Genomic DNA, 72,089 nt, shown 5'->3' on the forward strand with positions numbered 1-72,089 from the left:
TCTGCTTCGATGATCTGTCTATTTCTGAGAGAGGCGTATTAAGATCTCCTACTATTATTGTATTCATATCAATATGGCTCTTTATCTTGATTAATAGTTTTCTTATGTAATTGGGTGCTCCCATATTGGGGGCATAGATATTCACAATTGTTAGATCGTCTTGGCGGATAGTACCTTTAAGAATTATGTAGTGTCTTTCTGTATCTCTGACTACAGTCCTTAGTTTAAAATCTAATTTATCTGATATGAGAATTGCTACTCCGGCCTTCTTTTGAGGCCCATTGGCCTGGAAGATGCTTCTCCATCCCTTCACTTTCAGTCTGGGTGTATCCTTAGGTTCAAAATGGGTCTCTTGTAGACAACATATGGATGGGTCCTGTCGTTTTATCCAATCTGCAACCCTGTGTCGTTTTATGGGCGCATTTAGGCCATTCACATTGAGAGTGATTATTGAGAGATAGGTTTTTATTGACATCGTGTTGCCTTTGAAGTCTTTCTGTCTATAGATTGTTTCTATATTTCTGTTCAATGATATTCTTAGGATTTTTTCTCTTTTATAGGACCCCCCTTAATATTTCCTGCAGTGTCGGCTTGGTGGTTGCATAGTCTTTTAAGCCTTGCTGGTCTTGGAAACTCTTTATCTCTCCATCCATTTTAAATGTCAGTCTTGCTGGATAGAGTATTCTTGGTTGCATGTTCTTCTCATTTAGTACTCTGAATATATTTTGCCAGCCCTTCCTGGCTTTCCAGGTCTCTGTGGAAAGGTCTGACGTTATTCTAATGGGCTTTCCTCTGTATGTAAGAAGCTTCTTTGTCCTAGCTGCTTTTAAGAGGGTCTCTCTTGAAACATAATTCCCCATTTTAACTATAAGGTGCCGTGAGGACTTTCGAGAATCTAAAATCTTGGGAGGAGATCTTTCTGCCTCTAGTACATGAACATTGTTTCCATTCGTGAGATTGGGAAAATTTTCATAGACAACTTCTTCCACTATATCTTCTAGACTTCTTTCTTTTTCTTCCCCTTCAGGGATTCCAATAATTCTGACGTTGGAACGTTTCATGGCATCGTTTATTTCCCTGATTCTGTTTTCGTGGCTTCTGAGCTGTTTGTTCCAGGCTTCCTCCTGATCCTTTCTCTCTATCTGTTTGTCCTCCAGATCACTAATTCTATCTTCTGTCTCAGTTACCCTAGCTTTTAGAGAATTTAGATTGGACTGGAACTCATTGAGAGCATTTTGAACATCATCCCTGGTGGCTTTCAGTTCTGCCCTAACATTGTGAACATCATCCCTGGTGGCTTTCAGTTCTGCCCTCATCAATTCTGTTTGGTCATCCATGGCTTTCTCCAACCTAGCTATTGCCTGGATAATTGTTAGTCTGAATTCCTTTTCTGACATATTGTCTATGTCAATAGCCATTAGTTCTGTTGCAGAAGGCCCATCCTCTGTATTTTTCTTCTGTTGGTTATTCCTCCTCCTAGTCATTTTGGTAAGAGATGACTAAACAGATGCAGCTGGACTTATCGATTGTGGTGCAGTCAATGTGCACCCTGGAACGCTTCTGTGCAATCAGGATTCCCCACCCAAATGAGAGAAAAAAGAAAAGAAAAAGAAATAGAGAAGAAGAAAGAAAAAAAAAGGGGAAAGAAAAAAGGAAGAAAAAAAAAGAGAGAGAGAGATAGGAAAAAAAGGGAAGATACAAGAGAAGGCTCAGCCCAAATGGGGGGCCACAAGGTAAGATTTGTGGAGTATACAAACAAAAACAGACAGACAAAAAGAGTGATAAAAGTATATGACAAGAGAAAAAAATATGTATATATAAGCAAAAAAAAGGGAAAAACCTCCTCAGAAAGAACCCCAAGTATAAGATTTATATATTGTCAGGACAGACACAAATTCACAGAAACACTGACAGAAGGAAAAATTGGGAGAATGGTTATAGATTCTCAGTGTGGGTGAGGAAGGTTATTTTGATTCTTCCTGAAGGTATCTTGATGTTTTTGTTAAGGGACTCAACTTTCCTAAGTTACAGGGGGATTAGAAACTGGTTTGCCTATAGGGGTAGCATTGATTGGGGAAAGGGGGTTACCTTGAAGTTTAACTCTATATGTATAGTAGAAAATAAAAATTAAAAAAAGAATAAACTAGACTAAACTAAGTTAAAATTAAAAAAAATAGAAAAACAAAAGAAAAACACGGGTGTATGTATCAAAAAGTTCAGGTTAGAAGGTTATTAAAGAATTTGATGTACTGGACAACTCAGTGTGATGGTAAATAGGTTAAAAAATTATCTGTATGTATAAGAAAAAAGAACCAGAATATTGGTAAAGAGTTAAAAATAAAAGTTGTATTTATGAAGTAATGGTGGTTGTTCTCTTGTAGTCTTTTTTTTTTTTTTTCCTTCCTTCCTGGTTGGTTTTCTGGGGGAGGGGCCTGCCACGTGGGTTTTCAGACAATGATGTTCCCTGAGTTAGGTCCTCCCACTCCCCTCAAGGGGGTGAGCTCTTTTTTTTTCAGGAAAGTGTTTTTTTTTTTTTTTTTTTTTTTTTTTTCCAGTCTTTTGTTCTCTGGGGGTTTTTATGTTCTTTCATCTGCTTTCTCTCGCCTTGACAGCTTTTGATGGTTTTTGGAGGTTTAGAGGAGAGCAAACAGCACCCCAACCTCCCTCTCAAAGAGATGCCTCAGACTGTTTTTGCAAAAGCTGCTGGCAGAGTTGGTTCTGGGTCACTGTCCCTGGGGATGCAGGAGCTCCTCGTTGTGCCCAAAACCAGGGCAGCGGTGGCTGTCTAGGCAGCTCCAGACCGCCAGAGAGGTTCCGAGCAGAGATCGCGCACTGAGATTTTCCCGCTGTCCCGGGCTGGGAATGTCTGGTTTTTCCTGCTGCCAGAGCTCCAGGCTAGCGCCTATGAGCACCTATCCCAAGGGAGGGTGTGGGACGCGCGCGTTTCAGGATTGCCGTCAGGCCAGGCTCCCAGCCCCTCACGGGAGACAGACCCCACTCGTTCTCAGGCACGCTGGCGTTCAGGTGCACTCACGGCTCAGGGACCGAGACCTGATTTCTCCGCCGCACTCTCTCTGGCTCCGCGCCAGGGGAGGCTGTCCTGGGTCCGGGCACTTAGGTCCCTGACCCTAACCGCCCAGGTTCCCACTATTACCCCCCCCCACCGCGATCCTTTGCTCCAAGTTAATGCTGGTCCCCAGACGCAGAGCACTCTTGTGTTGGGGTGTTACTTTCCAATCGGTCACCTCTGGTGGCTCCCTCCCCCTTTTGTTTATCTTCCGATATCAGTCCGATGCTCCCAGTCTGCTTTACCTGCCACTGGCGTCTTCTGCTCCAGTAGAGATCCAGACGTGTGTAATTCTGATCTCAGGCTGATTTCATGGGTGGTCGGAGTTCTTTGGTAGGTAATCAGCTCACTTTAGGGTACAGGTTGAAATGGTGCCTCCTCCTACTTCCCCGCCATCTTGCTCCCCTATCATCATATAATCTTAATGACACCTCAGTCTCATTATGGCTTTTGACATGTATGGACATATTTCCATAAACTATTACTTATTGGCAGATAAATTAGTTTTTTATGGTCTTGTATGACCTCAGGCTGTCTAATTGGTTTTCTAGAAAAAAGAATAGACTATCGTGAGGGTTTCTCATTGTCTAGGCTTTAGTGTAGATAATAACACATGTCACTTAGGCTTCAATCAGAGAAGCAGAACCATGACCAGAAATATACATACATTGGTCTCCTGGGTCTCCAGCTTGCTGACTGCAGATCTTGGGATTTCTTAGCCTCTGTAATCATGTGAACTTATTCCTTATAATAAATCTTTATTTACTATTAAAAATAATTATATATTTATTATAAGGAATACAATCAGGTATTTCTATTTCTGTGAGCACACTGTTCTTTATGAGACATTTTGACGCCATCGTTTGCTCTAAGAGCACATGCTGGGCTTGGCAGATACATACAAGCTTAGTGTCAGCACATAGAGAATCATTTTCAGTTTCTCATAATGTGTGGGTGACACTCCAGGACCTCACAATTTTACTTCTAAGCTTTATAAGTACGGGTGTGTGAGGTCTACAAGAGCCCATGCAAAGGCTTACTGCCTCTGAAACAACAAGGTTAACAAAATACTTTCAGAAATTCTTTTGAAACTCCTTTGACAAGTGATAACATACCATTGCACTTTGCCAATTAATACACTTGTTTAGAGACCCTATTATAAGCTAACATTGGTTGAAAACTTATATCTCAGCTACTATGCAAGGCACTTTATGTATAACATCATTCAGTCTTCAAAACACATGATAGATAGGTGGCATTAATTCCCTTAAAATGGATAAATTGAGGTCTGTCATGGCTAAAACCCATCCCTAATATCTATATCTAATATCTAATAAGTATTGGAACCAGGATTTGAACAGTCCACCAGATTTTGCTTCCTGGGATGGATACAGGTTTTGTCCATGCAAATAAACAGATAAATATTTTAATGAAGAATTAAATTTATTATGTAATTTTTCAAAATTGCTTTTTAAGATCATTACTTTAGCCAATTCTAGCTGGCAGGAGACTTTAAAGGATTACATGCAGGTATTTTTTGTTAATGAATCAGAAGAGAATGTACATTTGCTTTAAGAGTTTCATTAAATCCAAATTTTCCTTCTAATGTCTTAGCCAGTATTGGAATCAGAAATAAAGGCTGCTATTGAAAGTTTCGTGACATTTAATGTTATGAAACCCAGATGGATGACTTAAAATGAATTATGGCAGTCATTTCTGTTCTGGTCATTTATGGAGAGGTGCCTTGCCCTTACAACCTAAAAGACTTCAAAACAGGGATCATCTGGGTCCTTCTAAATGCTTCTTCTTACTGGCCATCATCAGGACCACCAGAGAAGACTACATCTCTGGATGGGGTCAAGTACAACCGAGGCAGAGACTTGAGGGAGACAGTATAGGGTAGAAGCCAAGATCTTGGGTTCTTGAGTTAGGCAGATCTTAGTTCATAACCAGATTCTTGTGACTGATTAGCTATATGAACTCTTTCATACTGCTAAATCTTGCTAGGTCTTGTGTTTATTTATAAGAAAGGATTAAGAATATGAGCAACCTGATAGAATTGTGGGAATTAAATGATACAATGCGTAAGAAAATCTCGGTACAATGACTAATGAATAGTAAACACTTAATAAATGTTAGCTAGTGCAGTCACATCATCATCATTATTATTGATGTAAAATGGCAGGAAAGCTGACTTGAAGAAAATAGGATGGCCCTGTAGGTCTGATGGAGCTGCACATTATGGAACAGCCCTGTGCGGGTCTGTGGAGACTCATTCACGGACAGCACCCAGAGTGAGAAATGGGACATCAGTCTACCTCAGACCTTACCTTGTTATCTGAGAGGAAGAGGCATTGGACTAGATGATTTTGAAGATTGTGGCACCCTATAGTTGTTTGGTCCTCAGTAATTAAGTAAATATTTTATGTTACTAAATATGAAGGGCATAAGTGTGGAATTCACTCATTCCTTCATTCTGTCATTCAGTCAAAATATATATTGGGTGCCTGTTTTGGATCTGACACATACTGTTTGAGGGACTGGGGGACAGCCTTGACTTAAAGAGATAAAAATCCCTGACTTCATGGAATTTGCGTACATGGGAAGGGACAGACAATATATCAACAAGGATAAAATGTATAGTATGCGAGATAGTGACAAGTGTTAGGAAGAAAACGGAGAAGCACAGAAGAGGGATAGGCAATTCTGGGACAGTGTTACAATTTAAAATGGTATAGTCAGAGAGGGTCTCACAAAGAAGGTGACATTTTAATCAGAGAACTGAAGGAGGTAAGGGAGGAAGAAAAGAACATTTTAGGCAAAGGAAGAGCAAGTGCAAAGCTTTGAAGTGGGCCCGACTGCCGTGTTCAGTGAGACGGGGCCATTGTGAGAAGGCGCCATTGTGCCAGAGTGGAGTGAGCTGTGAGAGAATCACAGGGGTGAGGTCAGAGAGGCGGGTTGGGAGGGACACATATTGTTGAAAGCCTTCTAAGCCATTGTAAGGACTTTGGCTTTTACTTCGAGTGAGATAGATGACGGTTAGCAGGTGTTGAATAGAAGACTAACATAACTTGACTTACTTATTAAAGGTATCTCTCTAGTTATGGTGAGAATAGAATATGAGGGAACAAAACCAAAAATAGGGAGGTGTGTGAGGCTAATCTAGGTAAGCAGGTTACTTGTTTGGATCCTTAGGTGAGAGTGGTAAAAAGTGGTTAAGTCTCTGGCTATCCTTTAAAGGGCACTCCATTGAGATTTTTGCTGGGTTGAATTTGGAGTGTGAGAGAATGTGACGAAACACATTTATAGTATAGAGAGATAGAGAAGTTGATATGCATCTGACCCTTGAACAATGGGGGATGAGGGGCACTAACCCCCACACAGTTGAGAATCTGTGCATAACTTTTGAATTCCCCAGAATTGAACTACTAATAACCTGCTATTGACCAGAAGCCTTACCAATAATAGAAACAGTTGATTAACACATATTTTTTAAGTTATATGAATTATATACTATATTCTTATAATAATACTTGACTTTTTCTTAGTTTTGGGGGTACTTCTAGACTATGTGGTTCATCTGTGAGTTTTATTTGAATTGTTGCAAAACTCCAAAAGTTTTCCAATGTATTTATTGAAAAAAACTACATATAAGTGAACCCACACAGTTCAAACCCATGTAGTTTAAGCTGTGTGTGTGTGTGTGTGTACTTTATATATTTAACACACATATGTACGTGTGTATGTGTGTTTTTATATTTCATATGCCATACAAATGAAGATGTTGCATAGGCAGTAGACTGAGTCTGGAGTTCAGAAAATACTAGATCAGAACCTGAGAAATACATTTGTGAATGTATTTAAATGACACTTAAGACCATGAGATTAGATGTGCTCACTAAGGGAGTGAAGGCAGGTAGAAGAGATAGGAAGCTTAACAGATGAGACCTAAAATACTCCAAAATTTAGAAGGCAGGTTGATGAGGAGGGAACAGTAAAGAATTTTGAGAGACAGAGCGGCAAGAGGAAAACCAAGAGTGTTTGGAATCCTGGATGTCAAGTGAAAAATGTGTTTTAAGGACCAGGGACTGTCCATTGGATTTTAAAACATGAAAATCATTGGTAATCTTGACACTAAAGGAATAGGAAGCTGGTGTGATTTGGAAATTAAGCTGAGCTTTCCCCTGTTCAGTAATAGAACTCCAGGTGGACACACTGAACTAAATGCTTGACCACAGACATATATAGGACATGACCTCAGAAAAAGTACCCAGCCATATTGGGTAAAGTAATGAGAAATTAGCCCAGGGGAGCTCACTGATGAATAGGAGCTAAAAGAACCACAGTGCTCATACTACATTCCTGATCACATCCTGGAGAGGCAATGACAGCTAAAAATAAGCTCATTTCCCACTTGGTTGATATTGAGGGATTTTTTAAACATTACCTATTCATATTCTTTCATTTAAAGGTATGGCCTATATGTGTTATTCTATATAGGATGCTTTTGAGTCTCATTTAAGGTTTTAAGATATCTCCCTTATGTCTTCTCAAATCAGTTCCTTTTAGTACTCCCAGCATTAGACTGCTATCTTGGTTATTAGGTTTATTAAATAAATTAGTAAGTGGAGAAAAGTATGGTTCTTTATTTTTCCATTGGGGCAGTCTTAAACTTCAGTTTATTCTGCATGTTCAGCTTTGTTCAGCCTTATAATTTGAGGGTTTTCAACAAACAAAAAATCAAGATTTGATCTTAAAATGCTTTCTGTGATACTTTCTAAATTGTTGGGAGGTGCCTGTGGAAAGGAAGGGTCAGCCCTCTTGCTCTGCAGATTATACCTGAGATACAGCTTCTTCCATTTCCTATTATGGCAAATGTCTGTGGTTAGTAATTACCTAGGGCTATTAAAATATCTCCTCTTAGCCTACTCCAGGGTCCTTGGCAATTTACATCTGTGATGTGTGGCTTTCATTATTAGTGGAACCAGAGCTAGAATTTCACCTTGGGTGTTCTATGGAATTGGGTTATCTGTGGGGTGGTGCTGGATCAGACACCAAAACAGAAGGGTATAATCATAGTATTAGCAAAGGAATGGGGATTCCAAGGTATTGGCAGAGCAGTTCTGATTACAGCATGCCCACTCACCAGTTTTCTAAACAGCTCTGTGTCCTTTTCTCTTCCTTCAGGCAATACGATCACATCTCACTAAAAAAAAAATTAATTTGCTATTAAAAATACATATTTTGCCCCCACCACAGAGCAGTCTTACTTTACTATCTACAAAGGCATCACCGTACACTTAAAAAAAATGATGTCTCTACTGCTCATTTATTCTTCAGAAGCAATTTTTTAACCAAATAAGAATAATGTCACAGTATGTTTTGCAAGCCCAGTTGAAGATGAGAGTCTGATATTTTACTAGCAGTGTGACCCTCAGTTAGACATCTGTTCTTTCAGAGACTCAGGTTACTTATAAAACAGGAACAACAACTTTTACCTCCCATGATGTAGACTAACAGTGCCTTGCACTCAGTAGACATTCTAATAATGGTAGGATTCTCCCATAAAATAATTTATTTATTCGTAATCCTACCTCAAGTATCAACCTCAACTGTAAATCATAATCAATATTTTCTCTAAAATAAAATCATGTTTCAAAGGATTTTTTAAGTGAGCAATCATATAAAGAAGTATGTGCCATGAGCCCCTAATCTGTATTTTTTTTTTTTTTTATTTGACAGAGAGAGAGATCACAAGTAGGCAGAGAGGTAGGCAGAGAGAGAGGAGGAAGCAGGCTCCCCGCGGAGCAGAGAGCCCGATGCGGGGCCCGATCCCAGGACTCTGAGATCATGACCTGAGCCGAAAGCAGCGGCTTAATCCACTGAGCCACCCAGGCGCCCCCCCCAATCTGTATTAATAGTCACTTATGTAACAGAGAATCCACTTGGCAGACAAGGTTGTTGACTGCAATCCCTTCAAGTATGGGTATTGAAGTTTTCCCCTTTATCCTTACTCTTTGGTCTTATAATTGTCCCTGGAGCACTGCAGGGAGGCTTGTTTAAGGGACATCTAGAGTTATCTTCCATATTGCTCGTGGTGGCGACTTGTTGTGGCCAGAACTTGTTGTTGCCCACGGGATGTGTGCACGTAGGTGCAGTCCTGTCAGGTTCACCATTAAGGATACAAAGTAGCACTGGGGCAGTTATAATGAGCCCTTTTGTGGAAACCCACGGTCATATATTTATCAGACTTTCTCCTCTGGGATTACTTTTTGAGCTCTGATCTCCTGGGATTTTTCTCTGTTGTCTGTCTCCTTCAAGCTTTCTCAGGTTTCTAACTTTCCACATCCTACCTTCTCTTAATCTCTTAGACACTCTTTTCCTCTCAGAGTCGACCTCAGTGGCCAATCAGGGAGTTTTCAACTTGAATCATTAACTAACTGAAACTATCAGCCACAGAATAAATGGTTCCTTTTTGCCCTGGGTGAGATTTGAAATACACTACCTCACTATTTTCCTATTTTGTGAGAAGAGGGAGTATTTTCATCCCATCCAGGAGAAGGTGGCCTTCTTCAGTAGAATGTATCTAACGATGTCCTGTGCTGTATCGTAGACAAGCATGACCTTGGAGTTCTCATGTCAGAAAACAGGTTGAACTTTCATATCCTACTGCATTTACTATGACTGAGTAGCTGCAACAGGACAAAAAACAAACAAACAAACAACCTTCTGCAGAATAAAATAGGTCTTATGTATTATTCTGCCTCCCTTTTTTACAGCAAAGTGTTTGAGTCAGCTTATTCTTTAGCTTTAGTCTTACTTGAAGAATAAGACAATTAAGGATATTCTTTCAATATTAGGTGAATAAATTCTGGAAGCAATAGGTTTACCCACAGGGAAATACCACTTGTGTCTTCGGATGCCTGACACAAACACTGTAAAATAACATAAGATAGAAAATGGCCCCTTGTCCTGATTTGGAGGTTCATAAATCAAAGAGTCATGCCTACATTCTTTCTATTTCAGTTTTATTCAGATATAATTCACATACCTTAAAGTTCTATATGGCTCTAACTCAATTCACAGAATTGTGCAACTATCACATGATCAATTTTAAAATATTTTCATCACCCCAAAAAGAAAATTCTTACTCATTAGAGTCACTTCTCATTTATTCCTTTTTCTAAACCCTAGGCAACTACTAATCTACTTTGTCTTTATGTATTTGCCTATTTTTATATTTTATATAAATGGAATCATGCATATGTGATATAACTGTCTTATTTCAGTTTAAATACTGTTTTAAAGGTTTATCCATGTTATAGTATATACTAATACTTCCTTTTTATTGCTGAGTAATATATTATCAGATGGATATATGGATATACCATGTTTTATTTATCCATTCATCAGTTTACAAACAGTGGGTCGTTTCTGATTTTTGGCTGTTGTGACTAATGCTCCTTTGGACAAGTTTTAGTGTGGACATACATTTTCATTTATTTTAGATATATATCTGGGAGATGAATTGATGGATCATATGGATACTCTGTGTTTAATCTTTTGAAGAACTGCTAGATTATTTTACAAAGTGGCTGAACCATTTTATAGTACCCCTACCAGGGCACAAAGTTCACATTTCTCTACATCCTCAACAACAGTTGTTACTATTTGTCTTTTTGATTATAGCCATCCTAGTGGGTGTGGACTGATTATGTCATTGTGGTTTTTATGTACATTACCTGACAGCTAATGATGCTGAGTGCCTTTTGAAGTATTTATTGGCAATTTATGTTTCTTCTTTGGAGACATGTCCGTTCAGATCCTTTGCCCATTTTAAGTTGTTGTCTTTTGTTGTTGTCTTTTGTTGTTGAGGTGTAGGAGTTCCTTATGTGTTATAGATATAAGTTCCTTAGCAGATATGTGATTTGTAAATATTTTCTCCCATTCTCTGAGTTAGCTTTTTATTTTTACCTTTTTACTTTTATGTATTTTTGGAGGCGTCCTTTGAAGTATAAATTTTCTTATCTTTGTAGAGTCCATTTACTCATTTTTTCTTTTGTCACTTGTGGTTTTGGTGTCATCTTTATGAAGGTGTTGACTAACCCAAGGTCATGAAGATTTATTCCTGTATTTATTCCAAAAGTTTTATAGGTCTGGCTCTTACTTACCTAGGTGTTTGATGCATTTAAAAAATTTTTATTATTATTATTTTTTACATTTTTAACTCCAGTATAATTGACATACAGTATTATATTAGTTTCAGGTGTACAGTATAGTGATTCAAGAATTGTGTTCATTATTTAGTGCTCTTTGGTGTATTTTTTAGTTAATTTTTATATATGCTATGAAGTAGGGGTCTAGTTCTATGGTTTTTCATATGGATAGATATACAGTTGTCCCAGAACCATTTTTTGAAAAGACTCTTCTTGCACCATTGGATTATGTTGGAACTCTTATCAAAAATTAATTGGCTATATAATTGTGAGGGTCTATTTCTGGACTCTTGGTTCTATTCTGTTGATCTATATGTCTACCCTTATGCCAATACCACTTTGTCTTTATTACTGTATACTTCTAGTAAGTTTTGAAAGTACATGGCCCCAACATTTTTCCCCCCAAAATTGCTTTGGCCATTCTGGGTCTCTTGCATTTCCATTTGAATTTTAGAATCAAATTGTCAGTTTTTGGGGAAAAAAAAAAAGGTCAGCTGAGTTTTGATAGGCATTACGTGGAATCTGTAGATCCATATGGGAAATACTGGCATCTTAACAATATTAAGTACTTGGATTCATAAAAACCAATATCTTCTTATTTATTTAAGTCTTCTTTAATGTCTTTCAACAGTGTTTTATAGATTTTAGAACATAGGTTTTACAGTTCTTTTGTGAAGTTTATTCCTAAGTATTTTCTTCTTTTTGATGGTATATAGGTGGAATTGTTTCCTTAATTTCATTTTGGCATTGCTAGTACATAGCTATATAATTTATTTATTTAATGAGAGAGAGAGCGAGTGCAGAGGAAGGAGTAGAAGGGGAGGGATAAGCAGACTTCTTTCTTTGTGGGGAGAGTCTGATGTGGGGCTCAGTCTCACAACCTTGAGATAACGACCTTCACCAAAACCAAGAGTCAGGCACCCAATTGACTGAGCCACCCAGGTGCCTGATGTATAATTGATATTTATTTTTATATATTGATCTATACCTTGCAGAATGTATTTTTTACTTGTTTTAATAGCTTTTTAATAGCTTTCTTAGGAGTCTCTTTATATAAAATTATGTCATTTGTGAATAAAGATAGCTTTATGTCTTCCTTTCCAATCTGGATGCCTTTTTATTTCATTTTCTGTCCTGATTGCCCTGGCTAGGACTTCCAGTACCATGTTGAATAGAAGTGCTGAGAACAGGCATTCTTGCCTTGGTCCTAACGTTTAGGGGAAATAATTTTTCACCAATAAATATGATGTAGTTGTGGGTTTTCCATAGGTGCTCCTTACTGGTTTGTAGGAGTGTTCTCTAGTCCTAGTTACCAATTTGTTTTTTGGTCATGAGGAAGCATAGAATTTTTTTAAAAGCTTTTTCTGCATTTACTGATATGATTTTGTGTGTTTTGTCCAATAATCTATTGATACACTTTATTTTTTTAGATGTGAAAGCAGCCTTACATTCTTGGTATAAATCTCACTTCATCACTTATATAATCCCTTTTTTATATTGCTTGCTGGACTTAGTTTGCTTATTATGTTATTGAGGACCGCTTAAAGTTTAATATTAAAAAAGTAGAAATAAAAGTACTCACCTTTCAATATTTTTTCATCTTTTTGTCAGGAAGGAAATAAATGAGTGGGGGTATGCATGCTCGTGCATGCGTGCACACACACACGTGCACGCGCACACACACACACACATATTGTTAGCAAAACACATTCTTGGTGTTTTTCTTTAATTCTATGAAAATAATAATTTTTCCTTTCCTGTTTGATGGTCTGGTCTCCATTATAAATAAAGTATCTTTGTGATATTATCACTTTCTTCTTCCAGAGTGTAGTGGTATGGTGTAAGTGAGCAGTATTGTTTCCAGGAGCCAGAAATTGACAGAGAGAAGAATACAAATGCTGAACTCATGCCGAAGCAGCCTTTCAAAAAAGGTATGTAATAAAAGTATATGGGTAAGTATCTTAAATGATTCCCACTTCCTTAGAGCTTTTCAATTTTTTAAGGCATAGTTCCTATTTGATTCAGTGATACAGGAACATGGGAAAGAGCAGAAGAAGGAGGTGCATTGTAAAGTAGCAGCAGTGCTGAGAGTAGTTGGCTGGTTTTGTGTTTGATCAGTTTCCCACTGCTGTGTCTTAGACTCCTTGGTGTTGCAGCAGGGAGGATGGGCAACTCCCTTCTGTGCCATGGAATGAAACATAAGCCACGTTGTTAATTTTAGTAAAAGTCTGGTATAATAAATCACTTCTGTCCTATGATAAAGTTCCTGTTTCCTCTCCATCAAATAAAATTGGTTTTATGTCCCTCCAAACCAAACACCACGTTGTAACTTCCCTGGATGCTCTCTTCTTCATGAACTGTAGGTAAGGTTCATGTGTTTGAATTAGCATTATTTTATTTAATCCTTCGTAACACAATGCAATATATTATAAGATATCATTATCCCAATTTTATAAATGATGAAACTGAAGCTTAATAGGCACTTTGTGTAGAGTCTTTTACCTAATAAGGCAGAACCTGACCCTGCCTGGTTCCAGTGGCAGTGTCCTTACTGCTCTGCTATCAGGGTCAGATATTTGAATCCTTTGTGCCTGGGAAGCTGATAACCTGCATTAGTCAAATCCATTTTATTGTGGGGAGCTGAGAAGGTTGGGATGATTTGTCTTTTTAAACCAAGCCACATTTCATCTTGAACCCATCAGTCAGATAGGAGAAGAGGGAAATTACATCTTTGTATTGGATATTCTTGATAATATCCAACATGTAAACAAGCCTCTTCTTTCTCGGATGGCACTTGTTCATCCTTCAGTGGAATTTGTTTATACTCCCCTTTTGGTTCATCATGTGTCATGACTGGGGGAGAAGAAGCAATTCTCATTTGAGCTCTACAAAATCCCTCACTGAAGGCTTGAACTTCCGTTTGCTGTATGAACACTGGAGATGATATTCTGTAATTTAGTTTGGTGTAGATACAGCCCAAGAACTCTGGTTCAGATGCTCACGTGTTCAAGTTTAATATTCGTTCTACTACCTTACAGTCACTATACTGTAAGGAACTTCTTGTTCTCAGTTTATTGTCACAGAATCTAAAACCTTACTACAGAGTAGTGTCTCTCTGGCACATGTTCTGAGTCTGATATTGGATGCTATGCTTATATTTGCAGTGACTCGGGTTTGCCCTTCCCCCATCTCACCTAATGTAAAAAAGGACTGAAAGAAAGCCACAAACTGTGCTTCTAAGACCAATTGGGAATGGGCATTAAAAAACCCTTGTGTGGTGATGCTTTGCTCTTTAAGACTTAAGTAAGGTTAGGAATGACGAAGAAGAAGGTCCCACAGTGTGGTGGAGGTCACATTGGGCCTGAAGCCAGGAACTGCAAGATGCAGAGTATCACAGCCAGATTTGATTCTGAGAAGTGACAGAACGTGGTGGTAACTCAGGGAAGAAGGGGCATGTCCTTTGGAGCAGAAGACCTATGCTGATTGTAGGACTTGCCTCCAAAGAGGTTGCCAAGAAGTTTAAATAATACTTCAAAATACCCAGTGAGTTTTCATGGAAATGGACACTCATCTATTACTGACATAAGTACCAATTCGTACCTTCCTGGAGCGTAATTTGGCAGTATTAATTAAGAGTTGCTTATTTTTCACTGTCTTTTCCCTGGCTTATTCACATATCATTTTATTTGCTAAAATATTATTTCTAATAGCTGCATTATATTCTCTTCTTTGTACCATAATTTTCTAAAATCACATATCCTATTAGGTTGTTTCTAGTTTTTTACTACTATAAATAAACATGTTAGTAAGAGATGGTAAAACAAAGTTTGTAATTTTTGTAAAATATATACTTACATATAAAAAGAATAAAATTTAGAAAACATGGTTCATCTCTGACAGGTGACTTAAGTGTCCTTTTAATTTTTGTACTAATGTTTTTTAACTTCTCAATTTTCCAAAAATGAGCATATAATATTTTCAAATAACTTTTTAAATTGTTAAAATGTATTTTGTCTCTTTCAAGCATATAATACAGTATTATTAACTATAATCACAATGCTGTACGATATATTCCCAGAACTTATTAATTTTCTAACTGTTTGTGCCCATTTACCAACCTCTCTATTTTTCCCACCTCCAAGTCCTTGGCAACCAATTTTCTATTCTGTTTGTATGAGTTTGACTTTTTTTTTCCCTAAAGATTCTACATATAGGAGATGCTATGCAGTGTTTGTCTTGCTCCACATAGCTTATTTTAGTTAGTATAATGCCCTTAAGGTCCATTCATGTTGTCACAAATAGCAAGATTTGCTTCCTTCTCATGGCTAAATGGTATTCTGTAGTATGTATAGATCACATTTTCTTTATCTGTTCATCCATTGATAGACACTTAGATTGTTTTCATATCATGGCTGTTGTGAGTAATGCTGCAATAACATGGGATGCAGATATCTTTTAGGTTTCTTGTTTTCATTCCTTTTGGATATATACTCAGAAGTAAGATTGTTGGACTATAAAGTAGTCTGTTTTTAATAGGAACCTCCATACTGTTTTCCACAGTGACACAACCAAGTTACGTTCTCACCAGTAATGCACAGCATTCCCTCTTCTCCACATCCTTGCCAACAGTTGTTATTTCTTGTCTTTTTAGATCTCAAATGTTTTCACCATGAAAAAGAAATGGTAATTATGTGATGTGATGGAGGTGTTAGCTAATGCTATACTGGTAATCATATTATAATATGTAAGTATAACAAATCAACATGTTGTACAACTTAAACTTACACAGTATATGAATTATATCTCAATAAAAAATTTAAAAAATATTAAATTAAAAATGCATCTTGTCATATAGAAAAAAACAAAGCTACTAAAGACTTCTAGGGTCATATCAAAAGAACTCAGGAATCAACTTGAAGAGGCTCCCATGGGCTAAATCTAGGATAGTCTGAACATTAATAATTATCACAGAAATAGACTATAGAAAACACATATATTTAAATCCATGAATTCATAATGATAAGATAAATGAAAATGTCATTCACCACCTTTGGAGGATTTTAGGAAATCAAATTATTATTTTGAAAACTAATGAATTAGAGAAAAGAATTAAGCATTTATCCTCATTTTCCTTTAGTGACCATACATAAGAGTAACCAGATAGTTACTGAATGCTGATTTTTATTTATTGAAATATTCTCGCTAATAAAGGAAGAGATTATAGGATGAAGATACTACAATTTTGTAATCTGAGATGAAATAATGGATGTGGCAATGATCATCCATGCTGCTAACATTACAAAAAGAAAGACAGCCTATAGTATTTATCTTCTGATAGAAATACATGTGGTCCAGCAACTTCTTTCAAGATATGTCTCCAAAGGCCAAGGAAACAAAAGCAAAAATGAACTTTTGGGACTTCATCAAGATCAAAAGCTTCTGCACAGCAAAGGAAACAGTCAACAAAACAAAGAGGCAACCCACGGAATGGGAGAAGATATTTGCAAATGACAGTACAGACAAAAGGTTGATATCCAGGATCTATAAAGAACTTCTCAAACTCAACACACACAAAACAGATAATCATATCAAAAAATGGGCAGAAGATATGAACAGACACTTCTCCAACGAAGACATACAAATGGCTATCAGACACATGAAAAAATGTTCATCATCACTAGCCATCAGGGAGATTCAAATTAAAACCACATTGAGATACCACCTGACACCAGTTAGAATGGCCAAAATTAGCAAGACAGGAAACAACGCGTGTTGGAGAGGATGTGGAGAAAGGGGAACCCTCTTACACTGTTGGTGGGAATGCAAGTTAGTGCAGCCACTTTGGAGAACAGTGTGGAGATTCCTGAAGAAATTAAGAATAGAGCTTCCCTATGACCCTGCAATTGCACTGCTGGGTATTTACCCCAAAGATACAGATGTAGTGAAAAGAAGGGCCATCTGTACCCCAATGTTTATTGCAGCAATGGCTACGGTCGCCAAACTGTGGAAAGAACCAAGATGCCCTTCAACGGATGAATGGATAAGGAAGATGTGGTCCATATACACAATGGAGTATTATGCCTCCATCAGAAAGGACGAATACCCAACTTTTGTAGCAACATGGATGGGACTGGAGGAAATTATGCTGAGCGAAATAAGTCAAGCAGAGAGAGTCAAGTATCATATGGTCTCACTTATTTGTGGAGCATAACAAATAACATGGAGGACATGGGGAGATGGAGAAGAGAGGGAGTTGAGGGAAACTGGAAGGGTAGATGAATCATGAGAGACTATGGACTCTGAAAAACAACCAGAGGGTTATGAAGGGGCGGCGGGGGGTGGGGGTGGGGGGGGTGGGGTGGGAGGTTGAGGAACCAGGTGGTGGGTAATAGGGAGGGCACGTACTGCATGGAGCACTGGGTGTGATGCCAAAACAATGAACACTGTTATGCTGTAAATAAACAAAAAACAAAACAAAAAAAAGAAATACATGTGGTCTATTATATATTTTTGGAAAATATCACCTGATTCTGGTTGAATTCCTAGATCCGGTTACCAATTTGGAAAGAAAGTACAGGGAAAGAGGAACATGTTAAATGACATCACTTTGATTTATTCTGACAATGGAAATCTCTAGAGCACCTATAATTTAGCTTCTTCATTAAAGGAAATAAAAGGGGGGAGGAACTATAGGTTAAAAGTGACTTGATATATCAAGCATTTAGACTTTATGTGAATCCCAGTTTGAACAAAATAATTATAGATTTACTCTCTGAAATAGTCAATTAACTTTCAACATGGACTGCCTATTTGATGATAGTGAGAAATAATTTTTAAATTTTATTAAACATAGATGTGGGAAACAAAGGCAAACGAAAAATTAAATTTCCTAATTACAGCCTGTTGACAAGTCCTTAAAATAGAGTGACTTTCCTCTAGGAACTCAGCTGCCTCAGCTGCTTAAGACTTCGCTAAGGGCAAAAGACAATCTTAGCCTGACCCCCAGTATCCTGTAAATCTATTTTAACATATAAAAATTCCTTTGGAAACTTCCTTTATCCCAACCCCATCCCCCCACCCCAGATACATGTTGGCAATCATCCCTCAAGTATGTGATCCACCAATATATATCCAAAGGGTCTCAATGAGTAAGGAACAGGTAAGGTTAAGTTGGAGAGATAGGTAGGGGGCTATGTGATCAGGCTCACCAAAAAACCTAGAAATGCTGAGGCATAATGAAACCAGAGGTAAGGGAAGTAACCTTATCTGGGTGTCAGAAGTGGGATCTTTTTATGGTGGTCACATTTTGACCAACAAAAAATAACCAGACTCCAAAGAAGAAGTAAGCCATTAATGGTATTATCACTATTCCTACTCAAACCAAGATATCACAAGAATGATAAGGCCACAAACTCCCTGGTCAGTTCTAAATAAAGGACTGTCAGTGAAGGCTCACAGTGGCAACCCTGTTGAGACCCCTCTCAGTCCTGAGAGCTTTTTTCTGTATCCTTGCTTAATAAAACTCTATTGCTTTAAAAACAAGAATGATTTCAATAATACAATTTTAAAAAGCAAACTCTATTGCTTTAGTCTCTTATCTTTGTCTGAGGGATTCATTCTTCAACTCCGTGAGACAAAAACCTCACTCTCCTGCTTCAACATGATAATGGTGTTATAGTCAATTTTTAATAAAAAGTCTTTAACAGACATATATACATGCCGAAATATTTCTGCATGATAGGATATGATATCTGGATTTGTTTCACAGCCAAATGGCGGGAGAGGGAGAGAATGGGTGGGGGTGTCAATGAGATAAGATTAGTTAAATGGGGTAATTGTTAAACCTGGAAATTAGGTACATAGAAATTTATTAGTGAGTCTTCTATGTTTTTTGTATTTTTGAAATTTTTTACTGTAACTTTAAAATAATCAGATTTTATTAGTGGTTAACTTATATAAATTGGGAAGGGAGAGGATGAATTCTGGTTGTAGGGCTCAGAATCAAATGTCACCAGGCTATAGAAACACTCAGGTGATGTTGGTGCCATATGGTGAAAGAACTGGTTTCTTCACTATAACTGGCTTTGGGGATTAGCTGCTGAGCAGCCCAGAACTCAGAAGAAGCTGATCTCAGACACATCCCAAAGACTACTGACCTTGATATACCAGGTGTCCTGACACAGAATGTCATGTTCTTACCTAGGCCAGCCTGACCCTCAGTGTCTATTGTTATTCCCAAGACTGGTCTGCTAAGGGATCTTAGCCCTGAGCCACTTGATTTCCAGACTTCTAGTTTGTACCTCCTGCTCCTCCTTTGTCCTGGAGGTCGAAATTTCAGTAAAGTGCTGTTAGTCCTCTCAAGGGCTGAGCTCACACTCAGGAAATCAAACCATATTGGGTATTAAACTAATTGAAAACAAGTCCCTGAGGTCTTGTTGAATTAACAACAGCTCCTTGGCTGGCACAGGTGGCCTCTCTTTGTATAACAGGTGGTCCCTCTGAAACTGTGTGCTAATTGAGCTTATAGAAATCTAATGATGTGTTAATAGTTCTTTGAAAGAAACTTAAAGTTAACCATCTTCTAGCATATTTTTAATACAATGAATCACATCACCCTCATTTTATTCCTTTGTAAATCCAGATGTGGAGTAAGGCATATTAGGAATGTGCAGATGGAATTGGCTTTTTGAGAACAATACCAACAAAATCAAGTCACCTCCACCTGGACTTTTGTAGCTCTTATAAAGAGTGAACTACAAGCATCATCTTGGCTTTTAGGTAAAGTCTGGGGAGATAAGTGATATAGTAAATGATAGTAGGTACTCTGGAGCCAGAAAGACTTGGGTCTGAATTCCTTTTTTGTCTTCTATCAGCTACTTAAACTTAGAGGCTAAGTAACTCCCTTCTAATACGAAAACAACTGGATCCCAGTGTTCTTGTCTATAAAGGTATAATCCTACTTACCTTGGAAAATTGTGACAATTGCTAAAAACATCCTAAGTAGGAGGTGCCTGATAACTGGTAGACCTTAGGGTATTTTGGTATCTTGTGAGTTTTTAGAAAAGTAAATTGATAATGTAATTGTTAATATAATGATAAATTCTTGTCTGTAATTGATCTGAGTAGAGAACTCATAGCTCATGTTGTTCAATTCTCTGAGTTTGCTTTGAAGCTGATATTGTTTAAAAAAAAAAAAAAAAACGGGCTTCTGAGACTCAGTTTTGAGAAAAGAGCAAGTAGGACTGTAAGGGCCTATTTAGCCAGAGCGATTCCATCTGGTTAAACAGTGATTTTGTTGTTTATGCAGTAAAACTTAAACTGAACCAGTTTCCCCTACCCTCCTCAGGGAACTTACTTAAAAACAAGTCCGGGAAACCAGTCCCAGGTAACAAAGCCCAAATACAAGGGCGGTCAGGCCAGGTGGAGACATCCAATCAGTGGGGCAAGCATACTGTCTCCCAAGCTACCAAGGAGTGTGGGTCCCGCCTTTTGGGCACCAATTCTGACCAAGGTGATAGGCTAGTTCAAATATCTACTAAAGGGTAAATTGTAATTCAGTTGGTCACTTATGTGTGACGTAGGATGACTGTGCAGCTTTCTCTGTGTGTTACAATCTCATTGGCCACCTGTGTGTGGCCAGGCCCAACCACATGGCCTTTGCCCTTAAAAGGTAGCCTGTAAGGCAGAGAGGGGTCGCCTCTTTGTAAGAGATGGCCCTGACCGGTTGGTTTGATTCTCGATGCTTGGTGCAAAATAAAGCTTTGCTTGATTCACTTTGTATCAGTCTCGCTCCTTTGATCACAGACCCATTATTGGGGGATATAACAGGACAAGTCAAATATCCGTTTCTGGACAAGAGTAGGTGAAAAAAGAGGTTCCCATTTCGGACGTCTGGAAAGATCATTCAAGATGGAACCAATAGGAAGAGTTTTCAAACTGGATTAGATACTACTAGACAAAATGACTGAAGATTCCTTCATAGACAAGAAGGCAGGTCTGTACTGAAGTCTGGGCTAAGCAGTTAGAAAAGCTCAAATAGCTCTGCCATCCATCTCTCTGAGCTTCGACATCCTCATCCGTTACTGTTTAGAGCTGTGGGCCCATTTATGGACTGTCTTCCACCACCAGGGATTCTTTTAAGGTAACTTTCTTGTATTATCTCATTCATTTCTCAGGACAACAAAAGATGTTATGATTATCCCCAATTCTAGATGGGAGAAGATGCTTAACCTACTGGAAGTTACGTAGTTGTTGAATGGATGTGAAGAGTAAAAGTACCCAGAACAGGCCCAGGCCAGCAGGCCCCAGAAGATGGAAAGTTACTAGCAATAGCAAGAGAGAACCAGAAGCCGCACTGGAGCAGGAGATAACCAGCCATTTTTGCTTCTGTAAACAGGCTTCCCACCACAAGCTTCCTGCACTGCCCTAACCCCTGTTCCCTCCTAAAGGCCACCCCCCCCCCCCCACCAATTTAAACTCACCTACCAGCAGTCAGCACAACTCTTGGAATCTGAACTCCTGCACTTCCCTATAATACCTTTATAACCCCAGTGCCCAGGGCCCAGAATTTTGAGTGTGAGATGGGTTTGCTAGTGTAAAATAAGTCCAAGTTCTTCTACTTCTCTGAATGTTCCTTGGTTTCTCACTGGTCTGATTATTTTCTGCAACAGATGAACTGAATGATTTCATACCAGTCTTGTCTAGCAGAGAATATGCCTTGTCCTACTTGCTGTTTTCTTGAAACAGTCTGGGAGGATTCTTTTTTTTTTTTTTTAAACAACTTTACTGACATAATTTAGATACCATTAAACTTATCCTTCACCTGGTTTAGTGAGACAAGTCAATAGATTTTAGTGTATATACAAAGTTATACAACTATTACCATTATCTGACTTTAGAACATTTCTATCAAACTTGAAACTTCTTGCTCATTTATAGTCTGTTCCCATTTCCATTCCCAGACCTAAACTACTATATTTCTGTCTGTGTAGATTTGCCTTTTCTGGACATTTTATATATGTAGATCCTAAAACATGTGTTCTTTAATGTCTTGCCCTCTTTTTTTAGTATGTATCAGTATTTCCATTACTTTTATTACTGAATAGCATTCTACTGAGTAGATATACATTATCTTTATTCATTTACCAATTGATGGACATTCAGGTTACTTCTACTTTTCGGCTATTATGAAATGCTTGAACATTCGTGTATAGATCTTTGTGCAGACTTATCTTTTATTTGTTCTGGGTAGATACCTAGGAGTGGAATTCTTGTGTCATATGATAATTCTGTATTTGCATTTTTAAGAAACTGCCAAGCACTTTTCCAAAGTGATGGCACACCATTTTATACTTTCACCAGCGATATATGATGGTTTCAATTTTTCTGTGTCATTGCTGACTCTACTATTGTCTGGTTCTATAGCCATTTCAGTGGGTAATGGTGGGATGGGCATTTTTACAAAGGCTCTGATCTAAGTCAGAATATAGATAAGTGTTATCATTTTTATTTCTTCATTGTAACCTTTTTCCTGCTTTAGACACATATGAGGGTTCAGGACCCACCTGGACCAGTCAATCCTGTTTTTAAGCAGAATTCTAATAATATAATTGTAAGTGTGCCCACTCTTGTATGCATCCATGGTAAGTGTTTTTCCAGTTGGACAGTGTTTTTCCTCTTTTGTTTTATAGAATATTTAATTAAATTCTTTAGTAAAGTCAAGTAAAGCATCAATTTTAGCTTATGGAACTCAGTTTCATACTTTTTAATACCTGACTTTGATGCTCATTGGCAAAGAACCTTGAAATTAATGAACAAATGAAAGTCTATGAGATTTGTGCAATTCTTACTTGTAAAAACTGAGGAGAGGAATGGGATTTTGGATCAGTTGGTTGGGAGTTCGCACTTTCAAAGTCTCACCAAAAGACCATGTGAGTTTTGTTTTGTTTTACTAAGAATTGCAAATTGAATGACCCAGTTTCTCTCTTTGTATTGTGTGTGCTTGTGCCTCCCCACCCTCAGGAAGTCTCCTAACCCTTTTGTTAATTCATCAGAGCTGCTCAGTGCTGGGACCCTGAAGACAAGAAGACAAATAAATTTTGTGGCCCTACCCTTAAGGCATGGACACTTTAGGTGGGAAGATGAGAGTAAGGGCAGGAAATCACAGTGATTTAAAATCAGTTGCCAAACTGATTTTATTCTAGCAGCACAATGCTAGGCTCTGGGAGGTGATGGTCAGATTTCTCCAGGACAGCCTCATGGTCTAAATAGGAGATAATGCAGACTTTTAAAAATTCTAGAATTCCTACTAATGTACAATTGGAAGAAGCCTAAGATACCCTGATACCTCATTGAGCAGACATCAGATCTTCTGCCAGAGGTTTAAAAATTGTAAATCTGTCAACAATGGGAGGAAAAGAAAATTTGGGTAGAGGAAGTAGGTAGGCATTATTATCTCTATCTCTGTTATCTCTGTTTTTTTCCTCTTGATGCCTGTCTGAGGCAGGGGAGATAAAGGAGGGAAAAGTCTCATTCCAGGACACCTGCAGTTATGGGTGCTTCTCTCTGTGGCTGATTATTGGCTCTTAAATGGGTCATTCAACATATTTCCCTGACTACCTACAACCCAGTCTCTGCTCTACTTAAACCAAGTAAATATCTCATTTTCGGACTATGACAGAAGTTGTAAGAAATCCTGAAAATCACGTAAGTTCATACTAAAACCAATCAAATGACAAATAAACATAAAAAACGAGCCTCTTATTCCTGTAACTTGAATCTTTCAATGATGAAAAATTCACAGACACAGACATGTTCTTCTTCTTTTTTTTTTTTTTTAAAGGCTTGATTACTGGTTGGTTTCAGTTCAGTTATACATGAATGTTTTAGGAGAGGGTGAGAAACTTTTGCAGTAATTTAATCTAACATGACCAATGCTGTCATTTTGTTTAAGTATGAAGTTATTTAATATAGATTTTTTTTCCTCATTGACGTTTTAGGTCAAAGCATATACTTTGAAACTCTATCCACAGATTTGTCATAAACTCACCATAAAATTTGAGACAGACATTTATTAATTTCATAAAATAGCAAAAAGTTTATATTCTTGTAGACATTAGTAATAACTAGATCATATATAGAACCTTAACTAAATTTGAAGACGAAAAAACCTGAATCTTAGGGAGAAGTAAATTCACCCAAGATCAGCTGGTTAGAGGCATAGTTTAGATTCAAAATGAGATCTGTCTGCTTCAAATCATAATATTTTTGCCTCATTTATTCCAAAATTACGATATTCTCTTAAACTAAAAATTTGCTATACACCTATTGTAAGGGCCTATTTAGCCAGAGCAGCTCCATCCTGACCCTGCCCCCTCCCTTCAGGGAACTTACTTAAAAACAAGTCCGGGAAACCAGTCCCAGGTAACAAAGCCCAAATACAAGTGTGGGTCAGGCCAGGTGAAGGTATTCAATCGATGGGGGCGCATACTGTCTCCTAGCTACCAAGGAGTATGGGCCCCGCCCTTTGGGTGCCCTTTGGGCACCAATTCTGACCAAGGTGATAGGCTAGTTCAAATATGTACTATAGGATAAATTGTAATTCAGTTGGTCACTTACGTGTGACCTAGCAGGACTGTGCAGCTTTCTCTGTGTTACAATCTCATTGGTCACCTGTGCATGGCTAGGCCCAACCACATGGCCTTTGCCCTTAAAAGCTAGTCTGTAAAGAAGAGAGAGGTCGTCTCTTTGCAAGAGACGGCCCTGGCCAGTCAGTTTGATTCTTGATGCTTGGCGCGAAATAAAGCTTTGCTTGACCTTCGCTTTGTATCTGTCTCGCTCCTTTGACCATGGACCCAACACTATATATATGTATGCATATAAAAAATAAAAAACCAACCAAAAAATTTTTCTAAATATTGTTTATTACCTATTCTCATAGAAAGCCCATCATTTATGGTTGATTGATACTTTTTTTTAACCTTAGGTGAAGTTATTATTGTTCAAATGACTCAAAGCAAGGAATTATATAAAAATATTAAAACTGGTTATAAATGACTGGTAGGGTTATAGGTTTTTAAAAATATCCTTTTTGGGGTGTCTGGGTGTCTCAGAGGGGGGAGCCCCTGCCTTTGGCTCAGGTCATGATCTCAGGGTCCTGGTATCAAGCCCCGTATAGGGCTCTCTGCTCAATGGGGAGCCTGCTTTCCTCTCTCTCTGCCTACTTGTGATCTCTCTCTCTCTCTCTGTCAAGTAAATAAATAAAATCTTAAAAAAGAGAAAAGACAGGTGGGAGGAAGTTGGCAGACACCTTCCTCTTCCTTTAAAAAAAAAATTAAAAACATCCTTTTTTTTCTATTTCCCAATTTTCTGCAGTTGTTTCTTTAAAAATAACTGCTGTTGGGGCACCTGGATGGCTCAGCGGGTTAAAGCCTCTGCCTTCAGCTCAGGTCATGATCCTAGGGTCCTGGGATCGAGCCCCGCGTCGGGCTCTCTGCTTAGCTGGGAGCTTGCTTCCTTCTCTCTCTCTCTCTCTGCCTACTTGTAATCTCTACCTGTCAAATAAATAAATCGTTTAAAAAAAAAATAACTGCTGTAAATTAGTTGCCTATTATAACCTTGTATACCATGTTTCTTTTCCCCACTATGCTATTAGTACAGCACTGAGATGGTACCCAGTGAGCACATGTTATCAAAATGAATGGAGCAAATAGTGAACACACTGAGCTAAATGTAAACTTTTTTTAAAAAGTCTTTCTTTTTTTTTTTTTTTAAGATTTTATTTATTTATTTGACAGAGAGAGAGAGATCACAAGCAGGCAGAGAGGCAGGCAGAGAGAGAGGGGGAAGCAGGCTCCCTGCTGTAGAGAACCCGATGTGGGGTTCGATCCTAGCACCCTGGGATCATGACCCGAGATGAAGGCAGAGGCTTTAACCCACTGAGCCTCCCAGTTGCCCCCAAAATTCTTTCTTTCTTAGGGCACCTGGGTGGCTCAGTGGGTTAAAGCCTCTGCCTTTGACTCAGGTCATGATCCCAGGGTTCTGGGATCGAGCCCCGCATCGGGCTTCCTGCTCAGTGGGGAGCCTGCTTCCTCCTCTCTCTCTGCCTGCTTCTTTGCCTACTTGTGATCTCTCTCTGTCAAATAAATAAATCTTTAAAAAAAAATCTTTATTTAATTGCTTTTTAACATGAAAAAAAAACTATTATTATCACCATTTAACATGAAGAAACTGCAGTTCAGAATGGTTAAGTAATCTGTCTGAAATCCAATGGCTAGGTAGTAAAGAGATGACATTTAAAACCATTGTGTTGTGTTATAATGATGCTGGAGGTATTTATGTTTACATCAGAAACTTAATGTACCTGAAAGTTTACCATGAACTCTTCAGAAAGGTAGAGAATATTGATAGCAACCAAATTGTGAGGGTGTTGGGTAAACTCTGAGGAATAGCTTGGATTTAAATGCAGCATGTGCCCAGATCCAGGCCTGTCTTGCAGTGTGTGCCCAGATCCAGGCCTTTCAGATGGAAGGAGAGTGATCTGGAAACTTCTGTGCAACTGGGAAGCATGTACCTGGATGAGTCCTAATTTCTCTGCTTACTTTGTTAGCTACCAAAATATATCCCGGTGCTCTTGAAAATTAAAAAAAGAAGAAGAAAATAACTGACAAGTTTTCCTTTCTCCAAGCCTTCATTTTTCTATACCAGGGAAAGGCTGGCAGAGCAGCAGGCCTCCAGCTACTGCCTTTCTAATTGACTGTGTTGTGTTCTGGGCTCTCACTGCTTTTTCACTAAGGCATAAGAACAAGCCCCAGATGGTTCTTGAAAACTAACCTTTGTGCTCCAGGCCTTGGCCAGTCCATCTGGCCTTACGTGCCTATTAATAGATTTTTCACCTGAGCCCTACAAATCAGGAATGGAAATTTGCTCCTTTCATTGGTTCCTGTGTTGCCAAGAGATAAATCACTTAAGACCATCGGAAAGATTTAAACCAAGCTGTATCTTTTCCCAAAGAAAGCAATTCCTGGCTGCTTAGGAATGTCCTAACTCCTTTAATCTTGCACTGCTAAGCAGGACTTCAGAGAAACATTCAACCATTATTTTAAATTCTTTCATTCTTGTTATTCACTCAGGCATCTCTTCTTTCCTCCACTACTTCCTCCTTCCCTACCCTTATTTTCACTATGATAATGCGAACTCTTTTGAGTTATTTGTTCTTCAGGATGCTTTCCAGATGTTATAGGAAATAAATATCGTGTTATAATATTCGTAATCATAGTTTCCATTTATCGAGTACCACCAATCTCATAATGGTATGTGTAAAGTATTTCCATTTTATAGATGATTCTACTGGGTGAAGGAGAGAGTAGCTGACTCTTGCACTTAACACCCTGACATATATATGGCAGATCTGGAATACGAACCCTGTTCCCATTATCAAACCCAGGGTTTTTTTTAATATATGAAATTTTGTTATTAAAATTCATAGTCATGACTCTTTCTTTAGCCATGGACATGACTGTGAGTATTTGATTAATCTTTTGGAACCGCACTGTGTCTTGCAGCAAGGAGAATCACCTCATGTACAGGAAAGAGCAAGATAAGGGGACATGGTGGCTGTATGCATTTTAACCCTTCCAGATGTCCATTAAAATGCCAGTGGAATAAAAACTGTAAGAAAAAAATACGTGTATCAGCACAGGAGTCACGGAAGGATTACATTGAAAGGAAGAGCAAACAAACAGAAGCCAACCAACCAAACACAGAACACATGTACCAGCCAAATGAAATGATTTGGAAATTTGCTATTCTTCCATGCTCTACAGCATTTTATTATAGAAGAGTTATCTATTTCTTAAATACTTGGGCTTTTTCTTATAGTGTTACGCCAAGAATTTTGTACTATTAACTCAGCAATTTCTAAACTTTTTGATCCCACATTTATAGTAAGGAATTTTGGGGTTTATCTCAAAATATGAATCTGCAGCATATGAATTTTGAATCAAGTCCTCAGCTGTTGATCTGCTAGTGATGGGAGCACCCTCACTGAGCATATATTATTAGTGAAGCACACTGTATTCCCTGTTATTTTTTACATATGATTAAATATAGCAACAGTTCTGATATTTTTTTCCCACATCCTATTAACTTACCTTGTGTACCTTTTTTGTTTGTATATTAATACTACCCTTAGGCTTAGGTAATCTGATTAATCTGATTTTCCCCCCACCAATGATCCTATTCCTGCCTGACCATTATCTAATTACAGCAAAGCCTGTGCCACATCAAGGAAGTTGAGTAGCCCTCCTCTGAGAGGCCTGATGTTTTCAGAGGGTATGATGTTGGGAAACAGTTTATGTACAGTAACATTAAACTCTTCTTAGGGCTTTTCCATTGCCTTTTAAGGACCAGTTATTAAAGGCCTTTTCCTTTCTCTCTGAGTTTCTTAAGCCTACACAGGGACCACCGATTTGAACAGTAATCATCTGGTTTCCTGGTTTGTCTCAGGAATTTGTTGTAAATGATGCAATGAATAAACACACTAAAGAAAAGCATGATTTTTTTTTTGTAGGTTCATATAGCAGACCATAAAAAGTATATGTACTTGGCTGGCAGTAAACTCTATCAAAGTTTTTCAACAGCCTCATATTTTTTACATTCCTCCGCTGCCACTAGCAGCTGCCTCTACATATGTTCCATGATTTTATGGGTGCATTACAACAGCATCAAAGCTGCTGTAACATTGCAGGCACGTTTTTATGGGGAGTGATTTCAACACCATGCCGTCCGGCTGGCCCACCCCAGCCTTCTGTTGCTGGAACAGAATGGCAAAGGCATTGAATAAAGGGAATAAAGAGTAAGACAGAGAGTGGTCCAAAATGAATATTGCTTTTTCTCCATGTGAAAGTGAACTTCCTCTAATCAGCTCATCAGGGCAACTCACTTCCCTAGAGATGGCAGGAGGGCAAAGTGTCAGAACATCTATGTTTCTATGAGGAAATAGCCCATGTAGAAGCAACTGTAATGACAGTGTGATATGTTTATGTGGTGAAATGAGGGTGTTTATTTCCCACTAGGGTGGTCAGAATAATTATATTATTATTATCATTACATGTAATATCTACATAATTATGTCATTAATATTGAATGTCTAGGCTGCATCTCCAGGAGGGATGTATCCCAAAGAATATTGCATCTGCCGGCCTATTTTTCTTCTTTCTTATATCTACATAGCAAATGAGCAGATGGCGTGTGGGCGGCCTTGTGTTCATGTCCTTAAGGCCCCCAGACACCAACCATCCTCTTACCTCAGACTCCCTTCTGCTTTCTGCACAGGGAACACTCTTGAATGTATCTAGCCTATGCCTCATGATAAAGAAGTGCCAGGCACCGAGACTGAGGGAGGAAAGATGCGGGCATGTGTGTGAAAGAGATGGAGACTTCCCTCTTGGCTTAGAAGATAGTGGCTCTTGTTACCAACTCTTAGAATCTTTTCAAAGAGAACTCTCATAAAAGAAGAATTGAGGGAAACACTGATATTCTTGGAGAAGTTACACTTTGAGGGAGGAGTTTCTGGATCTGGGTTTCAGGCTGAACTGGTTCCAACAAGTGAAAGCCTGTGTCCTCAAAGTGCTCTCATGTTTCTTTCTTTCCCTCCCTCCATCCCTCTTTCTTTCTTAAACTTTTATCTATTTCAAGATTTTATCTATTTATTTCAATGTTTTATCTATTTATTTGCCAGAGAGTACAAGCATAAGCAGAGGGAGCAGTGCAGAGGGAGAAGCAGGCTCCCTGCTGAGCAAGGAGCCTGATGCAGGACTTCATCCCATGACCCTGGGATCATGACCTGAGTGGAAGGCAGACACCTAACCTACTGAGCCACCCAGGCATCCCTGATCTCGTTTCAGTTAACTGGATGTTAGCTAACCAGTTTGGGCATTAACTAGACATTCACTGATGGACTTTAATTTTGAAGCAGTACACATCTAGGTATATTTCCTTATTCAACTTCTGCCGTTCCAGGCTCCATGCTAAGCGCTGCCTGGCAATTTGCTGACTTCTTGATGTTAATCAGTCTTGAATACCTTTGATGGGAAAAATGCACAGCATTTGTTGGTACTGAAAGGAACCTCAGAAATCAGCCATTGCACTCTTCTTTATATTATATCTTCTGCTCAGGTGGAGAGACAGGGAAAAGTGATTTGTTCAGGGTACAAAGTAGAGTGGAGAACAGGTCAGAAGTGAAATCTTCTGATACTTTTTCCACTATATGTTTTCAGAGTTGCTTTTAAATTTGGGCTTGGGAGTCATAGTGTCTTTATCCTGCAGGTTGTCATTTCTGATTTGCCTTTCATGTGCTCAGACAGTCCTTCTTGAAACGATGTGTGTTTTAGGCATATTTTTCCAGGGGGCAAGATGAATTGGCACTGAGCCCACTGTAATCATCTTTCTATTAAATCTGTTGAGCAACACTGTACTTCTTGAAAGGTGTGCCCTTGGATAGAATCTATACACTCTTTTTTTGCACCTTCTAGAATGTTCGACATTCTTCTCAACATTCCCCACACTTGCTGTCTGGCTTCATCCCTGTAAATATCTCAGCCAGCATTTTGAACTCAAAAACCACATGTTGTGACTCTTTTTGGTCTCTTGTTTGACATTAGTACATAAAAAAAATCTGAATGTATATTGTTTTGGCATAATTGTTAATTATTTTTTGTAAATTCTTTATGGGGCAATCTTCTGGATTTTTTTTATATTTCATAAATTCATGTTAGGCATTTTCTTTTCATAACACTCATCCCACTCACTACCATCTTGGTAAAAACCCCAGAATAGCAGATTATACTGATTTACATCTTCTAATGAGAGTCCATGGAAGTGAAAAGAAAAAGCAACTTCTTTTGAATTTGTAAAACTAAGGATAACTCAAGAAACAGGCTCTATGCTGTGTACTTCACAAATAAAACTTCTAATGTTTACAATAAATTCTCAGATTCAGTATTCTTTGGCATTTGACAAACGAGGAAAATGAGGCTCAGAACACCTGAGTTATGGTGCAAACTCTCACGGAGCAGCAGTGGGATGGACAGGATTCCAACTCCTCCATCTGGTTTCAAAGCACATGTTCTTTTTACAAAACCTTGTGGCCAGGCTGTACACTAAGCACATTCGCATCCTTTCTCTCATTGAATCCTCACAATAACCATTTTTCAGATAAGGAAACTGAAGCTGAGAGAGGTTAAGTAATCTGTCCAGGGTCACTCAGCATATAAGCAGCAGGTAAGCAGAAGAGACTCAAATTTAAGTTGGTCTGGCTCCAGAGCTCATGTTCTTCCTGCTGATTTCTTCTTTTTAAGAAATCAGTGTGTTCATGGACTGTTTGATCACGCTGCCAACTCTCAATTATTTGTTTAAGAATTAAGCCATACCTATTTTTATTATTTTTAATTTCAAAGGCATTTAGCTATTTAGATATTTTCAAGTTATTTCTCTGATCTTCCTGAGTGGTGGGAAATCCAAGAAGAACTCAGAAACGATATAGAGTTGTCTAGTCAGAAGAAAGGGCAACAAAGAGAAGATGTGACTGAGTTTTCCAGTTTTTTTCCAGGATTGCCATACGGAGAAAAGATTAACTTCTATTCTAGATGACTTAATAGATTAGAATTATGGCAAATGATAAATGTAAGCTAGAGGGAAAATATTTTAGATGAAAATAAAGAAAAGCTTTCTAAAAGTCAGAGCTGTCTAAATACAGATTAAGCTGTCTTGTAATGTGGCAATGTACAGGAGAAGCAGAGTGACCACTGGGCAAGGTTGCTGTAGCAGGGATCTGATGACATTTAAGGTCCTTGAGATTGGAAGATCATCTGACGCAGCTTTGCATTCCTGTGTATTCACCACTGGATACTTGCCTGCTAATTCTGCTGAATCTGGGATGTGTTCCCTAACAACTTGGCATAAGTGGCTTAGAAAAATGAAGAGCCAGGAGGGTTGGATCTCTGTGTCTGTCTTCATCAAGCCTGGGTATGTCAGTCCACAAACCAAAGGAATGAGATGCATTAATGCCAAGTATCATCAGTGGGCCTCTGTCAAAGTTCCAGACAGAGGGAGAAGGGGATACAATTTTCAGTGCTCCTTTTCATTTGAGTTTTTCATGTCTTGGTGTCACAATAATCAGAAAAGAAAAAAAAAAGCATTCTCTGGGGGTTGTTTTGAAAGGACACAGAGTAGCTAAAATCTCAAAGCTTTAGGTAACGCTATCATTTGCAGCAATGAAAAAGAAAAACGATAGTTTTCTTTTTCTTTTGAATGTCAGTCACAAAATTAATAGATATAAGAATGATAATAATGATAAGATTATAATGACAATTTATTGGGAAGTCACTATATTTTAGGTATTATTCTTGCTGTCTTATAGATGAATAAAATAAGGTATAAAAAGCTTATACAACAAACTCACACAGCTACAAAATGGTAAAACTAGAGTTCAAATCCAGGTCTATTTAATACCAGAGCATGTGTTCTTATTTGTTGCAAATATTTCCATAACCTATGATATTTCTTACTCTTTACAAGTAGGAATAACTATTATTTCTCTTTTGCTGGATAAATTTTTTTGGATGAGATGCTGGAAGCAACCATAGTCATTCTCTTCCAGGCATTTAGCAACCACATAGACTGTCCATCTATAAATAGAGCAGTGGGAAGTACACTACTTTTGGTCTAGTTACACTGTTTTCTTCTCATCTTAATTTCTTTGTCTTTAAACAGAAAAGGTATCTTAGTTTGTGTTCCTGAAAGCAGAGCCCAAGACAGGTAGTTGGGTGTAAGCCCCCCCACTTTTTTTTTTTTTTTTTTTTTTTGAATTGAACTTAGGAAGCAGATGTCAAGGAGTAAGGACTGAAGACAAGCTGATATAAGGGAACATTATCGAGGTCATGCAGGCCCCAGGGATCAGTTCTTCTGAGCAGTGTACCAGATATGGCCTGGAATCATTCCCCTGAAAGACAGGAGACTAGGGCACTTATCCATCCACTCCTGTACCGTGTTTGTTGAGGGTTCTATCCAGAGACTCTCCTTGCATGATGTTTAGTGAGCTGGCCCTAGAGCAGAAAGTGGAAAGGCAGAGCATTATGATTGAGGTGGAAAATTGGCAGTTATCTTTTTTAACATTAAAAAAAAGATTTTATTTATTTATTTGACAGAGAGAGAGCGAGCACACAAGCAGGGGGAGCAGCAGGCAGAGGGAGAGGGAGAAGCGGATCCCTCCCACAGAGCATAGAGCCCGACCTGGGGCTCAATTCCAGGACCCTGGGATCATGACCTCAGTTGAAGGAAGAAACTTACCCTACTGAGCCATCCAGGTGCCCCCAAAATTGGCAGTTCAAAAGAAGCTTAAACTTTCATAGAACTGTTCACCATAGTTACAGCTAAAGTCACTTGGTGGGTTTAGGAGATGTGATGTCTGCTACACAAAATTAAGATAGATGCTCTTTAAAATGTTTTTATAAATTCATGCAATTTATATATTTTGAAAAATTTTATTTATTTATTTATGAGAGAGAGAGAGAGAGAATGAGTGCATGCATGTGTGAGGGTTTGTGAGGCTCCACACTCAGTGCAGAGCCCCATGCAGGGCTCTGTCTCAAGACCCTGAGATCTTGATCTAAGCCAAACCCGAGAGTCAGACGCTTAACCCACTGAGCACCCAGGCACTACTGTACTATTTATAAATTCATACAATTCTTGACTAGAGTTATGTGAAAGCTGCTCATTGAACTCCCATTTTTCAGTGGTGGAAGCTGTGGTCCAAAGAGAGAAATGATTTATTCACGTCACCCCCCACCCCGAGTTAGTGGATGAACTGAGCCTCAAGTTCACATCCCGTGAACTATGGCCACTGTCCTTGTTGGAGCACTTCCTAGCTGATACTAATTAATGCCTAATTAATGACTGCTTTCTTGCTGTGGTCTTGAAGTTCTAAATATGGTTATCCCCACTGGCTTTGTTAAAGTTATCCTTTTCAGAAGTTATCCCAACAGGATTGCCTTATCCATGTTGGCTAATTGCTCCTGAGACTCCAGGGTAAGAGGGATCAGGAGGACACTTAGGGAAGGGGAGGCAGCTCCTCCCCGAGAACTGTGCATCTCTCATATTGCTCATCACTGCTCCTTGTAATCCTCTCCAGCCTCCATTGCCGGTTGTATTTGCATATATCTATTGTGCACAGCAAAGGCTCGGGGAGTGATGAAGAGGGATGCCAGGACATAAAATCCAATAAGGATACTGAGTTCCATCTTCTGAACTAAGGAGCATGGTAATTAAAGCAGTATTTACAATGCAATAAAGGCAAAGCTAATTACTGGCAAATGAGATCAAGATGATGCTCTTTCCCAGTGAAGCTAGACTGGGATCAGTCTTCCCTATAAATCCTCCAACTGTCTCCTTTGTTAATTATGATCTTCATAATTCCCTTCTTGGCAATATTTCCCTAATTTATTGCTACTCAATGGCAAAGAATTAATGGAAACCGAGGTAGGCATGATAGAGAGAGGTCAGGACAGTTGTTAGGGTCCCTGGATCACTAACATGGATATAAAGACCTGGAGAAGAGGGCTATTGGTAATAATGGCAAAATGAGGACATTCTTCCAAATAAGCAGCAAGTACATGATCCTTTGCTAAGATTCATGGGGCCTCATATTTGAAAACTCTTTCCAGACCACGTGTAGGTATGGCATGTTAGCATTCGTCCATCTTCATTATTAAAAGTACATCTTGAGTTGGGGCCTTTTGGCATGGTGCTGTGACTAATCAGTGCTATCTAAGCAGAATCAGAGTCACCATCCCTATTCTAAGAGTGGTTAAAGTACAGATTACTAATACATCCATTTTCTTATGTGAGCAAACTTTTTATGTAAAGACCCATAGTAAATATTTTAGGCTTTGTGAGGCCACATACAAACTGTCACATTTCCCTCCTCTTTCTCCTTTTTATTCTTTGTAACAACTCTTTAAAGGTGTAAAAAACATTCCTAGCTCCCAGGTCCTACAAAAAACAGGACATGGCTGAATGTGATCTGCAAGCCATAGTGTGGTGATCCTATAATACATTACATACTCTTATCCTCAGCCAAAAATTCCTATTGATGAGAACCAGGTAATCAAGTAGTGATATCCTATCCATCTGTTCCTGTCAAGGATTGAATTTGGGGATGAAATAAGATGCAGAATTAGGGGAGGTTGAAAGAGATAATTCTAGGACAATGGTGAATAATACTATTTTTTGTACGATGTTCCTTTGTAGGTTGACCCTTACTTTTTTAAAAAGGCTGTATTTAAAATGAAGAAGTACAATATTTGCACCTTTGATTAAGAATTCTCATATTATTTCCCTCATTCACTTTCTTTACCCCCATTACTTATTATTTATGGCTAAGTTTTTAGAAAATACCATATTAATATTTATTTCACTGTCTGAGGCAATGCTTCAGACAGTGTTTTCTGTAACACCTTTTGTGTGAAAGGAGTGTGATGGTTTGAAGGATTGAGGGGCAAGGAAATAATCTGGAATCTGGATAATCTGGAGTTTAACCACAAGCTTGGGACCAAATGACAGTTCTCTGGCAGAATCTACCAGTCAAGAAGTTGGTATCAATTATTTTTTGGAGGATGATCTCTTGAACCATTTTTTTTTTTTTTAGATTTTATTTATTTATTTGACAGACAGAGATCACAAGCAGGCAGAGAGAGAGGAGAAAGCAAGCTTCCCATGGAGCAGAGAGCCCGATGTGGGGCTCGGTCCCAGGACCCTGAGATCATGACCTGAGCCGAAGGCAAAGGCTTTAACCCACTGAGCCACCCAGGCACCCCTCTTGAACCATCTTTTGATTTCTGATCTCTTCCCAGTAAAGGCAGACCTCCACTCTATGTCACAGTAGCAACACCTGTCACACCACACACACATATCCGAATCCCATCACTAGTGCTACTGCCCGGTGATAAGCATTGGGCAGTATCTACCATGGGTTGAGAACCAATGCATTATCCAGTTCCGAGGTGCTGGAGATGCTGTACAAAGGGGCATCTCGTAGGTCATTGAGAATATGGCTGCAGTGAGAAGACTTGGAAATGGTGGATACAAAGCTCTGTGTTAATGATTATTCCCCTTCTTTAATACCACTCTGTATTCTAGCTAGAAGAGAATATTCTTTTTGTCTTTTAAAAATTTTAAAATATTTTATTTATTTATCTGATGGACAGAAATCACAAGTAAACAGGCAGGCAGAGAGAGTGAGGGAAGCAGGCTCACTGCTGAGCAGAGAGCCTGATGCAGGGCTCACTCCCAGGACCCTGAGATCATGACCTGAGCCGAAGGCAGAGGCTTTAACCCACTGAGCCACCCAGGTGCCCCTAGAAGAGAATATTCTTGCTGCGGTCCTTCCTCAGGAGAAGAGTAGCATCCAGCTTCTTGTGTCTGGGTGCCCTGTCATCCATGCTGTCATATACTAGGTAAGTAAGGTTTGAAAAGTCACATGATGGGTGGCCTGTCCATAGCTTAGTCCAGTATAGCTCCAGCGGTGTACAGGTGGAGAACTGCCAGAATCAATGGATGGCTTGAGACTAAGTGTGGGTGAGGAGTAAGTAGATGATGATATGCTGATTTACATATTTTTGGTTTTATATTTCCAAAATGAAATTGCATTCTCAGAGCTAGGTGAGTCCCAGGTGGCTATTCTAGGGCATTAGGAATTCTCTCTGTGCTTTTGTGTCTCTTGTTCATAGGGAGTGAGCAAATGTGGCATGGGCAATGAGTATTTTATTCTCCATCAATTATGGCTCAAGGGTAAGTGCTGTGAATAAGAGATGGCCCTTATGATTAGTGTCAACAATAGTTCCTTATTTGAAAATGTTGCAGCATGACGTGTGGAAAGAGCATGTGTTTTAGAGTTAGATAATTGTTATGTTTAAATCCCGTATCCCCCACTTGCTAGCAGAGGAACTGAACCCTGGAGAAGCTTCTCTTATCTCAGAGATTATAATGCTGCCTTGCAGGGTACAGGAGAAGACAATTTACTGTAAGGGAAGTGTCTGGTGCAAGGCCCAGGCTATAATAGTTCCCCAACTTTCCACTGCTACTGATAACAGTTAGAATAAATCACTTGACCTTGTGTGTAGGAGCGTGGCCTATTGATTATTCACTATTGACTGGTGCTAATCAGTGATAACGTGGGCGTTATGGACATACCTAGGAGTGCACTGTGAGGGTCACAGTTTAGCATCCTTTTGCATGTGACTATAAGCACAGAGCTGTGTGAGGTGGTATGGTATGGTAGGTGGGGGAAACCGCTCTCTGTTCTAATCCTCAGTTTACTTGTTCCCAATTCTGGCTTTGGGGGAAGTTTTTCCATCTTAAATAAAAACTTTCCTCCTTCTTTGTGAAATAAAGATGTATAAACTAATTAATTAAGTGTGACAACACATCACCAGCTGCAGCATCTAATTCATACTGTATACGAGTTTCTTAGTATAAGTAGATTGTCTTTATCTTCCTGTTTAGGGTTTGTCCTTGGCAGGATTTGCAATAGACACGTTTGTCTTTGACTGGATCTTCTTTCCTCTCTGCAGTTTTTCGTTCAGTGTATTGAATTTTCTGGTCTCGGAGGCAGCTAGCAACAGTCCATCACATTAAGGTGAGGGTAATTTCTTAACTTTGCTGTCTCTTTCCATTTGGTTCACAGAGGGTGGACCCTTTCTCCGTTGCTATTAAAGAGGTATTATACAGTTTATGATCACCCAAACAGTGACAGTGTATCAGGGTCAAGTGTGATCAGGACCTTTGGTCAATTTGAGCCAATCTTGGGCCCCTGGATAGGTCAGCCCCCAATTGGGGTTAGACAGGAGTTGACCATGTACATGAGGTGATAATAATCCAGGATCATCTTGAGACAACACATCAGCCTGCACTGAAGCTGGCATAGATAGACCTGGAACAACAGGCCAGAAGGAGGTAAAGAAGCAAAGGTTGATAGGATCTATAAATTTTACCAGGCTTATTCTATTATTAGAATTATATTATTTGACAAGTCTGTAGTTTTTAATCTGAAACTCTTGGGGACAACTGTGTTTTGAAATTTAAAACTGGATTTTAAAAAGGTGCCAAAGTAGAACTTGTAGTGCATATTATACAAAACCCTCAGCGAGGTCTGGGGCAGCACCCCATTATCAAACACACTATTACTTTCGCAACAGAGTAGATACATATTCACAATAATTAGAGTAAATAAAGATTAAAAATAGCCTTATGCCAGTGCAGGTCAAGTCTTTCCACTAAATGAGATCAAGTCAGGCTATATTTTGACACCAAATGAATTAGGAAAATACTTCTGATTTTCAGAAGTTTTTGTGTTATGGCATTGCTACTAATGGATGATGACTCTGAAGTAGAAAGTAGACAGAAAATTATGGTTAAATATGAGTCATGGTAACAAAATTTCTCACATTCGTTATCCTTGTAGCAGAGTCCATCTATCTGTCCAAAAAATATTTATCGAGTGATACAAACAGTATGGCAGGTGGTGGATAAAACGGTGAACAAGATGGACAAAATCCCTGCTTCTGTGCCTGTTCTACCATACACGCAGGCACATGTGTGCTTCCCTTCCTCTTACTTTTCCCTTCTCTTAGATGAAGGAACTGATATCCTTCATCTGCTTGCACCCTTTCTGTGAGATTTCCTGGGTTTATCCAGGAAGAAAAAGTAGTTCCTTCCTCTATGAGTCTATGGTAATTGGTACATATCTTTATTGTAGCATGTAGCATAGTGTGATGTATTCCTTTCCCATATGACTCCCATTAAAATGTGAGCACTTGGGAAAAGGAGGTTTCAGAGCCTGGATGCCTAATCCAGGGCCCTGCACATAGTAGGTGCTCAGCAAATATTTCGTGTATAAACACCTCTTCCTCTGGATGATTGAAACACCTTGATACCTCAATTTTATTGAATTATATGGAGAAAAAAAGAGAATATAGTCACTCCTCTTTTTTTTTTTCTTTTTCTGTCTCTCTGATTGATTGGGTATTTTTTTCTTCCTAATTGTTAAGTTAGAACCAAATGAAAAAACTTATTTTTATCATCACTCACCACCAGCAGTGAATCACCAGTAGTGATGATAATTTTCCCTCTTTCTACTATCTTAGTTCTACAACATTATTACCCTTTTGCACTATCAGATATTAAAATCATATTAATAATTAGGAACTATATTAAACTGTCTGAAAGTTAAATAATATAGTAGCACATTTGAAGGTTAATGGCACCCTTTGGGTGTAATTCACCAAGAGCAAACTTAGCCCTTGCTTCTCTGAAGATACAACAGAATGTTGTTTTCCAGGAGATTAATTACCCTTCTGATATCTTGGAATATGCAATAAAATCAATGTCATTTGGCTGACTAGGCTTTTTAAGTTATAGATTAGATGCTAAGATGATGGAATTACTAACCTGAGGCCAAGTATAAGGACTGCTTACTTTAGAGGGAATATCTTGCTTTCTACACTTTCCCGTTGTTTTCTTTGATGTGATTAGGAGTAAGAGTCTGAGAAGGAACTCAAATGCTAAGTCTTGAGGTCTCATCTGTATCTGACTGGCTGGGCATCTTTGAGCACTTAACCTGTACAGGACTTGATTTTTCTATTTATAGTAGAAAAAAATGTCTTTCCTCCCTTTTCTCTTCTGGTAATGTTGTGAAATTAAATGTGGTTATTTCCTGAGAATTTCTTTTCAACTTATGAAAAGATAGATATGTTCATTCAGATGTAGAGTGGAGCGAATTTGGGGTTTGCTCTGATGCTCATTGGTTATGCTGTATTAGGGGAAAGTCTTGATTTCTCCTTCTCCAGTTTAGTTGGCATTAATAAAGGAATAATATTTTTTATCCTCTGTTTTGAGGGACTGTTATAACGCACAACTGTCTGCAGAAGCTCTTTGTAAAATCATTTACTAAGTACAATAGTAGCTTTATTTTTTTACTGATAATGATAAGGGGGATTTACCCATATTACTGCTGTTCATGGTTTCACACTAACAGACTCATATACTGAGTCTGTGTTGAGTGGTAGAAGTTGACTTTTTCACAAGTGGGGTGACTCTCTGAATGACCTTTAAACCTGAAAACCACATGAAGACCACCTGGCCCCTGTGAGATTTCTCATGGGCTTTAGGGGTCCAGGATATACCAGTCACACATCTACTTGAACAAAGACCTGGTTAGCATACTTTCTGGGACTGCTTCCTGTAACATAAATTATAATACAAGACACTGGGAATTGATGATCTAACCTTGCTCTTTTTGAGCTCAGAAGAGATTTTCCCTTTAGGAGGCAGGGGCAGGATTGGCCTATGAGTCTGAGAAGGAACTACTCTAAATTTCCGAGGCTTTGAAGTCAGTATAATGGGTTGACTCAATTAAAAAAAAACAAAAAACAAAAAACATTTTTGGCATCAAGGAAAGCCAAAAGAAAGAAAGAAATAAAAAAGTTTTAGAGGAGAATTAAAAGATTCTTTTCAAAGTTTAATACTGTAAATGCTTAAAATTATCTTGACTCTCTCCCTAAAGGCCTGACTTACAGAGTTTGATAAATTATTGTGCACTGTGTCAGAGAGCAGTCTCATTGCCTGTCAAGATCAAGGTGGATTAGCTGAAATCTTCTGTGGTTTGCAGAAGCCCAACACTCTTCGAAATGTTGGAGATTCTGGAGGCTGGTGTTCTGTTTTTAGGATTTTCTCTGCCTATTGTCTCTTTCACACAGGCTATTCTGTGCTGCCTTAGTCCACTCAAAGAAACTGTTTGTGAGCCTGGACCTTATCAAAGATTTGGAGTTCCTTTTGCATATTTTATATATGTTCTACTAGAATATGTTGTGTCCACTGGGCTAAGACTGGAACTCTAGAGTTAGGGAACTCTAGCCATGATTGGCTCAAGAAAAGGCAAAACAAAACAAAACAAAACCAAAAAAATACCTCTTTTGTTATTTAGTGAAACAAAATAAAGTAGCTGGGAATAAGATTGTGTCAAAAGAAATTGCATAGGATTTAGAAGATGGAAATGGAAACCTCTGCTCTCAGAAGGTCACTGTGGCTTGACAGTGACAGGGAGATAAAGGGGGTGCCCTGTGCATCCCAGCTTGTCTTTCTAACTGTTGGCTCTGTTGGTAACTGTGGTCCCTGGCCCATCACCAGGCCACTGTCTGTGGGCCTGCCGAGGGACCAAGGGTTTCCCTCAGAAGTGGTAGTGTTCACAGAGCTCTACACAAACTCCATCTTACTGGTCTCTCCTCAGGGTTCCCACATGCTTTGCTCTCACTTATCCATCCCTGTCAAGACTTAAGACAGACCAGTTTATTAAGGTTTCTCTGATATTCCTACTCATCTATTCTAGCCTGTCACTCTCTCAGCTTCTGTCCCAATTGTCTAAAATTGAATTCCTGTGCTAAATCTTCATTCTTGTATTCTTTAGAGTATCTTGACTGAAACACAGCCTTTACTCTAATCTTGGCTTTTCTCTCTCCCCTAACCTCACTCATCTGTCACTCCTCTCTCATCTTCCATTCCTTGTCTAGAGCATCAAATACAATGTTTCCTTTTTGTTATGCCTAACGAGACTGTTGTTGTACCATACCTTCAGGGACTCTATTTTTACTCCAAACTCATATCAAAGTATTGCTAGAATTCAATTAATTTCCTTCTTTAGAGGAATATGAGCATTAACTGTTTCTACTTCAGCATTTTACCTGTGGTTCCATGTATTTGGGGACGTGACAGGCCTTACGATTTTTCTCCATTTGTTTGCCTACAGATACTCCTGTTAGATTAGCATACAAGGCATTTCATAAAACTTACATGGTAGGTTAAAAAAGGCCCCCTAAAGATATGTCCACATTCTATTCCCTTGAACCTGTAAATGCTACTGCATTTGGGAGAGAAAAACAATCTTTACAAATGTGCTGAAGTGGAGGATTTTGAGGTGAGGAGATCATTCTGGAATATTCAGGTGGACCTTAAATACCATCCTATATATATCCTCATAAGAAGGAGCAGAGTGACATTGGGCCACCAGATGAAGAGGAGGCCATGGGACAACTGAGACTAGGTTGAAGTGAGGCAGACATAGGACCAGAAATGCCAACCACCACCAGAATCTGGAAGAATCAAGGAACATATAGATTCTCCCCTAGGTCCTTAAAAGGGAATATAGCCCAGCTGATACCAGCTGATTTCCAACTTCTGGCTTCCAGAATTTTGAGAAAATAAATTTATGCTGTTTTTTTTTAAAATTAATTTATTTATTTTCAGCGTAACAGTACTCATTGTTTTGCACCACACCCAGTGCTCCATGTAATACGTGCCCTCCCTATTACCCACCACCTGGTTCCCCAACCTCCCACCCCCTCCCCTTCAAAACCCTCAGGTTGTTTTTCAGAGTCCATAGTCTCTCATGGTTCATCTGCCCTTCCAATTTCCCACAACTCCCTTCTCCTCTCCATCTCCCCATGTCCTCCATGTTCTTTGTTATGCTGTTTTAAGGCACCAAATTTATAGCAATTTGTTACAAAAGCCGTAAGAAACTAACCTACTCTAGTGTTGTTTTCTGTGTCAACTGCTTCCAAATTGTAGAGCCCCTCCTGCTCCCTGTGCCCCTGTGCTCTCATATACGTATGCAGTTCTTCTCCCCAGATGTCTGCTTCCTCCAAACTTGTTCATTTATATAACTTTTGTCTTTCCTTAACAATTCAGCTGAGATACTGCTGTCTTGGTGAAATCGTCACTGAATTTTGATTTGGCTTAGGTACTTCTCCTTTGCCTTCCAAGGCCACCCGTATTTCTCTGTTAGACACCTCGTCATACTCTACTGTAATCATGATAGTTGACCTTTTCAATCATCCCCACTGAAAGCCCTTGAAGGCAGGAACTGTGTTCTCTACAGTTCTAAAATCTAGCGTTAGGCCTGGAATACATTAAAAACACAGTAAATGTGAGCTGAATGAAAGAATATAAGAATAAATGAGTCTATATAGAGTGAAAGAAGTAATTCATATTGAATTTTTCGCTACTTGTAAATTGCTTCAGGAAAAAAAGATTTGCTAGAGTCCTGTATACCGTGAAGTTGTGGGATTTTTTTTTTTTTTTTGAGATTGTAATCATCTCTGCTTAACCAAATCTTTCTTTCACATGGATTATGAGAGATGACTGTGAATGAGCTTGCTCCAAGGACTGATTCACTCTTCAATGTATTATTCCATTTACCAAACATACAGAGTACATTTAATGTGTGAAAAGCACTGCTGGCAAAAAAAAAAAAAAAAAAAAAGAAAAAATGATTCTCAGCATCCAGTTTATATGGCAAGGAAATACAGTCTCTTTTTAGGTAACCATGATAAAATGCTGTAAGTTACAAGTGATGTACTAGTTCATTAAAAAAAGGAGAATTCATTGTAGTAAGAGATCAGGGAAACTTTTTGTAAAGGAAAAAGTTGTGTGTGTGGTTTTTTTTTTTTTAAGATTTATTTATTTATTTGACAGACAGAGATCACAAGTAGGCAGAGAGGCAGGCAGAGAGAGAGAGGAGAAAGCAGGCTCCCCGCAGAGCAGAGAACCCGAGGCGGGGCTCGATCCCAGGATCCTGGGATCATGACCTGAGCCTAAGGCAGAGGCTTTAACCCACTGAGCTGCCCAGGCACCCCAAGGAAAAAGTTTTATAGCTGGGTTTTACAGAATGGATTAATAAAGAGGTAGAAACCAACTAGTAGGCAAAACACGTGCGTAGGGGCATGCAAATAAAAAATGCCAAACATTTTCAGGAAATGGCAAATAGCACAGTCTCCTAGATTGTATAATTCAGAATGGGAGACTGGGGGCAATTCTGGAAAGATGGCTCAGGTTAGATTATGGGAGACACTGAATGTTAACTTAAGGAAATTTGGATTTTACTCTATAAGATTATAGGACTTATCAAAAGCCTTTGGTGAAAGAAGCAACATTAGCACAATCATGTTTTAAGGGCTTTTGATCTATTAGAAGGGACAAGAATATGTGTCAGAGTGTTGGAGTTGGGAGGCTAGGAGGTCTCTAAAGAGATCTTTACCGAGAAGCATAGGTAAAATGATAAATGAACAAAAAACATAAGGGCTAAGGGAAAAGAATGGAGAGAAGTTACAGGATTTGGTACTTTGACAGTCAGCATGGGGAGATGCCAAAGCAGAGATGAACCTGGTATTTTGATTCTGTGAGATTGGTGATTATTCAAGTCCTCAGGAGAAATAAGGAGAAAAAAGATAATGATTGTATACAGGATTGATAAAAGATCAATCAAACCCAATGAAATTCAATGCAGTAGACCAGAAGTGACAATTGGAGCCACAGTTTCAGATTACTCTTGATGTTAACTGGAGCAACTTCCCAAATCTTCCAGTGGCTCACACTTAGTTAACTGCCCTGTGCAGTCTGTGCTGTACAAAGGCTGTGCATTATTTGACTTATGATATGTTATAATTTGGATCCTTTAGTGCTCTTGGACCAGAGTTAGGTTTTTGCAGTTAACCATTGTTTCTTTTATTGCATTCCTCTCTGACTATTGTCTCTTTTTTAATGGTTCTTCTATATTCTTCTATATTCAGTATCCAGTTTCCAACTGTATTGTGACAATCAACAGAGAAACAAAAGCTAAAAACACAAGGTGGCTAAATTGCTTAAGAAGGGAGAGTCAATACATTTATTTTGCATGCTAGCTCTGGTAAAATGGAAGTGGCATTTTGGAGCATTGAGTTGAGAAGCATTTTTGTACTCAGTGGAAAAGAGTACCATAATTGATTAACCATGTGTTTCCTTGTGAACATGAAGACAGAGAGATAACATTTGTGCAGAAACATGCCATTTTTGTCCTAGAGAGCTAAGGGTAGAAGTCTGAAGAACCTTGGGAGGTTTTTTTGTTAATAGGTGTGATGGTTAAATTGTATGTCACCTTGACCAGGCTGTGGTGTCCAGTTAATTTGGTCAAAACTTTGTCCAGATATTAATGTGAAAGTGGGTCTATAGATGTCATTAACATCTATAATCAGTTAACTTTAAGTAGATTACTATCAATAATGTGAGTAGGTTTCATCCAATCAGCTGAAGACCGGAAGGGCAAAAATTAGGGTCTCTCAAGAAGAAATTTTGTGTTAAAACAGAACATTAAGGGGTGCCTGGGTGGCTCAGTGGGTTAAGTCACTGCCTTTGGCTCAGGTCATGATCTCGGGGTCCTGGGATCGAGTCCTGCATTGGGCAGAGCCTGCTTCTCTCTCTCTCTCTGCCTGCCTCTCTATCTACTTGTGATCTCTCTCTGTCAAATAAATAAAATCTTTAAAAAACAAAAAAACAAAAACAAAAACAAAAAACAGAACATTAAAAAATCCTGCCTGAATTTCCAACCTGACCTGCAAATTTCGGACTCAAGACTTACAACATAAACTTCTTGTCTGAGTTTTTAGCTTGATGGCCTACCCTACAGGTTTCATATTTGCCAGTTTCCACAATTGCATGAGCCAATTCCTAAATGGTTTTTATATCTCACACACATCCATTAGAGATATACCCTGTTGGTTCTGTTTCTCTGGAGAGCTCTGACAAATTCAACAAAGGTTCATTCTTAAAGAGGAAATCAGGCTAGAAAATGATAAGTCTAATACCAATTATTCCTTTAATACAGTAAATGGTTATATAAGCTACTAGTTTGGACAACACAAGAAGATTAGCATTTATTGTCTAAGAAGCAGCTGCATTAAGGGCTCAAAGTTCTCCTTCAGATCCCTTGAAGCTAAGGTGATAACATGTTATGGGGAAATAGAATTTATTGAGCCAGAGTGGACCCTGGTTCTGCAAAGTACTTTTGGCTGTTGCCCATGCATCCTGCAGCAGTAACATTGGTGATGAAGTTCAGAGGTGTTGATTAGAAGAAATATGACAGATGGCAGACTTCCTTTCCCTCTGCATATTGCATTCTAAAAGACTTATATGTCACTTGGATTCCCCAGCAAAGTTTTCCAGTTTCTGTTACTCAGTCATATTGTTTCCATGTGACCTGCAACAGCTGTTTTTTCACCAATTACACCATTTCTTCCTGATAAATTAAAAACAGTTCTAATTAAATGGTATAATGAAGCCATCAATCTATGTTACTGAGGCAGAACTGTAATGTAATTAGTTATCGATACCACAAAGCAGAGCTCTGTTAGGATGAGTGTAGGATGGGTGGCTGGCTCTATGATTCACACAAGGCACGTGATCATTGTTGGAGATACACAAGTGATTCATTTGGTTGTTTTCCCAAAGGACACCTGGTAGGTTCATACGGTCCATGGGAGCAGTATAATATAACTTTTAAATATAACACAGCAGTTGTCAACCCTACCAGTGAAGCCTACAGTGCCAGAACACGTTATTTTCCTTAGGTAGTCTTGTAATAAATAATTTTCAGCGAAAGAACAATTGATTTGAAGGATGAATAGAAATTACGGAAGTATAATGAGAACTAGTTTGGATACCAGTTTTCCCCCCAAGAAAACTGTGATAGTGAGAGCTGCTTGATAACTGGAATTATCTCCGTTTATTTATTTTGGCATTTTATCTTTTCTACTCACTGTATGTGGAAAGTAGTCAGTAGTTTCTCACAGAATATATGCCTTTAGGATTTGGAGTCATTTTATTAGGGAGTCCCATTTCATCTTTCATAGAACTATATTTTTTTTAAAAAATAGCTGTAAATACTCATTCATTTTAACAGGTCAAAAATAGAGGCACCAATGGCTAAAATTAACAAGTCAGGAAATGACAGATGCTGGCGAGGATGCGGAGAAAGGGGAACCCTCCTCCACTGTTGGTGGGAATGCAAGCTGGTGCAACCACTCTGGAAAACAGCATGGAGGTTCCTCAAAATGTTGAAAATAGAACTACCCTATGACCCAGCAATTGCACTACTAGGTATTTACCCTAAAGATACAGACGTAGTGATCCGAAGGGGCACGTGTACCCGAATGTTTATAGCAGCAATGTCTACAATAGCCAAACTATGGAAAGAACCTAGATGTCCATCCACAGATGAATGGATAAAGAAGGTGTGGTATATATACACAATGGAATACTATGCAGCCATCAAAAGAAATGAAATCTTGCCATTTGCGATGACGTGGATGGAACTAGAGCGTATCATGCTTAGTGAAATAAGTCAATCAGAGAAAGACAACTATCATATGTTCTCCCTGATATGAGGACATGGAGAAGCAACATGGGGGGTTAGGGGGATAGGAGAAGAATAAATGAAACAAGATGGGATTGGGAGGGAGACAAACCATAAATGACTCTTAATCTCACAAAACAAACTGGGGGTTGCTGGGGGGAGGTGGGATTGGGAGAGGGGGAGGGGGCTATGGACATTGGGGAGGGGAGGCGAACCATAAGAGACTATGGACTCTGAAAAACAACCTGAGGGTTTTAAAGGGTCAGGGGTGGGAGGTTGGGGGAACAGGTGGTGGGTAATAGGGAGGGCACGTTTTGCATGGAGCACTGGGTGTTGTGCAAAAACAATGAATACTGTTATGCTGAAAAAAATAAATAAAATGGGAAAAAAATAAAAAAAAATAGAGGCACCAAAAGTATAGACATGAAAAAAAGAAGTGAAAAATCGATTAGCCAACAATGATCAGGTCACCATGTTGCCTGGACTATGTAGCAAATGCCTAGTGTTTTAAATACTTGCTTCTTTTTCCTCCTTAGATTCATAGCAACAGTGTTAACTTGTCAACATAAATGAGATATTTTTAATGTATACATATAAACCGTATGATTATTTTATTTGTTCTTCAGTAATTATAAAAGTGTTTTGCACTGCAAACAACATCTAGTTTAACCAGAAGAGGAATTTATGAAAGATTACAGTAAGTTAGGACTTTCCAGGAGGGCATGAGACTAGATTCTTGAATCACCAGTCCAGTGACAATTCTTAGTCCCACTACAAGACGTTCAGGAGGGAAAAATGTCACCCTATCACCACTGAGCCTACAATCCTTTACAGTTGGATGCCAGGAGCTCCACCACTGCTACCTATAAGGAACCAGGTCTCTATCACCACAACTGCCAGAATATTAATTCCTACATCCTTGGAGGTGTCTGTCTGTCACATCTTTCAGAACCCAGGTGTGCTGAGGTATATATAAGTGGCAGAACTCATGTCATGTATCTGTACCGTAGTAGCAGAGATGTTTGATGATGCAAGTTGTCTAGCTCTACCTTGGAATGGCGAGATTCCTAAAAGTAGAAAATGACCCAAATATAAGGAAGGTGTGCAAGGCATGGTTGTAGATGCATAAATGATGCATGTTCACGGCACAGAGGCAGTCCAGATGGATGATTTGTACACACTATTAAAGGCTGATGGGCTGTTGAAATGTTTGAAATATTTTCAAATAAAAGGGAACATTCACTAATCTATAAATCATAGCCTCATCAAGCTGTTTATAGTCCTCCCAGATGAGTGCAAGTGTGGATTTTTATTGTAATGAATGTAGGACAAAATGACAAAATCAATAAGAAATTTCTGATATTGCATGATACAAGAGACACACGTAGACATCGTCTGAATTTTAGTGACACTTTCTTTGTGAAGGAATTTATAAACTCTAAAGAAAAATAGATGAATACAGGACATTGGTTTGGAAGGGATTAATTTATTAAGGAGTTTGAAAAGAACTTATCTGTATGATTTAGAAAGACTTCTAAGGTCAAGGCCAGGATGACCAGTTGTTGATCTTGGATATATTTCATAGAGGGAAGAGTTCAATTTCTAATAGTGAGATCTACTGAAGGAAACAAAGATTTAGCCCTAGAGATGTTTCAAGGTGTACCATGAATTCTACAGAAGAATATGTTATAGAAAGAATGTCTTTGTTACAAGTTTCTCTATTTGAAAGAGATTCAAAGTTCAGTACTATAGGATTGCTTGGAGGCAAAGAGAGCAGCAAACTCAGAGTACTTTATTCTAATTTATGCTAATTTCTTCCACCTAACCTCAACTTTATGCTAATTTTCTTCCATATAATCTCGTAGACATTTTTCCTATTTCCTGGGAAAGTTTGAAATATTAAACAATTTTTTTTTTTCCTTCCCCTTCTGATAATTCCATCCTTCTGAACTTTCTTCTTATTCAAAAGCTAGGGTATCCTGGGCCATTGCCTCAGGAGAAGGATGTAGCAAGCCAGAAAGGAAAAAAAAATAATAACCTGCCAATCTCTTCTTGGCATTGGTTTACAGCCTAAAGCACTTAAGAGAACTGAGAGTGCTCCAAGCCCAGAAAAAATATTTGGAGAAATATAATGAGACAGAGGAAGAGTGTTTCACCTCTCCTGCTGACTCTGCACATTCCACAGCCCCATCCCTTCTATTACGGTGACCATCTTTTCTAGAGCAGAAACTTTTCCAGAATAGAAACTACACTGAACTCTAGGAAACAGCAGTATGTCCAGAAATGGCTGCTTGTTGAGTCAAACACAATGGGGTCTTCCCAGAGCATCAGAGAGTGCCTCAGAGTGAACTAGAAGCTGAGTCATTCCTCTAACACTAAGCATTGCACAAAGTAGTGAAAAGAGTGGACCTGTAAGGTTCATGTAAATGGAAGTGAGGCATATCTCTGTCACCTACTTGTGTGGGTCTATGACCAAAGACAAAGTGGAATGATGACTTTACCAATCATTGCCTACATGGAGAAATGGCATTAAGGAACGGAATCCCCACTTGGACTCACACCGCCTATATAAATCCCATCTGGAATTTAGAAGCTTCCCCATGCAGAAAAAAGAAGAAACATCAAGTTGGCTGAGGATTTCAGGATATATCCAGATCTTGAAAGATAAATTATGTTAATGTGGAAAAAAAGAGAGTTTCTTTTGTATGCCTGGACTGTGGACTGTGGTACCATCTACACAGATATGGGAGAAAGAGTTTTGTTGCTTGTTTTTTTATAGAATGAATTAAAATGCAATTACTTTGTTGAACACAAATGTATTTACCTGTCATTTATAGAATTAAGGATTCTACTTGGATAATGCCGTATACTTTTTCTTTATTCTTTATATTTTACTTGGGGATATGTGATTTTGTAATATTTATATGAATGGGAGCATACTCAAATGAAAGTGTTGGTTTTTTTTTTTTTTCTTAAAGATTTTATTTGTTTATTTGACAGAGAGAGACGTAGAGAGAGAGGGAACCCAAGCAGGGGGAGTGGGAGAGGGAGAAGCAGGCTTCCTGCTGAACAGGGAGCCCCATATGGACCTCGATTCCAGGACCCTGGGATCATGACCTGAGCCAAAGGCAGATGCTTAACAACTGAGCCACCCAGACACCCAAAAATTTTTTTTGTAAACAAGACAATTATATTAGAGAAACTCCCAAAACTTTTACATACAGGTTTTTTTTTCCCCCCAGCTATTTTGAGGTATTAATGACAAGAAGTGTTCTTTATAACTAACTACTCATTGACTAACATTTAGGATCTCTTATTTATTTAGCACCATTACTGGCCTCTTGTTTTATACTTTATTTGAATAATATCATTATACCTAGATCTAATAATTTCTTTGTGAATGTGAACAGGCAAAGTAATAATACTGTCACATTTTCCGGTGGAAAATTGTATACTTTGAATATACCAATGTATTAAACTATTTATGTATTTTAGAGCTAGGTTTGAAGGAAACCAATGAACAAGATACAGCATGGTTCTCATTTCTCATTATTCTTAATCCAGGAGAGGGTACTAGACTTGGAGGAATACTTCTTTTGTTCACATGGTGTCTTTTTATCCCACCTCAGGAGACTTTCCAGGACTCACTCATAATTCTGTCTCTTGTTCTTTGGAAGCGTAGAGAAGTTTTATATAATCTTTCTTCTTTCTCTCTTATCTTTTCTTTGCTTTCTCTCCCTCTTTTAGGCATTTTTAATTTCAATTTTCCTGCCACAAAAACAAACAAACAAGAAACTCTTTAATTTCCTTTTTATAACTTGGTGGGGGAAAAGCCATTTTAATTTGAAAATTCTCTACTCTTTATCATCTTACCTTTCTCTTATGTCTTAATTAAGCAAAAAGTATGATAAATTCCATGATATCACTGATTGAATAAAATACTGAAATTTGGGAATATGGAGCAATTTTCCATCTTTCCAGAGAAGTAATTTGGTCTAATGTTCCTACTCTTTTTAATTTTATCAGTAGCTTTTATAGATATCAGTTGAGTTAATGAATGAGGTTATATATATGAGTTAATGATTGAGTTTCTATGAAGAACCAATTTCTCCACTGCAGTTTGAGTACAACTCCTTATCTACTTTCACAAGTTCCTTCTAACCCAGTCTCCTTTAACAAGTGAAAAAAGCTTTATGTTTCCATCCAGGTCTACCCTGCTTTTAAAAAATACACTTAAGCACTTTTTTTATGTTTCTAATATTTTTGGAAGGCCCAGTATCTGTAAGCAACTGTGTTATGTCATGTCTGAGATACAAGGATAAACAAAATCCCTCCCCTCAAGGAGTCTGCATTCTTGTAGCAAAGATAAGGCTTATACACATGTAATGATAATAAAAATGGCAAATGATAAATTCCACAAGAGAGGTACAGATAAATTGCTATGGGTGTGACAGGCTATGGAGATTACAGAACATAACAAGGTTTTAAAAATAGATATAAAGAGTTCCCTTCAAAATGAAAATTCTGTATAACAGTGTGTATATTTGTTCAGTATACCTCTTGAATGTATCTGATTACATTATTATTATTTTTTGCTCTAGTTTTCAGATAGTCTGCTGCTTTCTTTGATACAAAGTTTTGTTTTGTTTTTGTTTTTTGTTTTGTTTTGTTTTAAATTTGGGAAAGGCTCTGTCCTATTTGCTTGTTGCAATGATGCCTGGAGATATTACTGCACTCTGTCTGGGGGTGGGGGTACCATTTTAATGTGCTGAGGGGTCTGATCCTCACCAGAACACAGAATGCAGTCATAAAGGAGGGTATTTTATGTGTAAGGTATACATTAAGGTTGATGAGGACAGGTGGGGAAGTAACTTTTTATTGTATTGAACCACAAATCTCTTTTCCAAGTGCAACTACCTCATGAGGGAAGTTGTATAATCTGGTTTTAAGATTTTCTTTCCTGATGTTCACCAAAATTTTAGTTTCTATTTGCTTGTTGAATTGGAGTAATTAGAACAACTTTTGGCATTTAGAAATCCCTGGCACAGAAGGGTATTTGAAACATACAAAAAGAAAGGTGTTTCTAGCATGAAATAGATAGGATGATTCATTGTAATAGGCCACGTGTTCCTGGCTGGCCTAAGTCTGAGTATGCTGACTCATTTTGGTTTATACTGGAAGGGAATTTTTTCTCAAGCAAAAAAGACAAAGGGGGAGGGAGTGGGGATGGTATAGTGGGACTGAAACTGAAGTTTGGGTTTTAAGATTTGTGTTTGTGGTAGTTAAGATGATGTCTATTGCCCAGAAGGAAAACTTTGCTCATATCAGCTACATTAAGAACAGGAATTTATTTGCTTATGTAATTGAGGAGGCCAGAGTTCAAACTTGCTCAGATATTGATCTAGGGGCTCAGAAATTACCATAAGCTCTTGGTATTTTCATCATCTATCTTCTTAACTGCCCTTCTGTTGGTTTCTTTTATGCATGCTCAACATGGTGGCCTCAGGTCCAACAGTGAAGGGAGAACTCTTCAGCTAGCCCTGAGATGCACTCTGACTAGACTTAATGGGTCATATGTCCACTGTTTCTGACTCAGTCACAGTAGCAAGGAACTCCTTTTGATGATTGGCCAGGACTGGCTGATGTGCTCCCAGTCTGGAGACAGGAGTGGTAAGAATGGAGAAAGGTCAGTGAGTGCTCTGAAAAATAAATGTTTGCTATAGTCTTGTAAAAGTCTTGCTACTTTTTATTCCAGATCGGATGCTTGCCAATAGCAAAGAGGTCTAAAGACCTATGTATATAAGTGTTATTAAGAATTACAAAAACATGCAACCCTAGGGTATGTAGATATGTTTGTGTATCTATATGTATACAAAGAGGGAAGAGAGAAATATGCATACATATTTGATAGGAAAATTCCAAACAAATATATAAATATATTAAATATCTTTTAATACATTTACTTTTTATATATAAAATTCTGGACAAATATATAAATATATTAAATATATATATGTATATATAGTTGCCCTAAATGACTCAAATAATAATTCAGTAATACTAAATGGTAACTGACTACAAATAGTTTAGCAATACTAAATGCTAAAAAGTGATACCAAACTATATACAGATCTTCCTTGACCTAATGATGGGGTTATATCCCAAAAAACTCATCATAAGTTGAAAATCCATTTAATACACCTAACCTACCAGACACCATAGCTTAGTCTAGCCTACTTTATATGTGCTCAGAGTATTTGTATTAGCCATCAATCAAGCAGAATCATCTAACACAAAGCCTATTTTATAATAAAGTATTGACTATCTCATGTGATCTATTAAATACTCTACTGAAAGTGAAAAACAGAATGATTGTTTGGGTACAGAGTGGTTGTAAGTGCGTTGTTTGCTTACCATCATGATTGAGTGGTCAACAGGGATCCTACCACTTATTGCAAACCCAGGAAAAGATGGAAATTCAAAATTTGAAGTATGCTTTCTGCTGACTGCATATCACTTCCACACCATTATGAAGGTGAAAAATCACAAGTTGAACCATTGTAAGTTGGGGACCATCTGTATGTATGCATGTATGTGAATATATATGTATATATATGCATACACATATGAAAACATTGTCATTCACATGTAATTTTAATTTTGTAATTTTCATTTTATCTGAATTTTCTAGTTTCTGTAATCATCTGTTGTAACTAAAATGACGACTGGGTATTTTAGAACTTTTAAACCAAGTAACAGTTTACTAGACTACTATTTGAAGTAAATCACTCTTTTCTCAATTGATTTGCAGGTATAAAACCAATCTAAACATGATAATGAGTCTTGGTCACACTGGGAGTCACTGAATTGCAGATATGCCATGTTTAATTGTAGTCATCCCCTCTGAACTCTGCTGGCCTCCCTATTAGCAGGGAGGAAAATGATTTCCCCTTTTCTCTTCTGTGAGTTCTTTCCAGTAACTAGTGTTACTTTTGGGGCTTTACTCTGTATCTATATGTTTTTTCTGTCCCTTAATAAATAGCAATAACAGAACCAAAAATTATGTGATAACAATGAAAATAGTAGCACTGCAGCTGCTATTTATTGAGCAGGCTCTGTATTTTAGGTACAGAACTAAGTGCTTTGTAGGTTTATCTAATTTGATCCATTCGACAACTCTAGCATTCATTTAATACTTAAGAGATGTTTATTGAGCAAATACCACCTTGTAACAAATGACCTACAAGGTGGATATTTTATTACAAAGCCAAATTGGTCAAAAGGGGAAGTCACTAAGTAATGGAGGGTGGTCCATTCCAAGAACAAGATGGATTCAGGTGCTAAGAATGGTGGAGACCCACACCCAACTGCTCGTAGCTGCTTAGAGGTCAGTAGCTGGAATTTCTGATTGAGGAGAGTGGGTGTCCATGTTGAGGGGCCAGAAACTTAATTCCATGTCAGACTTTGTCCATAGGGGACATAAAGAGGGATTAATATTTGCTTCTGAGAGAAAGGCCATGCTGTCTTTTATCTAAAGCTTTGATCTGAGTTCTGGGCCTCCTTGTAACTTGGGTTTCTCTCTGTGTATCTTGTGGGTTATGAAACTTGCTTAATATTTAAGAGTGAAAGCCCCGTGTTTAAGAGACATGAGTTCAAAAATACAGATCTGCCACTCACTATCCAAGTGACCTTGGTGAAATATCCTAACCCTTCCAAGGTCATTTTCCTATATTGTAAAATTAGCTTAGTATAATTATTAATAACATTTGTAAAATGACTAGCAGAGTGCTATATAGAAGCAATACATACAGTTCAGTGCTAAATTGCAAGAGTGGAGTCTGATTTCTTGATTCAAACCCAGCATCCATCTCTTACTAACTGTATGACCTTGGACAATCTACTTAAATTTTCACTGCCTCAGTTTCCTCATCTGTAAAATGAGGATAATAAAATAAACTGTTTCTTTCTGGAAGTATTATTGTGAGAATTACCTGAGTGCTTAGAATGGGTCTGGACTCAACCATATTCATGTTTATTCTTTTTTTTTTTTCTCTTCTTTGGGAATATATTTATTTATTTTTAGTAACACATAATGTAATATTTGTTTCAGTGGTACAGGTCTGTGAATCATCAGTCTTTCACAATTCACAGCACTCACCATAGCACATACCCTCCCCAATATCCATCACCCAGCCAGGATATCCCTCCTACTCCTCTCCTCTCCAGCAACCCTCAGTTTGTTTCCTGAGATTAAGACTCTCTTATGATTTGTCTCCCTCACCGGTCCCATCTTGTTTCATTTTTCCCTCCCTTCTCCCCATGACTCCCCACCCTGCCTCTCAAATTCCTCATATCAGAGAGATCATTATTCATTTTTTTTTAAATATTTTATTTATTTATTTATTTGAGAGAGACAGTGAGAGAGAGCATGAGCGACGAGGTCAGAGAGAGAAGCAGACTCCCTGTGGAGCTGGGAGCCCGATGCGGGACTCGATCCCGGGACCCTGGGATCATGACCCGAGCCGAAGGCAGTCGTCCAACCAACTGAGCCACCCAGCACTTTTTTGTAGGCTGGTTGAGAGGACTCAAAGAGTGACTTTTGGTTAAAAAGCACTTAGCAGAATGCTTCTAGACACTAAGTGCTGTGTTTTATATTGAGGTTAAGGAACCATAATATTAAACAGGTTGACAATAAACATTGCTTGCTAACAAGCACACTCCAGGATTCACCTTCATTTCTGTTTTCAAATTAGGGATTTGATAGTTCTTTTAAGATGGCATTGTTTCAATGATAAGATTCTGCCTAAACACTTTCTTTAGTAACTTCCTTAAATTTGGCAATTTATTCCGGGGCATCCCAATCTTCCTATGAAGTATTTGTTTCTGCCACCTTGCCTTTCTTTTTCAGTATTCATTGCTGGTTATTCTCCATCTTCCTCTATTTTGTGGGATGAAAATCGCATGACTTGGGAAATGGTAGTCATCAGAATCCCTGCCTCTACTGCACTTTGGCTATATGTGAACAATATGAGTCCAGAACAAAGTGTTCTCCTTTGAAAGAGCTTTCTTCTCCTATAAAGGCAGTTTGCTTGGTGGTTATCAGTAAGCACTTAAATACCCAACTGCCTTGACTCAGGTTCCTCTCTACCATTTCATAGCTAAGTAACCTTGTAGAGCTTCCTAAACTTCATGCCTCAGTTTGTCATTTGTAAAATACCTTCCCTGCACAGTTGTTCTGAGAATTTTATGAGTTAACATACCTAAAGAACTTAGAACAGAGCTTGGCACTTAATAAATACTATGTATGTTAAGTCTCTTCATGTATTAAAAGAAATGGGTTCTGCTTCTTCTTGCTATATAGGGAATCCTCTGGGAACCTTGGCTACTCAGGGAGAGCTCCCTGATGATAATTCATTGTAGAAAACAGTGAGCTGGGATTGTGATGGTATTTGCATATATGCCAAACATCATCATAACAACAGTAGCAAGATGATGATGATGATGGTGGTGATGGTGGTGGTGGTGGATTTATCAATGTAACAATGTCCCTTCAAATTCTTTTGAACATAGGACTTAGGTGAGCAAATGGAATTCCAGCTCTCATAGGATCAGCTTGAATCAGGTAATACACAGAATACACAGAAAAGTGAGTTTTGAGCTGAAAGCCTTGCATGCCCATCTGCCATTGCATCCACAGGGCTGTGTAGAGCTGCCTCTTCCTTTGCCCCCTCTGGTCTCACCTTCTTCAGGTATAATTCCTCTTCCTTCTCTGCCTCTTGGCAGATGGTAAAAATCAATAGGAAATAATAGGTGGGAAATGGTTGTGTTCCTTGGAGGAATTTCTGAGATAAGCAGGAGGCCATGTAGTTATTATATGACTAATGAATGCAGTTTTCCCTCACTGCACTCAGATGTGGGCAGTATTATTGAACCTGGCCTTGGTCAACTGTGGTATTGATTTTCTTTTGTGATTTCAGATTCTCTTCTTAAGTAACCTTAACTAAAGACTTGAAATAGGAAAACCAATTCAAATTAGACAAAGTGTGTATTGAACTTCAGACCTAAATTTTAACTGGTAATTTTTGATAAAATCTTAGGTTGACTTTTCTCATTTATTTATGTATTTACCTATTTTTATTTTAATTATTCATTTTTTTACTTAAATTCAATTAACCAACATATAGTACATCATTAGTTTCAGATACAGCATTCAATAATTCATCAGTTGCATAGAACACTCAGTGCACATCATATCACGTGACCTCCTTAATGCCTATCACCAAATTACCCCATTCCTCCATCCACCTCCCATTCTGGAGTCCTCAGTTTGTTTCCTGTAGTTAAGAGTCTCTCATGGTTTGTCTCCCTCTCTGATTTCTTCCCATTCAGTTTTCCCTCCATTCTCCTATGATCCTTTGTGCTCTTTCTTATATTCCACATCTGAGTGAAGCCATATGATAATTATCTCTGACTGACTTATTTCACTCAGCATAATACTCTCCAGTTCTATCCACATTGATGTAATTTTTAAGTACTCATCCTTTGTGTGTGTACACACACACACAGATGCCCCATCTTCTTTTATCCATTTATCTGTTGATGGATATCTGGTCTCTTTCCATAGTTCATAGTTCATAGGATATCATGCACATTGCTGCTATAAACATTGGGGTGCAGGTGCCCCTTCACATCACTACATTTGTATCTTTGGGGTAAATCCTGGTAATTGCTGTGTCATAGGATAGCTCTATTTTTGACTTCTTGAGGGACCTCCATACTGTTTTCCAGAGTGGCTATATCACTTTGCATTCCCACCAGCAGTATAAGAGTGTTCCACTTTCTCCACAGCCATGCCAACATTTATTGTTTCCTGTCTTACTAATTTTAGCCTTTCTGATGGGTGTAAAGTGGTATCTCATTGTGGTTTTGATTTATATTTCCCTGATGCCAAGTGATGTGGAGCATTTTTTCATGTGTCTGTTAGCCATTTATATGTCTTTTTGGAGAAATGTCCGTTTATGTCTTCTGCCCATTTCTTGACTGGATTACCTGTTTTTTGGGTGTTGAGTTTGAGAAGTTCTCTATAGATCTTGGATACTAGCTCTTTATCTGCTAAGTCATTTGCACATATCTTTTCCTATTCCATAGGTTGCCTTTTAGTTTTGTTGACTGTTTCCTTTGCTGTGCAGAAACTTTTGATCTTGATAAAGTCCCAAAAGTTCATTTTTGTTTTTATTTCCCTTATCCTTGGAGATGTGTCTAGCAAGAAGTTGCTGCAGCTGAGGTCAAACAGGTTGCTGCCTATGTTCTTCTCTATAATTTTGATGGACTCCTATCTCACTTTTAGGCCTTTCATCCATTTTGAGTTTATTTTGTGTTGGTATAAGAAAATGGTCCAGTTTCATTCTTCTGCATGTGGCTGTCCAATTTTCCCAGCACCATTTATTGAAGAGACTGTCCTTTTTCATTGGACATTCTTTCTTGCTTTGTCAAAGATTAGTTGACCATAGAGTTGAAGGTCCATTTCTGGGCTCTCTGTTCTGTTCCATTGGTTTATGTATGTTTTTATGCCAGTACCATACTGTCTTTATTATTACAGCTTTGTAATAGAATTTGAAGTCTGGAATTGTGATGCCACCAGCTTTGGTTTTCTTTTTCAACATTCCTTTGGGTATTTGGGATGTTTTCTGGTTCTGTACAAATTTTAGGATTATTTGTTCCACCTCTGTGAAAAATGTCGATGGTATTATGATGGGAATTACATTGAATGTATATATTGCTCTGGGCAGCATAGACATTCACAATATTTATTTTCTAGTCCATGAGCATTTTCCATTTCTTTGTGCCTTCCTCAATTTCTTTCATAAGTGGTCTGTAGTTTTTTAGAGTACAGATCCTTTATCTCTTTAGCTGGGTTTATTCCTAGTTTTATCTTGTAGTTTTTTGTGCAGTTGTAAACGGGACTGATTCCTTAATTTCTCTTTCTTCTGTCTCACTTTTAGTGTATAGAAATGCAACTGATTTCTGCGCATTGGTTTTATGTCCTGCCACATTGCTGAAATTCCTGTATGAGTTCTAGCAATTTTGGGTGGCATCTTCTGGGTTTTCCACATAAAGCATCATGTCATCTGTGAAGAGTGAGAGTTTGACTTCTTTGCCAATTTGAATGCCTTTTTTTTCTTTTTGTTGTCTGATTGCTAAGGCTTGGATTTATAGTAAGTACTAAGTTGAAACAACAGTGGTGAGAGTGGGCATCGCTGTCATGTTCCTGACCCTGGGGAAAAGCTCTCAGTTTTTTTTCCCCATTGAGAATGATATTCTCTGTGGGCTTTTCATAGTTGGCTTTTACGTATTGAGGTATTTTCCTTCTATTCCTAAACTGTGAAGGGTTTTAATCAAGAAAGGATACTGTGTTTTGTCAAATGAAATTTCTATAGCGAGAAGATCATATGGTTCTTGTCCTTTCTTTTATTAATGTGATATATCACGTTCATTGATTTGCAAATGTTGATCCACCCTTGAAGCCCAGGAATAAATCCTACTTCCTCCTGGTAGATAATCCTTTTAAAGTACTGTTGGATTCTGTTGACTAGTATCTTGGTGAGAATTTTTTTCATCTATCTGCATCAGGGATATTGGTCTGTAATTCTTCTTTTTGGTGGGGTCTTTGTCTCATTTTGGGACCAAAGAAATGCTGGCCTTATAGAAAGAGTTTGGAAGTTTTCCTTCTATTTCTGTTTTTTGAAACAGCTTCAGAAGAATAGTATTAATTCTTCTTTAAATGATTGGTAGAATTTCTCTGGGAGGCCCTCCAGCCCTGAACTTTTGTTTGTTGAGAGAGTTTGATTACTGCTTCAGTTTCCTTGTTAGTTATGAGTCAATTCAAGTTTTCTATTTCTTCCTGGTTCACTTTTGGTAATTTATAAGTTTCTAAGAAAGCATACATTTCTTCCAGATTGTCTAATTTGTTGGCATATAGTTAGTTGCTCATAATATGTTCTTAAAATTGTTTTCCCTTGGTGTTGGTCATGATATTTTGTTCATAATTTTATTTATTTGAGTCCTTTCTCTTTTACTTTTGATAAGTCTGGCTAGAGATTTATCAGTCTTAATATTTCTTTCAAAGAACCACCTTCTAGTTTCTTTAATCTGTTCTACTGTTCTTTTGGTTTCTATTTAATTGATTTCTGCTCTAATCTTTATTAATTCTCTTCTCCTGCTGAGTTTAGGCTCTGATATTCTTTCTCCAGCTCCTTTAGGTATAAGGTTAGCTTGTGTATTTGAGACTTTTCTGTTTTCTTAAGAAAGGCTTGTATTACAATGTACTTCCCTCTTTGGACTGCCTTTGCTGCATTCCAAAGTTTTTGAACAGTTGTGTTTTCATTTTCATTTGTTACCATGATTTTTAAAAATTCCTCTTTAATTTCCTGCTTGACCTATTCATTCTCTAGTAGGATGCTCTTTAACTTCCATGTATTTGAGTTTTTTCCAAATTTCCTCTTGTGATTGAGATCAAGTTTTAAACCACTGTGGGGGGCGCCTGGGTGGCTCAGTGGTTTAGGCCACTGCCTTCGGCTCAGGTCATGATCTCAGGGTCCTGGGATCGAGTCCCGCATCGGGCTCTCTGCTCGGCAGGGAGCCTGCTTCCCTCTCACTCTCTCTGCTTGCCTCTCTGCCTACTTGTGATCTCTCTCTGTCAAATAAATAAATAAAATCTTTAAACCACTGTGGTCCGAAAATATGTGGAGAATGCTCCCAATCTTTTGGTACCAGTTGAGACCTAATTTGTGACCCAGTATGTGATCTGTTCTGGAGAATGTTCCGTGTGCACTCAAGAAGAATGTGTATTCTATTGCTTTAGGATGGAATGCTGTGTATATGTCTTGAAGTCCGTCTGATTCAGTGTGTCATTCAAAACCTTTGTTTCCATGGTGATCTTCTGCTTAGATGATCTATTACTGTGAGTGGGGTGTTAAAATCCCCTACTATTATTGTATTATTATCAATGTGTTTCTTTAATTTTGTTATTAATTGGTTTATGTAATTGGCTGCTCCCAAGTTAGGAGCTAAATATTTATAACTGTTAGATCTTCTTATTGGATAGACATGTTAAGTATGATATAGTGTCCCTTTTCATCCCTTACTATGGTCTTTGGTTTAAAATCTAATTTGTTTGATAAAAAGGTTATTACCCCAGTTTTCCTTTGATGTCCTTTAGCATGAGAAATTGTTCTCCACCCCCTCACTTTCAGTTTGGAGGTGTCTTTGGGTCTAAAATGAGTCTCTTGTAGACAGCATATCAATGGGTCTTGCCTTTTTAACCATTATGATACCCCATTTCTTTTGACTGGCACATTTAGCCCATTTACATTCAGGGTAACTATTGAAAGATATGAATTTAGTGCCATTGTAGTACCTGTAGAATCACTGTTTTTGTGTATTGTCTCTGTTTCTTTCTGGTCTATGTTACTTTGGGGTTCTTTCTTTGTTTACAGGATCTCCTTTGATATTTCTTGCAGGGCTGGTTTAGTTATCACAAATTCTTTTAGTTTCTCTTTGTCCTGGAAGCTCTTTATCTCTCCTTTCATTCTGGATGACAGCCTTGCTGGATTAAGTATTCTTGGGTGCATGTTTTTCTCATTAGTATCCTGAATATATCATGCCAGACCTTTCTGGCCTGCCAGATCTCTGTGGATAGGCCTGCTGCCAGTCTAATGCTCCCATCCTCGTAGGTTAATGACCTCTTGCTTCAAGCTGCTCTCAAGATTTTTCTCTTTATCTCTGAAATTTACATTCTTCACTATCATATGTCAGGGTGTTGATCTATTTTTATTGATTTTGAAGGGAGTTCTCTTGTGCCTCGAGGACTTGAATGCCTATTTCCTTCCCCAGACTAGGGAAGTTCTCAGTTATAATTTGCTTAAATATACGGAACTAGTTCCCTAGTTCTCTCTCATTTTTCTTCTGGAAATAATCCTAATATTGTTTTGCTTATGGTATTGCTCATCTCTCGAATCTCCCATCATGTTCCAGTAATTGTTTATTTCTCTCTCACTCATTTTCTTTGTTTCCATAATTTTATCTTCTATATCACTTAGTCTCTCTTCTGCCTCATTTATCCTAGCAGTAAGAGCCTCATTGTTAATTGCATCTCAGTAATACCCTATTTTATTTCAATCTGATTAGATCTTAATTATTTTATTTCCCCAGAAAGGGATTTTCTGGTGTCTTGTATGCTTTTTTTCAAGCCCAGCTAGTATCTTATATTGTTATTCTGAATTTTAGTTCTGACATTTTACCAATATCCATATTTATTAAATGTCTGACAGTGATTATTGTCTCCTGCCCTATTTTCTGGGAATTTTTCCCTTTGGTCTTTTTGCCTAGAGAAGAATAGATGAACCAGAGAACAAAAAAGAAATAAAAAAATAAAAATACTAACCACAACCCCAGTGAAATATACACTAGGCAAATCAGAAGAGATCAGAAACCAAAAAAAGAAGGAAAAAGAGGAAGAAAGAGAGACTATACAGAACATGGTACTACATTTGGTCATGGGTGTATTTTGGTCTGTTTGTTAGATGATACCTGATCTCAAAGTTGTAAAGAAAGAAAACCTTATATATATTCTAAAATAAAATTGAATACAGTGAAAGGAAACCAAAAATGAAGAATATATCTATGAAATGAAAAATAAAAAAAGAAAATCAAAGAAAGACTTAAAGAGTTGATAAAATAAAAAGGGAATTGAAAAGGAGAAAGAGAATATTTTAAACTGAAAGACTAAAGAATCATGAGATAAACCCTCAAAATCTATATACTATTTTCCCCTAGCGCAGGAGATTTTTTTAGTTCCATGTGATCCATAGAGTTGTCATTAGCCTGATGTTCCTGCAGGTCTTGGGGGAAGGGCTGTTGCACTGATTCTTGGGTGTCTTTGCCTGGGTGGAGTTGCACAGCCCCTTGCTAGGGGGCAGGGCTCAGTGTAAGCTGTTTCAGGTTGCTCTATGCAGCTTTTGTTCCTTGAAGCCTTTCTACACTGCTTTAGAGGATGAAAAATGAAACAAAAATGGTGTCACACCAATCTCTAGCTGAAGGCCCCACTCATTAGTGCATCCTCAGGGAGAAGTAGTCAGCCACCTTTGTATGTGCCAAACTCTGCAGACTCCTGCAGTGCACACCTGCACCAATTCTCCCAGGAGAGGGAGAGTCAACTCACAGTGCTCTGCTGCTTTCTGGTCCATGCTCTGGGCAGTGGTTGCCTAATCATGTGTGAATCCACACCATTTCTCCCCCGGTGGAAGGAGCAGGGGCCCCTGCTCCAGGAGTGGTTGCCCAATCATGCCTGCCCCTTTGGCTGCTCCTCCTGGGCGAAGGGGAGGGGGTATCTTGCAGCGGTTTAGCTGTTTGCTGGGCTGTTGCTTGGAGATTGGTCACCCCATTGTGCCATGGTTCTGGGTTTATGGCAATACCTACCAGGGAGCCCACTGCTGGGTTTGCTAATTGTAGCTGTTTTCCCTATTCCTATGCTTGGGAACTCTTTCACACTCAGACACCCTGTTCTTTCTGTGACCCCCAGGATCCTGAGACCATAGTGTCCCACCTCAGATTCTGCCCTACTTGGCTACCTGAGCACCTTTCAGGCAGGAAGTAGTGATACTCCTTACAGCAGCACCTTACAGTACCTTACAGGAGCAGACTCTAAAAGTTCTGATTTGCACTCTGTTGCTATATCACTTCCCTGTGCCCGCAGCTTATGGAGGTTCCCTCCCCACTGTGGTTTATCTTCCAGTATACCCCCTCAGATTCACTCTCTACAACTCCTACCTTGCAAAAAGTGGCCAATTTTCTATTTGTAGAGTTACAGCAATTCTTTTCTTAGATCTCAGGTTGAATTCACAGGTGTTCAGAATGATTTGGTATCTATCTAGCTGCATTCAAGGGACCAGATGAAACCAGGGTCTTCTACTCTTCCACCATCTTCCCTCCTCCTTACCTACTTTTATTTTTTATGCTTTTGGTTATTCTTTCTGCTGTAAAGTGTCCTTTACTGATGCTTCAACAAGATGTTGCAAATCATCTTTTCCTTTTTAACCTGGATATAATTTACATACCATAAAATTCACCTATTTCAAATGTACAGTTTGATGCTTTGAGTATTTATAAGGAATTGTACAGGCATCACCTTTATTTATTTATTATCTATCTATTTGTTTTAGAATATTTTGATACTTTAAAAGAAAGCTCGTACCCCTTATCCCCCACCAAGCCCTAGGAAAGCATTAGTCTACTTTCTGGCTCTACAGATTTGCTTATTCTGGACATTTCCTATAAATGGAGTGATGTGTATGTAGTCTTTTGTGTCTGGGTTCTTTTTTTTTTTTTTTAAAGATTTATTTATTTGACAGAGAGAAATCACAAGAGAGGCAGGCAGAGAGAGAGGAAGGGAAGCAGGCTCTCCGCTGAGCAGAGAGCCCGATGTGGGACTCGATCCCAGGACCCCGAGATCATGACCTGAGCTGAAGGCAGCGGCTTAACCCACTGAGCCACCCAGGCGCCCCCGTGTCTGGGTTCTTTTACAGAGCCTATCATAAGTCAGCTTTATTAAGATCTCAGCTTTTGAATTGATTTTGACAAAACCTGGAAATCATGACTAATTTTCCATTCCATTTGGTTCACCAGCACTTTGAATTGCTGTTTAAAGTCACTTTTCTGAGGCTTCATCCTGGTGAGTATTAGAAGAGGCTATTTTATAAGAATATTATTTCTCCTAGATCTCTTCTCAGGTGCTAGTGGAGGTTAATATGTATTTGTAGTCATTCAGAAGAGTTATATTTGGGTCTCAGAGACTCTGGTAACCTGGTGATGGGTTCAGTAGGTATTAAAGGCATTGCCTTTAACTTTCCCTTTTCCATCTGCCCTCTTCTACAGAACTTTCATGGATGATTATGAGTCTCATAATAGTTCTATGCAATGACAATCAACTTCCTTGTGAATCCTGGGGTCTTTCTAGGGGCCCAGGGGTGTATGTTAAAGACTGCCAAATAGACTTAAATTGGAAAGATATGGATCATTAAAATCTGGTTTATTGCTAAAAGCAGAGAACCCTTTGACTTCTGACATTAATCTACCTACATAGCAGTTAGTGTAGACAATATCTCATGACTTGTATAGATTGTAGAGATGTTTGAACATTCCCATGTGACTTTTCTGAGCTCTCTGTTTTCTTACCAAGGAGAGAGAGCATGAGACAGAGTGGAGGGATATAGGCGCAGGGAATAAAAGACCATGAATCCTGGCATGGCCACTTAGCCCACTGATTTTTGTCAAGTTTTCCTGGCCTCATTTTCCGTGTGGTAAAATCAGGCAGTAATAAATATTAGAGTTGCTATAAACATTCAGTTAGGTAATATATGTAAAGAACTTTAAACTTAGTGGGAACTGAATAACCACTTACTGTTTCAAAAGGCAGTGTGATCTAGGAAAGAGAACTCAGGTTGAGGAACTAGATGACTAGCATTTGAACGTTAGCTTTCAGCTTACCAGCTATGTGATCATGAGCAAGTTTTATTTGTTTGTTTTTATTATCCTCTGCTTACTTATCTATAAAAGGGGAATAATATGTCTTTGGAAGAGTTGACATAAGAATTAAAGAGAATTTGCTTATTCCTGTACCTGCCATTATAGAAACTGGTCCATAATTAATAACTATGATTTTGCTGTTGTTGTTGTTATCAAGCTGGCCTTGGCCAGTGAGGATTTCTCTAAGTCAGTGCTATAAAATACCTTCAATAATATGCCTTCCTGGGGCACCTGGGTGGCTCAGTGGGTTAAGCCACTGCCTTCAGCTCAGGTCATGATATCAGGGTCCTGGGATTGAGCCCCACATCAGGCTCCCTGCTCAGCGGGGAGCCTGCTTCCCCCACTCTCTCTGCCTACTTGCAATCACTCTCTCTGTCAAATAAATAAATAAAATCTTAAAAAATAATAATATGCCTTCCTAGGTTGGAACGATATTAGTAATTGTAGCCAACGCATTCATTCTTTAGGGTTGGGATGCCACTCACCCCTCCACTGCTCTGACATTCTGGCCAATGGCATGTACGTACAAGGATCCCAAAGAGCGAAGTATGGGAATTAAAAAAAATCTGACTCCATTATGGGACTTTCTGGGAAAAGCTGACTAAAAAAAGATGATGGACCCAGTGCCAAAGTGGGGCTGCTTATCTCCCATTTTGAATTTACATTTAGGGATCTGCAAATTTGGGCATGCCCAGGAAGAGAGTGAGAGCAAGAATGAGAGTGAGACCGATTTAGTGATGAAGCTGAGACAGAGACATGTGAGTGAATGTGAGCGTGCACTGCAGCCCGAGTCCCCTTACCCACCTAACTGCATGGAGAAGTGAGTATTGGCCCATCATCCCCATTAGAACCATAATCAGGAAAAAATGGCAAAGTAGGCCCAGCCCTGCATGCTTGCTGCATGGGAACAGAATATAAAGCAGAGTTGGCCATACCTGAGCCCAGAAAGGAAAAACTGGGAGTTAGTGGGAACCAGCAAGTTTGCCTGTTGATGACTATGTACACAGGCTGACTGGTGTGGGTGGTAAAGTCTTGGCCCACTTGCCCTCATTTGGAACAATGCTGAAGGGCTTTCCCAGTTCCAGAGTTCCCCATGAGGTTTGCTGAAGCCATTATTGTGTCTACAAGTGGGTTCAGCATCACCTCTTCCCAGTCCTGCCTCTTCCACTCTCCCAAAGTGTTGATCCTGAGAACATCCTTATTAAGGCATCTGCATGCAAACTTCCATCTCAGTGTCTGCTTCCCAGAGAAGGAGACCTAGGAAACCTCCTTCACAAAGCCTTTCCTCATCCATTCCCAGTGGACCCAGGTTTTCCTTTGTTTGAAATCCTCTGAGCCCTTTTAGTTAACCCTCTTATAGTGTTGGTACACTTCTTCCTTGAAATTTCTGTCCAACTTTTGTCTTCCTCATTAGACCAGTGGCTTTCCAATGATGGGATTTATGTCTGATTTATTCCTATATATCCTCCAGATCCCAGCCTTTTACCTTGTGTATATAACAAATATTTGCTGAAATAATTAGTTAAGTCCGGGTTGTAATATAAGTTGTCATACCAGGTTTATCTCAATAACTAAATTTTAAAGTGTGGTTAGGAAGCACATGGAGAAAAGCAACCTATTTAAGGTAGGATGTCTTCCCAGATTAAAACTAAGGTTCAAGCTTGATTGCCTCCAAGCGTGAGCGGGTAAAGCAAATAGAACAAACCTAGCAAATGTAGGATAAGAAGTCACTGGTGAAACCAGTATCCCTGAGGAGAGAGCTCTAACAACTACCATAAGGAATATGGGCTCAGCGTTGTCAAATCCCTTGTCTTTCAAAAGAAGATAGAAACCTAGAGTTTACATGAAATTTTTAATCTTTCAAATGTGCGCAGGCCAAGCAAACATCATCTGTAAATTGGATTCAGTCCTGAGGGTCTACAAGCCTGAAACTCCTGGGAAGGGCCTCTTAGGTTTTTTACACCTTTGGCTTTCTGAATTGTGTGTATCTGTCCAAAACAGTTGTACTTCGTGAGAGAATGATGAACTGTATTTATTGGAGGGTCATTTTTATCCGCTCTTACGTACCGTATTTCTCACTGAGAGGACCAGAGGAGGATGGTTATGTGCTGAGCACAGTTTTTGGACCATAATTTCCAGAATGTTTTAAGAGTCTCAAAGGAAAGGTGCAATACAGCTGTAAGATAATTGTTGTTGTGTTTTTTAATGCCTCTTTTTTTCACCTTTAGGTAGGCTTATGAAATGGGCTGGCTCACAGTCTTGCTGTTTATTGAAAAAGGCAGCCAGGTCATTTTGTGCCAGCATAATTGCATTTGTATTGCGAGGATACATAAATAGAAAATCCAGTCCCAAATCTAAATCTTTTCTTCTGGAATACAGAGAAATACGATTCCCTTTTCTTCCATCTGATCATTTCTGACATCTGTGCAGTAAATATGGATTAGGTAGGGACATAAGTACTCAATTCCTTTTGTTGCTTTTAACTCATAAAATAGGATTATTAGTGTGAGTAAGAAAAGAGTCTTGTCTGGGAACGCATGGCTCCTTAAGGATGATGTCAGTGAAGGAGACGTACACGTGTGTGTGTGTGTGTGTGTGTGTGTGTGTGTGTATGTGTGTGTATGTATGTATGCATGTACATGTGTATGTGCATGTGTGTGAATGATCCAAGCTGAGAATATGGGGGGGTGGGAGGATACAGTACTCTTTGGGCCATTGGTGGGAAATTCAATAGCCTGTTGTGCAAAAAGCCAAGAAACCCTCGAATCTTACTAGTGGGAAATTCAACTCAAAGAGTTACATTGTGTTTGCTAAGGAGAGAATTATTAGGTGAGAATCTGATTTACTTAATTTGAGACATTAGTGTGGGGCTAAGGAAAAAATCCTAAGGAAATATATAAATACCAACCTTCATGATTTACTGTGCTAAAATGGTCCATGGAAAATGCACAGAAAAGTCCTTATTTAAGGTACACTGTTATTTTGGGCAAAGGTACGTAAACGACACACACAACACAGCTGTTGCCATTTATACTGAGTTAGAATCTAGCTTATGAACATCAGTTTTAGATATAGCATAAAGATCAGAGGTAAAGGACAAGTTTGCCTTTTATTAATTGATTGTATTCATATACTTATTTGGATTAAGATGTATTATTTTCAGTAATGCAAGATTCAGTAAACAAATTTAAAATATTATTATCCAAAGGTGTTCTTAAGCTTTACATTCTGCTTTACAACATGGGGATTTGGTCTCAGTCAATAGTTTTAAAAATCATTCTTTATAAATAAAGGTATTAATTCAAGTAACAGAATTTTAACTTGCATGGCAAAACTATTGATTTGACTCTGGTGACCATGCTAAATGCCCTTACTTGTTTCATTCACAACTTTATTGATTTTGAGGAAGAGATATATAGATGTCTATGAAATATATCTATGAATGTTATTTTAAAATTGTCTTTTGGGGGGCGCCTGGGTGGCTCAGTGGGTTAAAGCCTCTGCCTTCAGCTCAGGTCATGATCCCAGGACCCTGAGATCATGACCTGAGCCGAAGGCAGAGGCTTTAACCCACTGAGCCACCCAGGCACCCCACAGTCCTCAAGAGTTTTGTAGCTAGGAAAGTCAAGGCATTTGATTTCAGTTCTCCAGGTCCCTTGCATTATTCCATACTAACCTGTTGCCCTAAAGATGTGACTCTGACCTGACAATAAGCTACACTGACTGGAGAGCAACAGAAGCCTTTCAACCTCTGAAGGGCTTGCCCAGTTATGTCTAGACTTTCTGTATTAGATGTCAGTAGAAACATAGGGGAAACGATTACTGCCTCAGATCTTTGTTCAGAGTTTCCTGAATTCAAGGATCTTTGAAGCATGACTGCTTACTTAGTCCCATCCTCATGGCTCCCTTAAAGAACCTGGACATTCATTCAGACCTTCCCATGAGGAGCTATAGCTCTTAGTTCTCACCTGCTAAAAACACATCTGACTGACGGTAGTAACCATGATTTATCCTGATCTCAATGCTGAAACACCTTTCCCTAGGATCAGTACCTCTAACATAATCCTTCTTAAACTTTCTCACCAAGTACTCTAAAGAAGAGACTGGATACATATTTTTAAGTAGGATGGGGGAAAAATGAGGAAATTATGAGCCTGACAAAAAAGGTGATGCTAATGAGATCTTACAGTACATCCAAAGACTGATTTTTTAGTAACTGTTACAGTTTGTCTTACAAATTCCTACCACAATTTAACATTCCATCCCCCAATACACAATGCCAAACTATAAAATACAGTGCATAATTTTAATATTTGACACTATTTAACAATGTGTTAATATAGAATACATTAATATTTAAAATAATGATTCATACTTGTTTGATATAAAGTATTTCCTCTGATTATGTGAGTAAAACTGATGATTCAGGATGGTGGGTTAACTTCATCCAGGGCTTTCTCCTCCTTTTACTGCAGATTCCTCTCAGCCTCATACCCAGCACCACCCAGAGGTGTAAGGGATTCGTGATCGGAAACAGTGTTTCCTCAGTTGTGTTGGCTAGTTAGCTCAATATTGCCTTAAATATTTCCTCAGAGGCCTGGGATTTTACACTTTTTATGCAGTTTTTGCTTTTAATGTAGCATGTCCTCTTTAAAAATGTCTATAAGGAGCACCAAGTAGAGTCACAATTAGAATGTTGTCAAAGGTGATTTCTCCAGAACTGGCAGCCAGAAAAACAGCAGAGAAGGACCTCAGAAAGGGGCTTTGGAAATGAGCTACTTTATCTTGTTATAAACTGCACTGAGATTAGAACTTCATGCAAAATAAGAAAGTAAATCTAAAAAATAATAGGATATGGTTAAATCAATATCGATATTTAGTGTGAAAATGCTTTATGGGAGGCAGTAAAATCTTTTAGGATCCTGGGGGAAAAATATAGGTGTAAGAATAGAATAAATTACTACAGTTTAATCACTTAGTAAATAACTAAAATACTACTGCTGGATTTATGGTGTCAGAGTGCAACCACCTATTAAGTAGAGAACATGTTAGTGATTCAGTTGAGCTAGATTTTAGAGAAATCATGTAGGGGCCATGGCTGTCTTTACGACTTTCCTTTAGTATTTCTCTTCATTATTCTTTCCTGCATGTGGGTCCATTTTAAACTGTCCTGTGTTGGTAAAACCATAAATTCTTATTTAAAGGGAGTCTGTCAGATTCTGAAACATTCATTTAAGAGCCTTCCTTACCTGTGCTACTCACAGAGCTGATCATTTTCATCGAAACTGTTTATGACACTAGTTTCCTTTTCTCCGTTTGAGCTAGGGTCCTCATTTTGTCTTCAACCCCATGGTGTATATTTGACTCCAAAGTGTTTGGAGGTGTCTGCTGGAGTGAAAATTTCATGCAGGGTGATAAAAATAATGGGTCTTCAGATATTTAACGTTTTCTGGCTTCCATTAGGATTAGAATGGTAAAGCACTACTCAAACTGTGGGGGCACTTAAAAAAAAAAAAAAAAAAAAAAAAAAAGAATGGTAAAGCACTGATCAGAAGAAGTATAGAAAGTGGGATAGTAATAGGGCTTTTTATCAAAACTAAGTGTTTTTTGGGAGGTGAGGGTGGGACACCTGGGTGGCTTAGTCATTTGAGCCTCTGATTCTCAATTTTGGCTCAGGTCGTGATTTCAGGGTCATGAGAGCAAGCCCTGTATCAGGCTCTGTGCTCAATGGGGAGTCTGCTTAGGATTCTCTCTCCCCCTCCCTGTGCCCCTCCCTGCCATGTGCTTGATCTTTCTCCTTCTATTTCTCTAAAATAAGTAAATCTTTAAAAAAAAAAAAAAAACGAACCCTCTGTGTTTAGTAAAAGCTAGAGTTTGCCTCCAACGAGAAAAGCAACATGTCTCCTTTATCCTTCTTGACAAAGTACTTTGCCAATATCTCTCTTTCCTGAGC

The sequence above is a fragment of the Meles meles genome, chromosome 8, assembly GCF_922984935.1.
Source record: "Meles meles chromosome 8, mMelMel3.1 paternal haplotype, whole genome shotgun sequence".
NCBI classification, from domain to species: Eukaryota; Metazoa; Chordata; class Mammalia; order Carnivora; family Mustelidae; genus Meles; species Meles meles.